Source organism: Papaver somniferum, chromosome 8 (assembly GCF_003573695.1).
Source record: "Papaver somniferum cultivar HN1 chromosome 8, ASM357369v1, whole genome shotgun sequence".
Lineage (NCBI taxonomy): Eukaryota > Viridiplantae > Streptophyta > Magnoliopsida > Ranunculales > Papaveraceae > Papaver > Papaver somniferum.
In genome coordinates this window covers 38,516,824-38,588,912 of record NC_039365.1, presented here as the reverse complement: position 1 = coordinate 38,588,912, position 72,089 = coordinate 38,516,824, and the positions used below count along the sequence as shown (strand labels likewise).

Sequence of the window (72,089 nt, the reverse complement as noted above, 5' to 3'; positions counted from 1 at the left end):
GCAAGGCCTGGCCATACAAGATAAGGGTTCGGATTTCATCACTGTTCTCTTCTTGCCCGCTTTAGGAACACGTAACCTAAGCCTAAAATTTTGACTAGAACGAGACCGATAGGGTAACGAGCTTAACAGGAAAGTCATTCGAAAAATATTGGTTACTCTTTTAAGCATACTTCGAAGTTCTTGACGGTTTCTCTAAGTTGAATGCGTGACTGCGCCGCCTTGTAATATCGGTGAGGCCTTGGGTATTAAAGCTCCACCGAGCTTCCCTCTCCTCTATTCAACTTACGTTAACTCGAATTGATTCCAGAGGGGTTAGCTTAAATTGTAACGAATTCCCGTTCGAAGGATTGGAAGCTGGTCTAGAAACAATCTAAGTGGAGCCATCATGCTTTTTGTTTGCTAGAAATCAATAGGTTTGATTTGTTTGAGTCGGCCTTGATCTGTGTTTTCTTACCCTTCCAATTTAGAAAATTCTATTGTATGCCTGAACGTAAAAGAGACGCACTAGGTAGATTTGTTAAAGAGAAACATAGTAGTTAGAAGCGTCTCGATTACCTTAATCTAGAAAGTCATACTTTTGAAGAGTCTGTTTTTGAACGTCCTTTGACTGAGGAGAGAATCCATGTTGCTCCGGTAGAGCCATAAATGGCAACTTTGAAAGCTTTGTTGAATCCAACTAGGACGACTCGTCCTTCGTGTATTAAGTTAGCTGAAACGGAGGCACCCTATGAACTGAAACCTGGGACCTTACAGATGCTTCCCATCTTTTTAGGGAAAGAAAATGAAAACCCTTATTACCATGTTAGGGATTTTGAGGAAATTTAAGAATTAGATGCTTAGATGATGATGCTTTGAAACTTAGGTTATTTCCATTTTCCCTGAAAGATAAGGCCAAGTCGTGGATATATAGTTTGGACTCCGAGTCAATTGAGACATATGAACAACTTACATCTGCCTTTTTCAATAAGTTTTTCCCTAGGAACAAAACATCGTCTAGTAGGACGCAAATATGCACATTTTCACAACAAGAGGGAGAATCTTTATATAGGTATTTGGAAAGGTTCAATGATTTATTATCTCAGTGTCCTCATCATGGTTTAGAAAAGGTTAGGCTAGTTCAGATCCTTTATGAGGTTTTAGATTATTCCACAACGACCATGGTTGAGTCTCTATGCACTGGTGAATTTGAAAACCAAACTGTTGATGCGGCGATGGAATTTTTTAATGAAATCGCCGAAAAAACCCAGCAATGGGAAAATAGTAGGGTACCCAGAAAACAATTCTTTTAAGTAGAGGAAACGTTAATAGGGTAGAAGGAGTCTATGAATCAGATGCCAAAATTGCTTCTATAGCAAAAAGGTTAGAAGCATTAGAAGTGGGGCAGACTAGTGGTAGAGTGGAGCCTTTTTGGGAAGGCCAGAATATTGAAGAGCATGCCAATGCTCTATATAATAACACTAGATTTGATAACCGTCAAAAGATTGACCCATATTCAGAAACCTATAATCCTGGTTGGAGAAACCATCCGAACCTTTCGTGGTCTAAGGGCCAAAGTCAAGGTCAGTTTAGTAATTCTAATGCTCCCCAGGTTTTGGCTATACTAAGAATCCTTCAGGACTAGCTCAGTTTCAGAATCAGTCAGATAAGAAAATCCTAAGTTTAGAGGAATCTCTCGCCTTGTTAACTCAGCAAACTGCAAAATTTCAGTTATCCGTAGAACAGAGTCTACAAGCTAGTAACAGTATAGGACAAGAAAATAGTCAGACTATTTCCGAGTTAAAAACCCAGGTTGGTCTGATAAGTGATTCTTTGAGAGAAAAAGGTAAGTTTCCTAGTCAAACACAACCCAACCCTAGAGGAGTTCATGAATTAGGTGCAAAACCATCGAATCAATTGAATGTTGTTAGAACCCTTAGAAGTGGTAGAGTTGTAGACAATAAGGTAACCATGCCCGATAGTGAACATACTGTAGTTCACCCCTCAGGATCTCACCTCTCAGGACCAGTAGCTGAAGAGACTGATAAAGTTTCTGATGATGTGAATTCGGTTCCTGAAAGGTCTGATTTTATGCCTAGAGCCCCATTTCCTCAGCTATTAGTACCAACAAAGAAGGAATCGAACTTTAATGACATAGTGGAGGTTTTTAAGCAAGTTACCATAAACCTTCCCTTATTAGATGCAATTAGGCAAATTCCTGCTTATGCCAAGTTCCTTAAGGATATGTGTACGCGAAAGCGAAAACTTAGTGTCCATAAGAAATCCTTTTTAGCTAGTCATGTGAGTTCAATCATTCAGAACACCACAACTCCAAAGTACAAAGACCCAGGTTCTCCTACCATTGCTTGCACAATAGGTAACTTCCGGGTAGAAAAATCTTTACTTGACTTAGGAGCCAGTGTGAACTTACTGCCATTCCATGTATACTTACAGCTAGGACTTGGTGAAATGAAACCTACTCAGATAACACTGCAGTTAGCTGATAGGTCTGTTAAAATCCCTCGAGGTGTTATCGAGGATGTTCTTATTGAGGTCGACAAGTTTATTTATCTAGTGGATTGCGTGTTCCTAGATACCCAACCTGTCCCTGACCCAGAGAACCAAATACCTGTGATTTTAAGTCGCCCATTTTTAGCTACGTCTAATGCGATCATTAACTGTCGAAATGGTGTGATGAGTTTATCTTTTGGTAATATGACTATGGAGATGAACATTTTTAATGTCAGTAAGCAACCTCATGAGCTAGATGACACATGTGTTGAAGAGGTGAACATGATAGAAGCCTTAGTTCAGGAGTTATTACCAAACATTTTGCCTGAAGACCCATTAGAAAGTTGTCTATCCCATTTTGGTTTAGATTTTGACGACGATAGCACTATTGAACAGGTGAATGCTCTATTAGATTCTACCCCTGTGTTAGACACTGATAGATGGAAAGCTAGGTTCGAACCGTTACCAGTTTCTGAGACTACCCTAATTCTTTCTTTAGAAGAGCCCCCAAAGTTGTACCTTAAACCACTACCTCATACTCTAAAGTATGTGTTTTTAGGCCCATCTGAGACTTTACCTGTGATTGTAGCTTCCGATTTGGATAGTGATCAGGAAAGTAGGCTAGTAAATGTACTTCAAGATAATAAGGAAGCTTTAGGGTGGACTATAGCAGACATTAAGGGTATAATTCCTACTGTGTGTATGCATCAGATTCATTTAGAGGAAGACTCCAAACCTTCTAGGGAGATGCAACGTCGACTGAACCCTAACATGAAAGAGGTAGTTCGAAAAGAGGTGCTTAAGTTGTTAGATACGGGTATTATTTACCCAATTTCAGACAGTAAGTGGGTCATCCCTGTTCAGGTTGTCCCCAAGAAATCAGGTATCACTGTAGTCCAGAATGATAATATTGAATTAATCCCAACCCGAGTGACCACGGGATGGCGTGTGTGTATTGACTATAGGAAATTGAACAAGGTCACAAGGAAGGATCACTTTCCCCTTCCTTTTATCGACCAAATGCTAGAGCGATTAGCTGGACATAGTCACTATTGCTTCTTAGATGGCTACTCCGGTTATAATCAGATCGTTATTGCCCCAAAAGACCAATAGAAAACCACTTTTACCTATCCCTTTGGTACCTTTGCGTATAGACGCATGCCTTTCAGGCTTTGTAATGCCCCTGCGACTTTTCAGCGTTGCAAGATGCAAGATGAGCATATTTTCTAACATGGTAGAACGGTTTTTAGAGGTCTTTATGGATGATTTTTCAGTGTTTGGTTCATCTTTCGATGAGTGCTTGCATCATTTGACATTAGTGTTGACTGGGTGTAAGGAAAAAAATTTAGTGCTTAATTGGGAAAAATGCCATTTCATGGTTAAATCAGGAATTGTGTTAGGGCACATCGTCTCTTCAAAGGGTATAGAGGTAGACAAAGCCAAAGTTGACCTTATTAAGACTTTACAGGTCCCAAAAACCGTAAAAGATATTAGGTCATTCCTAGGGCATGCAGGTTTTTATCGTCGATTCATTAAGGATTTTAGCTTGATTTCTAGACCTCTTTGCAATTTTCTTGCAAAATATGTTAAGTTTGTCTTTGATGATGCTTGTTTAGAGGCTTTTGAGAAGCTTAAAACTTTAGTCACTACTGCCCCGATAGTCCAGGCACCTAACTGGAACCTACCCTTTGAAATTATGTGTGATGCTTCAGATTATGCTATAGGCGTTGTGCTAGGTCAACGAGAAAACAAATTACTTCATGTGATTTATTATGCTAGCAAAACTATGAATGATGCCCAAATGAACTGCACAACTACCGAGAAGGAACTTTTAGCCATCGTGTTTGCCTTGGATAAGTTTAGGTCCTACCTATTAGGTTATAAGATCATAATCTATACAGATCATGCTGCTTTGAAATACCTTTTATCTAAGAAGGATACCAAACCTAGATTGATTAGATGGATCCTATTGTTACAGGAATTTTCCCCAGACATTAGAGACAAAAAGGGTACAGAAAATGTAGTAGCAGACCACTTGTCTAGGCTAGTTTTTAGTTCCCATAGTGATTCCCTTTCTATAAGGGATAGCTTTCCTGATGCACAATTGTTCTTTGTTTCCCAATTACCTTGGTATGCAAACATAGTGAATTATCTTGTTACTGGTCGAACTCCTCAACATTGGGGTAAGCAAGATCGTTCTAGGTTTTTAGCCGAGGTTAAGCATTTCTTTTGGGACGATCCTTATCTGTTTAAGTATTGTCCGGACCAGATTATTAGGAGATGCGTATCTGAGAGTGACCAGTCTAGTATTATCTTATTTTTTCATGAACATGCACGTGGGGGTCATTTTAGTGCTAAGAAGACTGCTGCTAAGATTTTGCAGTGTGGATTTTACTGGCCTTCGCTGTTTAAAGATTCCCATAGTCATTGTGTTTCTTGTGAGCGTTGCCAGAAGTTAGGAACCATTTCCCGTAGAAATATGATTCCTTTGAACCCTATTTTAGTGATTGAGGTCTTTGATGTGTGGGGAATTGATTTTATGGGTCCATTTCCCATTTCGTTTGTTTATCTTTATATACTTGTCGCTCTAGACTATGTGTCTAAGTGGGTTGAGGCGGTTCCGTGTAAAACGAATGACCACAGGGTCGTAGTCCAGTTTTTGAAAGAGAATATACTTACACGTTTTGGTACGCCGCGAGCTATAATTAGTGATGGAGGTTCACACTTTTCTAATAGACCGTTTGATCTTTTAATGAAACAATACGGTATTACCCATAAAGTAGCAACCCCATATCACCCTCAGACTAGTGGTCAGGTAGAGGTTTCCAATAGGGAAATTAAACGTATTCTAGAGAAAATAGTTAATCCAACAGGAAAGACTGGTCGTCGAGGCTTACTGATGCCTTATGGGCTTACCGAACTGCGTTTAAGACACCCATTGGAATGTCACCTTATCGTTTAGTGGTTGGCAAGGCATGTAATCTTCCTGTTGAGTTAGAGCATCGAGCCTATTGGGCTATTAAGAACTTAAACTTTTCACTTGACAAGGCAGGAGCTCAAAAAAGCTCCATCTCAATGAGTTGGACGAGATTCGTTGAGATGCATACGATAGTGCTAAGAAGTATAAGAACAAAATGAAACTTTTGCATGATAGGAATATTTTACGAAAGTCATTTTCTCCAGGTCAAAAAGTTCTTCTGTATGATACTCGTTTGCATCTATTCCCCGGGAAGTTGCACTCTCTGTGGACCGGTCCTTTTGTGGTCCGTACTGTTTTTTCTCATGGCGTTGTTGAGATTGAGACACCAGATGGTAGTAGTTCTTTGAAGGTTAACGGTAAGCGATTGAAGCCCTTTTTAGATCCTTTTCCTACAGGTGATGTTGAGGAGGTCCCTGTTTACCTTGATTGACCATCGAGGAGATTTTGTATGTTGTATAATATTTTTGTAGGTTTTTGGTCACACTTCACCCAGGTACTATCTTTCCGACTTCTCTCTTTACTATTTCCTCATGTTACTTATATTTTTGGTAATGTTCTTTAATTAGAAACATTGAGGACAAAGTTAGATTTAAATTTGGGGGTGGGGTAGAACTTTTTGTTACCTTTTCGTTGCAATAAATGAACTCCAGAGCCTAGAAATTTATCCCTATTAAGGATGGCACTAACCAATCTAAGTGGATGGAAGCATTTTGGTTGTAGGAGTTGAGGAACCAATCTGACTAGATGGCAACATCTAAAGAGTCTATTCATAAAAGCACAGAGCTCAGGTGTTAGAAATAACATGATAGTTTCACCATATCTCGTTGAGTCCTTTTCACTTCTGTTTTGTTTTTAAACTATGTTTCTCTAAGTGATTAGGTGGGGCTCACGATTCAAGTTGTTACCAATGATAGGGTGAATTAGAGTGATTGAGATACACAAAAAAAAGATACAAAAAAAAAAAGAAAAAAGAGAAAAAAAAAGAAAAGAGAAATTGAGACCAGACCATCAGACCAACTGGAATAAATTCAATAAAGTCGACCACTGGAACCCTTGTATATGCCAGTTGTGTTGACCTACAGTTAGGATTATCCACCATTGGTACCCTTGTATATGCCAGTGTGTTGATATTAGTCAGACTAGTATCTCAGTCCATTAGGATAGGTTCATTTTGGCGGAGGCCTTCAGACAGATATGAGAAACACCGTTCACCTAGTAAACATCAAAACCATCTATGTTTTTCTATATCCATCTTCTTGATCTATCCATGTGATTAGTTTTGACTCCGGATATTGATGTCCATAGTGCGACTATCTGAGTAGAGCTCTGTCACTTCATATGAATTTTAGTATGCTTGAGTGCGAACTCGTGTACAATAATTGGAATTTCGCATCAGGGTACTTCCTCCTGTAGTCAATAAGTATGCCAACCAAGGAGATTCTTTAGTGCCTTACAAGGTTCCGTGTAGATAGCTAGGGTCTGGAATATAAAGGTTTTGTGGGTATACCTCTGGTAAGCCCTCCAGAGACAACACTCCGCCACTAGGGACACCTAGGGGTTTAAAGGCTTATTGCATACGCTAAATGCAATCGACGATGCCTGCGACAGTGAGTTAGGATTTTATTTCTATTTTATTTTTGCTCGAGGACTAGCAAATAATAGGTTTGGGGGTATTTGATAGACACATTTTTGTGTCTGATATAATCTCAATTGTATATATTGTTAGTGCTCAATTTTGTATTTATTTTGGCTTTTTATGTCTTTAAAGTGTTGTAAACCTTCCCAAATATTTGTATCTATCTAAGGAAGAGTTTAGAATAAAAAGGAAAGCTCAGAAACGCGTAGAAATTCTAAAACAAGAAATTGCCGCAACTTTGCCGTGAAGAGAAGGAAAGAGATTTTGGAAGATTTGGTAGAGATTTAATCGGTATTTTTGATATAAATAGATGGTTTGGGTCATATAGAAGGGGTGTCGAGAGTTTGGGGACCGGAGGAGAGCCAGAGAAGAAGAAATCAGAGTTTTATCAAACTCTAATTCTGCTGCTGCTGCTGCTGAAGAGGAAGAACACGAAGAACATTGACGCACGAGAAACAGTCGCAGAACAGTGTCGTTGTTTAACAGCTGAAGAACATTAAGCTGTGCATGACAGTCGTATTCTAGGGTCTTAAATTTCTGATCCTGTAACAGTTGATTAGTAACGTATATCTTCAGTATTGCAACACCAACTGTAACGGTGACTTCTGTAACATCTATACACCGTTGCAGATCTGCTGTTTTATATATTCTCTTCAATAAAACCACCTTTTGAGCCATGATTTATTATTTTGAACCTGTTTTTGATATGAGGAGCTAAACCCCATTGTTGAGGCGATAGAGGAAGCTATTTTTCCAATAAAAAGCGGTACAATCTATTTAATTTAGTTTATTGCAATTATTATTATGATTATGAATATTTTCCTTGGACTATAATTGAATATGATTTTTATTTGAGTGATTGTGATCTATTTTGATGGAGTATGCTTAGTTTATAGACTCTTGATGCTTCATGCTTGGTATTTACAATTATTTCTTTTGAAAATCTACTTGTTGCAATAGTAAAAATCAAATTGAACAAGAAAATTGCATGAATACAAAGATTGGATTAAATCACCTTAAACTTGGAAAATAGTGGAATCTTAGCCTCAGTGCTCTTTTAATATTGATATCAACTTTGATTGAGTTTGCTATAATTTTTAGTGAGTTTTCTATTTTCATATTAAAATTTAAGTCTAATTAATATCCTTCACAAGTCTGAGAATCGAACCACTTTTACCACTATCTACAAATCACACCAGCTATCCCCATGTTTCATCCCATACTTTCTACTGACAACACAACATTCACAACTCCGTGACTCTGGGGTATTTATGCCACATATAGTCATAACCGAAAAAAGCATTATTCAAAAAAAATAAAATAATTCATTCCAAAAGAATAATCCAAAACCCTCATAGGAGACGATTATCTATCAATTCAAATCGAACCATGAATCAGGCGCTCTATTCGCTTTTCAAAAAAAAAAAGCCTAAATAAAGAAACTCAGAAGACAGGAGTACATTCAAGGAAAACCATCTAGTAATGGCTTGCTCTTCTTGGAGAAAGACTCCTTCGTGCTTTCGAGAGCCGCCCGTTTCAGCTTCAGCTCCGTGGACAACCTTTTGATCTCCGCCTCCTGCTGTGCGACCTCATCCGCGGAAGGGCCTTCAGCCGCCGTGGTCTGCAACTTTTCGATCTCAGAGAAACCTTCAACAAACCAGGGAACGTTGAACCCGTGGTTTACGCACACATCACGATGGAACTTCCATCTTGAGACCACGTCCTCAGAAATGGTATGGCCAGTCACTTTGCACATGTCGTCAATCGAAGATAAAGCTTCCTCCACACGCTTGACCAACGCAAACCGACTAGTAACCTTTTTGATTGTGGAGATGTGTCCATACCTTTCCCATATTTTGGTATATAATGTCTCGTATTTGGCTGGCACGCTGAAGCCGCCGATCAACACATGATCTGGATAAGGAACTAAGTATAGAGGAGCGAAAACGACGACCGCAACCGAACCGACAACTGGCAAGGGATTCCTAACTACAATGGCGCCAGCGGTCGCTGGAGCACTCTCCGCTACTTGAGACGCAACAACATCTTCATCTTGATCGACCTCCATTTCCGGGTCGCCAGGCGCAGCTGCCATGGTTAGAGACAAAGATGTATCTCCACGGTTTTCCACCTCGGGGCCATCTTCAGGAGCGGGTTCTCCCTGCGATATCGTGGTTTAGACATTTTTCAAAAAAGAAAAAAAAGGAAAGGAAGAAAAAGAATGCGTGGAAGACTCACTGGTTCACTTTCAGACTGACTAGAAGAAGACTCAGCGCTGTTGTTGGAAGAGTTATTTTCATCATCACTAGATTCCGAGCTTTCCTCCTTTTCGAGCTCTTCTTCACCGCAAGAAGACTCGTCTTTGTGACCCTCTACCGCGAGAGCCTCCGTTCTCTGAGGCTCAGCATTGCTACCCTCTGCTGCGAGAGCCGCCTTTTTTTGACTACGTGCAAGCTGGGCAAAGGCGTTCACGCCCTAGTTAAGGAATAAGGAAATATTTTTAATAACGAAAAAACTGTGCAATCCGACTGGGTGGGCAAGAAAAAGAATACATACCCGAACATTGGAAGAATTGAAAGTCACAAGGGCCGTTGAATCTGGTCGAAAACCACCCGCGCGATCTTTCGACCTTCGCTCCTTCTTTTGGGGACTGTCCGACTCCGTGTTAGGAGATTTCCGTTTAGGTGAGGAAGGATCCCTTAACAATGGATGTCTTGCTAAAGTTGCAGCAGAAGGCTTACCACAGATATTCTTCGCTACGTCATTCACGAATCCATGAATGGCAAGGAACTCGTCCGGACAGAATATGTTATACTTAGAAGTTTTTATCGGATTTCGTACCGAGAGCAATAAGGGAAGACTTATACCCGGCGCAAGAGCACTAGCATCAAGAGCAGCTGGTAACAAGTTTTCTGGAACAACCTACTGACGAGAGAGAGGGACCCCTTGGTCAAATCCCATATGTCGAGCAGCCCTGTCAATGTTGTAAGATACTACCTGACAAGATCCTCGAAAGAAAGACGGTACATAACCAGGGGTGCAACTTCGCATGAACACAACCTCCCCAATGCTCGTATTTTTTTCAGAAAGCAAAGATGTATTTGGAACAGAGGTAAAAGTGTCTATTTGAACTATGGAGCCATGCACCGGTGCCCATGGAAAAAAGTTGATCGTGTATGAGTTGTCAAGGAAGTCAACCAGGTTCGAGCCAGATCTTGGGCGCCTGTTCACCCAGCGAAGTATCCTAGAACCACCCCAAGACTCGGGAAGTAAAGCCAGCGGTTTGGGAGCGCAATTCTCGAAATGCTCCCACAACCACGCTTGAAGAAAAACAACATGAATGTACAAGTCCACTTTCATGTAGCCGTTTGAAGCACGCATGTCCGCAAACAGATGATCCAAATGTGTGTACAGAGAACCGAGAAACTATGCCAAAATCTTAGCTTGGCCGCGCCTAAACCATGCCAAAGTCACGCCGGTCATGCCTCCATGCCGCTGGATGCCAAGCGAAGGGTTGCAACAATCAACGACTATCTTTCCTCATGAGATGCAGGTCTCAGTCGTACAAACTTGCCACCAAACGACTTGTGGAAATCTCTTGGCTACGCTGCCAACTCTTTAGCCACGACACATACTTAGTTATGCCAATTCTTTGGTCACGGCACCAAACCCTAATTACCCATGCCAAGAGCATGCGCAAGCCATGCCAGCACTGTGGCCACGCCACTGGCTACCAACGGAAGGTAACCACAATCAACGGCTAATCTTCCTCTCAAGATGCAAAATCTCGGTCGTCGAAATTCACAGCCGAACCGATAAGCCTCTCAATATTAACTTGCCAACAATAGCAACATGCTACACGTTTTCCACGAAAACACTCGAGACATCAAAACATGTCACAAGCTGGGGGATGCTCATCAGGGTATTGGTATGGCGGTTTGGCGTTCACTACGCCCGTTACAAGAAAGTGTCATAAGAGTGAAGCGGTTAGTAAATACAAGGAGTAATGGTGAAACGTTCCTTCATTATGGAAACATCAAATCCAGGAGTTACCCGTTACCGTTTTCTTCCATTTTCTCAATTGTTTCCATTTCTTACGAGACCAGGGTACGTTTCGTTGCGACTTGTATAAATAGGTCTCACCTATTTCCACCAAAAACAAGTTTTGGGGCCAGGAGAATACAACACTCATAAATCACTTGTTAGCTTTCCCATCTGTTAGCTTTCCACTTTCTGATACAAGTCGTCAAACAACTACTCTTCCCGAATCAACTATTCTGGTCTAAACACTCTCTTCCCTTCCCTCCCTAGGCCAACCCTTCTCCTTCACTTTGTGACCGAAGCAAGTCTGGAACGACCATTTCTGGGTTTAGGCCGGATTTGTACAGATTGATCTCTCGAATCAAAGTACTCCCTTACAGTACATTGTTTAGGGTTTAGACTCGTTTCTCACCCACACACTCGAAATTACCAAAATCAACAGAAACTGTTTCACCCTCAAACAGTAGGGCTTGGTCAATCTCTACTGTTTTTAGCTCGCATAGGAATGCTTTAATCATATTACAAGAATTCTGGAAGGACATGGGTCGCTACTGTTCTTATTGAGCAATATATGTTTGACTTAGTGGTGAAATCCAATATTCCTTAGCAATAAGATTGGAGCTAGATATCGTATGCACTGGTTAGCTTACTTAAATCCATAAGAATTATCAGTATCACGATCACATAATATATAAAAATATATTGATGATGTTATTGAGATGTATAACCATAGAACTAAAAACATAAAAATGTTCATCTTTCCGATAATATCTCTCTAGCCCATGAAATTGCTTATACTCGTAAAAGGAAAAAAAAAGAATAGGAAAGTGACAATGATTTAGGCTAACTAGATATTTCCAAAGCCTTTAATAGATTTGAATGAACTTTTTCCACGGAAGTTATGAAAAGGATGGGCTTTAATAATCAATTTTGCCAGCTTATTCTTCGTTGTAGTTCTACAACAAATATATCAATTTTTCTGGATAAGTCTTCTTGTCCTCCTTTTCGAACTATTAGAGGTATTAAACAAGAAGATCTATTGAAGTCTATGAATAGGCCTAACTCACCTCAAAAACCAACTTTCAAGGTTATGATTGTCCAAGTCTTATTAATTGCAGGATCTTAACCTGTCGATACAATATGGGACTAGTATCAACATGCCCCTTCATGTATAGCTTTTTTGGAACTAACACGTAGACAATTAAGTGAGTGATGTGTCGCAAGTGCAGTTATATTAGACTCGTAAAAAATTGTATATTCTAATACCATATTGAAGTCCATGGATCTAACTCACCTACAAGGTTAGGATTGTCGAAGACTTTTAATTACAATATCTTAAACTGCCCATAAAATATGGTATTAATCTCAGCAAGATCTCATTTCCTCCAAGGAACGAAGATTTTCATTTTAATTACTTAATAATTATACTTGAAAGAGGATATCAGTACGGTAAAGGTTGGCAATTCAAATTTGAAATAAAACCCCAATTTCTTTTAACGCGGGTTTCAATCAATATTAGTCGGTATCAGTTCAATATTAACCGATAGTACTTGTACTCTGATACTGTCGTGTCATGTCTGTGTTTAACGACACTACTCGTATTTTGACACGACCAACCATAATTGGCATACTGTATTTCTGTGAAACTATGTTGTAAGAGCAAATCTTGCGGGAACGAATTTATCTGTTTTCCCTACCACGTGAATGGCAAATTAGATTTTTTACCATGATAAATGGGAAAACTTATCTAGTGGGACCCATTTTATATATAAACTAATATTTTTTCTAAGCCGAATGAGACCCCTTTATCCCACTTTATATATATAATGTATAGCTAAAAACTATATTAACTAACTAAAGTTATTAACTAAAATTAAAAAGTCAAAAAGCGGGTCTAACAACATCATCCAATATTTCGCTTGGCAATCTGTATGGACAAACTCGAATATAGTTTTAAGAGAATCAATAAGACTCAATCAATTAAAAGTGCATCAACGAGTTTATATCTCTCTCTTGCTTTGATTTCCTCAAATAGAAACTGCGATAACTAATCAAATACAAGGAATAACTTGGATGGTACCAAAGACCAATATCCAAGGATCAATCAATGACAATCAACAACCAAAGGTTGGATTACTCTAATTGATAATCTAAAACACAACCTGTATTATCTCAATTATAAAGATAAAACAATATAATGCGGAAATTAAAATAACACAGACACCAGAAATTTTGTTAACGAGGAAAACGCAAATGCAGAAAAACCCCGGGACCTAGTCCAGATTGAACACACACTGTATTAAGCCGCTACAGACACTAGCCTAATCCAAGCTAACTTCGGACTGGACTGAAGTTGAACCCCAATCAGTCTCCCACTGATCCAAGGTACAGTTGCATTCCCTACGCCTTTGATCCCAGCAGGATACTGCGCACTTGATTCCCTTAGCTGATCTCACCCACAACTAAGAGTTGCTACGACCCAAAATCGCAGGCTTTGACAATAAACAAATCTGTCTCACACAGACAAGTCTATCAAAGGATCAATCTGTCTCCCGCATATAAACCCTAAAGGTTTTGTTCCGTATTTTGATAATAATCAAGGTGAACAGGAACCAATTGATAATCCGGTCTTATATTCCCAAAGAACAGCCTAGATAAATCAATCACCTCACAAAAATCTTAATCGTATGGTAGCGAAACAAGATGTTGCGGAATCACAAACAATGAGACGAAGATGTTTGTGACTACTTTTTATATCTTGCCTATCGGAGATATTAATCTCAAGCCAATCAATCTGATTGTACTCGTACGATAGAAGATGCAAGATCAGATCACACAACTACGATAAAAGTAGTATCGGTCTGGCTTCACAATTCCAATGAAGTCTTTAAGTCGTTAACCTGTTTTTAGAAGAAGAAAACCAAAGGTTAAAGGATAAACGACTCTAGCACGCAAACTAGTATCACACGTAAGGTGTGGGGATTAGGTTTGCACAATACTAGATGTCTCTTTTATATAGTCTTTCAAATCAGGGTTTTGCCTTGGTAACAAAGCAATCAATATCCACCGCTAGATGAAAACCTTATTTAGATTCAAGCTAATATTTCTCAACCGTCAGATCAAAAACTTATCTTGTTATACACACTTGACAATGCACGTTTCTAGGTTTGTTAACCGTACCCAAACGTATGCACTTGTTGGTTCAACAATAGTTAACCAATTGGTTAGCCATATGAGCATTTCATGTCAACCATGTTCTTCTTCACCATAACTAGTTCAAGTGACTTCAAATGAATTAGTTAGAGAGTTGTTCAGTTGAAAGGAATTCTCATGTACTACACAAGACACAATTAAAGCAAAGATGATTCCATTCACTTGAATCGGTTCATGAACTTTTATAGCCACAGTTTGCAAACTGCATTCCTTAGCCTTTTGAAGTTTAAGTTCAGAAATCATCTTTAGATATATAAACTTCTTAAGTTCGCACACTAGGTTCGTGGACTTAAGCAACCGGGCAGAGTTTACAAACTCCAGCAGAAAATCTCGGTAAAAGACTTTCCACCGATTCGCGTACTGATTTCGCGGACTGGTACTCACGCAACTAGTTCGTCAACTCCATCAGAATTTCTCAGGATGAGAAGTTCGGCACTTCGCGGACTTGGCAACAAGCCATTCTTCCGGTTTCTCTTGATCAACAAAGTCCACAAACTTTGGTTCAAGGAATAGGACTTATGCACATATGTGTTTCCACAACAATACTTATGTCCATCATTGGTTATGTAATCTAAAGTCTCATTCCAATCATTGAAACATTCTTAGAGGATGTTATACAGTTGTTACACCATTTCTCGTCAAAGCAATTTTCAAGATGATTGAAACATACTAGGTAAAGATAAACTTGATCGAAGCGAAAAGATTACCAACACATATTTCTAGATATATATAGGAGAGGTATACTCGGGATGAAATACCAAATGTGTATAATCCAAGTCTATATATATAGCATACGACTTCTTGTATCAAAGAGTAAGAGATAGAGTAGATAGACTTTTGAGTGACAGATAAGTTCAAGTCTTCACATACCTTTTTGTCGAGAAGTTCCACTGGTTCCTTGAGTAGTTCTTCTACTTGTATGATGAATCTCCATGAAGTCCTTGAGCTCAACTACACTTTATATCCTAGTCCGAGACTTAGCTATAATAGACTAGAAATCAAGACTTATAGTTTTTATCACTAACATTGACAAACATGCTTGAGATAGCAACACATGTGAGTTCGACCGATCAATGCTCTAACAATCTCCCCCTTTGTTAATTTTAGTGACAAAACTATCAATACATATGGAATACAAAAAACATAAAGAAACTTTTAGTAGCTCCTATTCCACATGTCTAATCTTCAACATTCCTCGAAATCTTCGTCACTTCCAAGTACTCCAATGATCCCAAAGGTTGTAAGTTTAGCATCACCGTTGTTGAAGATCCGTAGCTATAACAATGAGAAAGCATCAGTCTCGATCATTGTTATACAGTGTCATAGTATTATTACACAGCGTCAAAGTTCAATTGTATCACAACTTCAACAATAATACTATGGTGATATGTATCACTCCCCCTTAGTCAATACTCCATCTCACATGGAAACCACACCCCCTTACACAATGATCCGAAAACCATATGTATTTGTAGTATGAATTACATATTAATTCTTCCCCTTTTTATCAATAAAATTGGAAAAGGTACAAGAACGTGATCATAATGAAATTTCTGAAAGAGACATTTCATGACTAAAAGAAAGAATACATACCAACTAATTTAGATGCAATCATAAATCCGAAGCTAAATGCATTCATCAAGGAGTTTTAAGATACAGGATAAATCCTCTAAAATTCCACAACCGTACACCCCTCAAGATATGACCATTAAGCACAAGTTCAAAAGAACTCTCCCCCATTTGATGTCATTCCCGAAAGAACAACAAGGGCGACCTTAATTTCGAAAGAAAAGAAGGATTTTTATTGGACACCAAAAACTATGATAATGATTTCCTATATCCAAAAACTCAATCAAATTAATCACAAGTAAACCCATGATTAATTTAATCGGAATACGCAATCAAATTAAACACAAAAAGTGATCAATTCAATTGATTGTGCTCAACATAAGAGAACTTACGGAGCATACGACTAACATAACCATTAACAAATGAATATGATAGTCGTTCATATACTCAACATAAGAGGAATCTTAATGAGTATGAAAATACTCAACTAGATTAACTACAAGAGAACCCATAATTAATCTAACTGGAATACACAACCAAACTAATTACAAAAGTAATCAATTTAATTTTCATTTGTTTTGCTCGACATAAGAAAACTTACGGAGCAATAACTAAATAACCAAACAAGATGATTAATTTAGTTTAATATGCTCGGCATAACATATCTCACGGAACACCAACTAAGCTAATAAATCAACTTGGTTGTATAGTGCTCAACATAAGATACATTAGGGAGCCTCACAGTAATACATAAAATATGGATCAGGGATGATCAATACTGTGGAATACTCAAGGATTCATTCTATCTTTCCATCACTATTTGCATAACGATATTAATAGACATACTCCTTGAAAACAAAAGATATTCACCTATTTTCCATCAAATAAATTGACAATATAGGCTTAACTTTTGTATTTGTCAAAATTCCATTCATTCTTTTACTAATACGTGAATACCGACCACGAACGACTTTACTTTTGACAAAGTATGGGACAATCAATGTTCACAGACGCAAACACATATATCCCATAACAAATTGCAATATAACAAATCATAAAGATTAATACTGCGAAACATCATCCTCCAAATATTTTTTAGAATTTCATACCAATAAACCTAAAAAAAACAAGAAGATGAAACATAATAGCTATGTGTAGTCACAATCATTGCTATCCAAGGCACTAGTTATTCTTCCAAATAAATCAAAAAGAAGACATGCTAGGCAACATGAAGCTTTCCCAAGGCCTCTTCAGATAATTCCTTCTCGTTGTTGAAGAAACCATTGGTAATGAGATCATTCAATTCCTCCAACTCTTTGGAAATAACTGTCAACTTACTAAGTTCTCTTTTCAGTTTACATACGGTGTTTGTTGTTAGAGACAACATCCGTTCATAGTGAATTAGCTCTTCCAAATATGAAGCGATTTGAGCTTTTAAATCGTTTCTTTTGATGATGAACTCTTTTACGAGGTTCCTGAAGTTATCATCACTTTGGTAAAAAGACAAGAACCAGTTTGAGTAAGGACTTTTACCATTAATTGCAGCCTTCACTTTCTTCACCCTTGTGGAGGAAATTCCTGTACACCGACGTACGTTAGCTGCTACAACTGCATCCCTGCTTGCGCTACCTCTAGTTACAGGAGCCATGAAACGGTATTCCTTTGGGGAATAACACAATGTTTACGAACGACTAAAACCCTAGACAACAATTCTTTTGTAGTTTTAAAGGTTCAATTTTTAACCAAGAAAATACTACTTGGGCCAAAAAGACGCAAAACCCCATTTTCTCAAGTTAAAGATGAGGATGTGAACGTGTATGGAGTTAGATAGAGACGTTGTGAGCCAAAAGCTCCCCTTGTTTATCACATCATGAATTTTCAAGGTTTGTTATGTGAGCAGAAATCCTCCTTCTTTTGATCCTGGAAACACTCGTCTCATAGGACCTATGACGATTATCCATTTGAAACAGCTTGTCCTTAAGAAAGCAAGGATGAGCTAACAAAAGTTGAGTGGACTCAGGACATCTCACAGGAACAAGGGTTTCGTCAAACTCAAGTTCTTCAATCCGTGAATACCTGACAATTGTGCCTAGTTTATTGGACTTATTCTTAAATGACCATTTAGAACCAATAATATTGATATTTGAAAGACATGGTACAAGGTCCCACACGTCTTGTCTTTGAAATTGATTTAAATCTTCATGCATTGCTTTCACCCAAAGGGGATCTTTCAGAGTTTCATCAGAATTTCCTGGTTCTACTTGTGAAAGATAACAACCAAACTTGCACATAATTTGAAGTTGACCTTTTGTTTTGGCTGTAGAATCTCGATAGATGACACACACCATGGAGAATCGCCTATCATGTGTAATAAATAACTACATCTACTGTCAAGAAACCATTGAAAGGGAGATGTAGGATTTAAGGCAAAGGTACCCATCCTATAAGTACTTTTTTGTTTAGAATTTCCTGATAGTTTTGTATGTCTTTTTTGAGTAACAAAAAGTTGTTTAGTTTTCTTACAAGGATTACTTATAACATTACGACTCCATTGAAACGACATAAAAACTTGTTGAAGGTGATTGGAAGAATCAAAACAACAATACGGGCCAAAACTTTGAGATTTGTTTGAGTGGTTCCTTGTCATATCAGTTTTCACAACAACCTATCGTTGATTACCATCTGATTTTTGACTATTATTTAAAGAGGAACAACTGGAGTTTCTCAGATTCACCAAGGCACTACTACCAGATATCAAATCCTTATGAATTGCAATTTCTGCAACAAGATCAGAGATGATCCGGATTTGTTCATCCAACCCATTTTGAAGAGTAACCAGTTTATCAGACTTTTCTGCGGTTGTTTTTTAACATGGTGAAGCGTAAATTGAGAATTTATGGTCCACATAGTCAGATCGCTACAAACACATACTTTTGAGGTCTTTGAACGTGTTTGCCTGCTCTGATACCAATTGAAAAAGCGGGGGTCTAACAACACCACCCGATATTTCGCTTAGCAATCTGTATGTTCAAACTCGAATATACTTTTAAGAGAATCAACAAGACTCAGTCAATTAAAAGTACATCAACGAGTCTATATCTCTCTCTCTTGATTTGATTTCCTCAAACAGAAACTACGATTACTAATCAAATACAAGGAATAACTTGGATGGTACCAAAGACCAATATCCAAGGATCAATCAATGAACATCAAAAACCAAAGGTTGGATTACTCTAATTGATAATCTAACACACAACCTGTATTATCTCAATTATAAAGATAAAACAATATAATGCGGAAATTGAAATAACACAGACACCAGAAATTTTGTTAACGAGGAAACCGCAAATGCATAAAATCCCCGGGACCTAGTCCATATTGAACACACACTGTATTAAGCCGCTACTGACACTAGCCTACTCCAAGCTAACTTCGGACTGGACTGTAGTTGAACCCCAATCAGTCTCCCACGGATCCAAGGTACAGTTGCACTCCCTACGCCTCTGATCCCAGCGGGATACTACGCACTTGATTCCCTTAGCTGATCTCACCCACAACTAAGAGTTGTTACGACCCAAAATCGCAGGCTTTAACAATAAACAAATTTGTCTCACACAGACAAGTCTATCAAAGGATCAATCTGTCTCCCGCAGATAAACCCTAAAGGTTTTGTTCCGTATTTTGATAATAATCAAGGTGAACAGGAACCAATTGATAATCCGGTCTTATATTCCCGAAGAACATCCTAGATAAATCAATCACCTCACAACAATCTTAATCGTATGATAGCGAAACAAGATGTTGCGGAATCACAAACAATGAGACGAACATGTTTGTGATTACTTTTTATATCTTTCCTATCGGAGATATTAATCTCAAGCCAATCAATCTGATTGTACTCGTACGATAGAAGATGCAAGATCAGATCACACAACTACGATAAAAGTAGTATCGGTCTGTCTTCACAATCCCAATGAAGTCTTGAAGTCGTTAACCTGGTTTTAGAAGAAGAAAACCAAAGGTTAAAGGAGAAAGACTCTAGCACGCAAACTAGTATCACATGTAAGATATGGGGATTAGTTTTGCGCAATACTAGATGTCTCCTTTATATAGTCTTTCAAATCAAGGTTTTTCCTTGGTAACAAAGCAATCAATATCCACCGTTAGATGAAAACCTTATTTAGATTCAAGCTAATATTTCTCAACTGTTAGATCGAAAACTTAGCTTGTTATACACACTTAACAATGCACGTTTCTAGGTTTGTTAACCGTACCCAAACGTATGCACTTGTTGGTTCAACAATAGTTAACAATTGGTTAGACATGTGAGTATTTCATATCAACCATGTTCTTCTTCACCATAACTAGTTCAAGTGACTTCAAATGAACTAGTTAGAGAGTTGTTCAATTGCAAGGAAATCTCATGTACTACACAAGACACAATTGAAGCAAAGATGATTTGATTCACATGAATCGGTTCATGAACTTTTATAGCCACGGTTTGGAAACTGCATTCCTTAGTCTTTTTAAGTTTAAGTTCAGAAATCATCTTTAGATATATAACCTTATTAAGTTCACACACTAGGTTCGCGGACTTAAGCAACCGGGCAGAGTTTACAAACTCTAGTAGAAATTCTCGGCAAAAGACCTTAATCTGGTTCGCGGACTGGTACTCACACAACTAGTTTGTCAACTCCAGCAGAATTTCTCGGGATGAGAAGTTCGGCAGTTCGCGGACTTGGCAACAAGCCATTCTTCCGGTTTCTCTTGATCAACAAAGTCCGCAAACTTTGGTTCAAGTAATAGGTTTTATGCACATATGTGTTTCCACAACAATACTTATGTTCATCATTGGTTATGTAATCTAAACTCTCATTCCAATCATTGATACATTCTTAGAGGATGTTATACAGTTGTTACACCATTTCTCGTCAAAGCAATTTTCAAGATGATTGAAACATACTAGGTAAAGATAAACTTGATCGAAGCGAAAATCTTACCAACGCATATTTCGAGATATATATAGACGAGGTATACTCGGCTCGAAATACCAAATGTGTACAATCCAAGTCTATATATATAGAATACGACTTCTTGTCTCAAAGACTAGGAGATAGAGTAGATAGACTTTTGAGTGACAACTAAGTTCAAGTCTTCACATACCTTTTTGTCGAGAAGTTCCACCGTTCCTTGAGTAGTTCTTCTACTTGTATGATGAATCGCCATGAAGTCCTTGAGCTCAACTACACTTTCTATCCTAGTCCTAGACTTAGCTATAATAGACTAGAATCAAGACTTATAGTTTTGATCACTAACATTGACAAACATGCTTGAGATAGCAACGCATGCGAGTTCGACCGAGCAATGCTCTAACAAAAAGTATTAGGCCTATTCCTATGCACTATGTCAAAATATTCTATTTAACATACCATGTGGCATGGAAAATGAGTTGTGCTGCTATAGTAAAGGAGTTAAGCGATGGAAATCCTAGCGATCAATATTGTCAATAACATCAGCGATAAAGACTCAATCGCTGGATATAATGTTAATATCGCTCGATCTAATGACTAGCGCCAATTGCTAGTTCTTTCTCTCCTATAAATAGGTAATTTTCAAACTAAAGTTTTCCACCAAAATTTTTACACAAATTTTTTCTCTATTTCTCTTTTTCTCAATTTAATTTTGTTTCAAGATTTCTCAAATGACGGAGTTTCAAACCCAACTCGATTCGGCAATGCAGCTTGACTTTTATAGGTAGCACTTGAAAGTGATGTTATGAAAATATGTGATAGTTATAATGATATAAGTAAAAACCAACAAAGTCTTCAAGTTTTGGATATTAACTAACTCAAACCTGCAGCTAAGAAAAGGCAAAGAAGAATTCAAGGCAAACAAAATTTGAAGGAAATGAAGAAGATAAATAACGGAAACTCAATTCATGAGCGCATTGATTGATGTGAAATGAAGAAGTTAAACAAGATGACGAACATTGTCCTGGATTTTTTATTTTTAAAGCCTATATTAAGTTAATAGCGTCTAGTAAAATAATTATGTTAATGATTTATTCGAAACTTATATCAAAAAAGCACACTTTTTTTGTGAATTTGGCTCTTAAGTTTATATTATATTCTTAATTCAGTCTTACATTTTAACTTTAATTAACTAATAAAGTAAGAAAAATATTAATACTTAAAGTTGATAATTTAGAAAATAAACTTGACAATTAAGAAATTAAAACATAAACATTGGATTATATTTGGATAACACTCTTAAAATCTCCAAAAAAAAACTTCCATTTTGGAAGTATTTTCTGTTGATACGGAAACACCGAAACCGATATTATCGGCGGTAATTCGCCAAACTGTGAAAGAACTCCAGAGCTTCATGGGTAAGGTAAACCACATTCGGCGCACCACTCCACCCGACACCTTTGTTCAATGTCCATCATGGTTTCACCAACCCTCATGTTTCGATCCACTTGCATTACTAAAGTAACATACTTAATAATATCCTTATTGGTCACATTGAAATGGTGGCTCAACTTGTTCGCATCTCGATTATTCAGGTTCATTGTTTCTTCTTCAAATTTCACAAATATGTTTTCCCAAAATGTCATGGCTTGGAGTGCAGCACCAACATAAGACGATCATGACAAAAAACATAATTTCTACAAATACATTTACCTTTCGTAGTAATAAATTTTGGACTCCGCCTTCTTATTTGATTTTGCACATTGGCTATTTGATTTTTGACTGCATGTTGGTTTTTTATGAACTCAGCCATGTTCATATTTTCATCCATGCTCTTTGAAAAATTGGAATAGTGATAAAAAGTATGGAAGATGTGTGAGTTTGATAAATTCTAGAGAGATTTAGAAATTTTGGTGTGAGTTGAAATGAATTTGAAGTTCAGTATTTATAGGGGTGGGAATTCCTGATCGTTAGATGAAAAATAATTAAGCGATATTCACAGCAACGAACGATGGGAAAATTAGTGCTGGCACTTTTAATACCTATGAGCGTTGTTGCCTCGCTAAAAACTCCATCACGTATATCTAAGTGGTACATTTGTTAGCTAGCCGTCTATTTTTGCCACTTTACTGTACCTATAGTGGGTGCAAAAATAACACATTATATGATTTGGCATGTGCATAGGCATATCTCGGCTTTGTCTTGACCAACCGTCTAAAGCAAATGCTCAAATTTGAGCTTTTTCCTTTCCAGATTTCCAGTTTGCCAACTCAACAGTGGGTGTTTGCCCACCTTGTTGGACCTGCTCTAAAATCAGTTTGGAAACACAATAAAACTGAACACTTTAGGGAGGGGGATTTTGGATCAAGGGAGTGGGAAAATCGGAGTTAAGTCATCAACTGCAACCGAGTCTAAAATATCTACCGGATCGGACAAATTTACCCTCGAGTACCAAACCCAAAAAAAAAAAAAAAAATCCATTTTCTTCCTCAATTAAAACTGTGAAGAGAAAGCCCTAGAAAATATTTTCTCAAATCTTTCGAAGAGTTTATCGGCACGATCGAACATAGTTTTTTCACGAGGACTTTCACCCGTTCTAATTTTTTTATTTTCTTTCTCTAATATCTTTGCTTACTTATCACAATATGACAATCTAACGGTGTTGTACTAAATCATAGAGTAATTGGATGATAAAGAGGTGTAATACTATATGAAGTTTCCATAAGAACAAGAACAAAACCTCATAAAAAATTGGTAAACCAAAGTCTGTAACTTGCCAAGATTTTTGTTGGCTCGTTTACTGAAATATTGATTTCTCTGGACGAGATTATTAAGCTGGCATCCTGGATTTTCAGGAACTCCTGTTTTCTCTATATATGGTGAATGATGGGTTGCTCGGTATCCAGGGTAAAAGAGAATTGAGGCTGTGAATGAAAATGATGGAAAACTGGTTTAGTATGGTGGCAGCTTTGATCGTCATCTCAGTTTATTAGAAGTAGAGACGACTTGTAAAGTTCTCCCTTTGTTAGTCTACGTCTTATGTAAATGAGAAAAATAGAACCTGTAAATTGATCAACAATTTTACAGAATAAGTTGACATCGTAAGTTTTCAACCTTAGTTTACTGGAAACCAAGACGTTCTAGATTAAAAAAACCTAACAAAGTCCATAATTTGAATTTAGTAAGAGTGAAATCGGAAGAAAAAGAGAAATAGACATTGCAACATCAAATTCACCAACAATGATATGGCAGTGAAAAATTATAGTCCACCGTTTCTCTGGCTGCACTGAATGTTGCATTTCACTGCCTTCTGACTTGTAGAGAAATATGGATTTCACTTTTTAAATGGTGAAGGTGAATGTTATCATTTCTCTTCTACTGGTACGAACCAACAGAGGTTTTACAAACTAGTTTTTTTTTTTTTATACGTACGTAAAAACAAGAGAAAATCATGTTATAATCGGGTACCTGAAATTCTTTATTTCCAGCAAACTCAGGTGCATAAATTCACAAAATATTTCGTTTGATTCTCTTAGCTCAGTGATAAACTGTCAAAATAAACCATAGGTGATCTTACGTTTCAGGTTTTCAGTGGGTTAATACAGGTAACCGGTGCGTCGATTTTAAGGGATAATTTGGCGTTGGAAAACTAAGAATTTAATTCATTGGTAAATCAGTGAGTTGGGTGTGAGTTTTCCACTCCTTTGATCCCAAAGCCTCCTACTTGTAACAAAAATGAATCAGAATGATCCCATCCCATGCGACCTAACCATTTTTTATTTATGCCTCGTAGCTAGTGGACCGTCCTAGACCAATAGGCTTATATACCTTTAGGTAGGCGTAACGAAATTGGTGCGGAAACTCTACACAATAGTGTCACTTTGAAGCTAAGAATCAAACTAGGGTTTCACATTTTATTTCTGGAGAATCTTCAAATTACAGAAAACATCTTTCTCACACAATTTTTTTTCTTTCGATTTGTAACCCTAGAATTTCACGACGGAGGAAATTTGGATAATAATAGAGAAGAAGATGGAAGAGATTCTAAGCAGCGATACAGCTTGGAGACAATTATCCCAAATGTTCTTGGCGATCTTTTTCTTTCACAGTTCTGAATATGTGTTAGCTATAATTTTCCATGGAAAATTCAATGTCCCTCTAAGCTGTATGTAATTTTCCACCCACTCTTTATTAAATTTTCTGCATCACTTGAAATTTTCTGATGATGTTTTATTGTTGAAATTTTGTAGCTCTTTTGATCAGCAAGCAGTATGTGATGGCAATGGGATGTTGTATACTGGAGTACTTGTTTGAATTTGCTTTATTTCCACAATTGAAAGAGCATTGGTGGATTAGCAATATTGGCCTTATTATGGTGGTAATTGGGGAGATAATCCGTAAAGTCGCAATTATAACAGCTGGTCGTGCTTTTACACATTTGATCAAGATCTATCATGAGGACCATCATGAATTGGTTACTTATGGAATCTATGGGTAAATTCAGTATCCATCTATGTCTTTGTATATCATTAGCATCACATAGGTAGTGTTCCATATGCTTAATTCATAGGCAGATGAATGAAACATTAGGATTTGGTGAAGGCATTTTGTGCTTTCTTGCTAACCAACGGATTTTTGTTAATTACAATCCGTGGTGACCATGCCATCACTGTAGGTTTTGCAGCTTTAGCTCATTTTAGGTGCAAGTTGAAATTGTTGCTAGTGATCCCTGAATTATAATATTACCTCAATAAATACTGGTTAACCAAGTCATGCGGGACAATTGAGAGCTTTGTTTCTTTGTTGTAGAATGTTGTTTTGGTTCTAGTGTTAATTATGACTGTCATGTGAGTCTTAAAGCAGCTTAGAGAGCTAAGGTAAGAAACTTTCTATGATTCTAGGGTAGACTCAGGCTTATAAATCGGTTTTCTATAAAGGGTCTCTCTGTTACTACAATATTTCTAAATTCTGGGAATCAAAAAAGAATTTTTTGGGGACACCATTACTCTTGAAATGCAAGTATCCGTTATTTCTAGATAGGGTTCTGTGCTCCGTCTCCTGTTTTGTTATTATGTTCAGCGAAGAAATATAATAAAGGTATCTCCATGCACTGCAACTGCATTAGTTGTTTTAGGCCTATTGCCAGTAGGAACAAACTGGTAATTCAAGCTGTATAATCTTAACACTTAATCCTAGTGGTATATTCACACTGCAGTCAAATGGCGTGATAAAGAAACACTGTGTTCAAACCATCCGTGTAGAGTCAAAACAAAGAGACAAAGATGCTTAGCTACATGCTTTTGGCCTTTAATATTTCTTCCTTCATCCTAGAGTAAAAGTTTGCAAAATCTTTCACCTTTAGGTTAAAAGGCATTAATGGTAACTTTTATTTGATGTGAATAACAGGCTCGTTCGTCATCCAGGATACTGTGGGTTTTTCATCTGGGCAACTGCTTCTCAGATTATGCTCTGTAATCCCTTCTGCACATTGGCATTCATGCTTGTTACCTGGCGATTTTTCTCGACGCGAATCCCGTATCCTACAATCCTTTTTAATTTGAACGTACTAAGTACTAAGATAATTATATCATACCTATTAAAATCTTACTACCTGTTAATAAGAGATTTTATGATCATCTTGTGTTAAGGTAACATTAATTATGCTAGTTTCAGGTATAGTATGATTTCCAATTTAATATTATTTCCCCAAGATGTTAACTATTAAGTTGTTTACATGGAGAAGAAGAACCAATTTTACATTGGTAATTGGATAGACACCATTGGATATGGATAGTCGAACACTTGAACGAATTCTTCCCATTCTCATTCAATAGGTTATATCGTTTGAAGTTGGTTATTGAACTTTTATTGCTGTTTTAATTTTCCAGCTGTGTTTCTTTTTAACTCGAAGAATTCAGATATGAGGAGTTTTTCTTGAGGCAATTTTTTGGATCGCAGTATGAGGAATATTCAAGTCGAGTTCCATCTGGTGTGCCATTCATCAAGTGAAGAGACTTCACAATATTTGTGTTTGCATTCGCCACTAGCTGAACGAGCCTCCATACTCATTTATGTGTCAGAGTCCTCATCAGAGCCTTTTTATAGTTTGCCACTAGCTGAACGAGCCTTAATACTCATTTTTGTGGCGGAGTCTATATCAGAGCCCTCTTATAGACTAGGCCAGCTAGGCTGTTGGTTACAGCCTCAATTTTTTGTGGCCCAGATTTTTCAATTATTTTTACAACTTGTTTTTCTTTTTTCTCGTTTTGAAGGTAGTGCTCTTACATAGTGGTTTGCCACTGTTTTTGTATAGTCATACCATCTGGCTGTTATTGAAAGCCGTTTGTTTTGTAAGCACCATGGTCTGTGCACTGCTTTACTTTACTTTACTTTTGTACACTCTTATGTAAGAACATTGGACTCTACTGCTTTAGGTCTGATTCAGATATCTTCCTTCCAATTAATTTATAAAAATGTGATGAATGTAACTATACCACCACTAGCAGCATATCAAATTTTATCTAAAGCATATCGTGAGTAAACCTCAAGGAACAGGCTTTTGATTGTCTCGATCCGACTGGTGATGAAATGAAATAGGAGTTCAAAATTGTTTAATAATCTCGGCGGACAAGTAACTTGTCTAGAACGCCCGATTGGGGATACTAAAATTAATTTGGAGATATAAATTACTTCCCCCAATTAATAATGTTTGTTAAGGGGTGTTTTTTGGGGGCGAAAATACGAAACTATCCTTTTAAACAATAAAAGCTAAATCAAACATAAAAATACCCTATTCCCTTTTAAATTCGAAATATTTCCCACTCCCTTTTAAATTCTCTTCTCCTTCTCTGTCGGTTCCTCGCTTTGAATTTTTTTTTTTTTTTTTTTTTATATTTGGTAGGGATGAAGACCACTCATGGTTATTTAGGATGAAGACCATGCCGATACTGGGTTCCTCAGTACCGGCATGGTTATTCAAGATGAATACCATGCCGATACTTGCTATTTCAGACAAATTTTTCTGTATGTTTTTGTCCTCAAACCGGCATGGTTCATTTGGGAATCGACCATGACGGCACCACTACCGGCATGCTCGATAATACTTTTACCATGCTGGCACTGAGTTTTTCAGGCATAACAATGACGGATTCAATGAAAAAAAATCAATTTTCAATACATTAATACCTATACATGGATAATTGGAGTACTTGTATGTTCAGCTTGTTTACTTTCCTGGGTTGGTTCTTCACCTAAAGCTTCATAATCATAAATATCTTGATTTAATGTTGTTGCATCAACAAATTCAACGTTAATGATTTATACTAATCATCATCAAACGAACCTATTAACTTAATTAATTATAATTAACCATTAAACATGATTAGTGAGTGATAGATTAGGAATTAGTTAAAATTCATGGATAGGGATGAGCGTGCGCTCTACCGTTTAAATCCCGTTTTTATCTTTTTCCTCTATCCCCAATTAGTTTTAGTATACCCGCGTTCCTTATCCAATGCTGTCAAGGGCACACATTACTCAGCACTTCAAAATCTCTCACCATTAATCTTAATACTAAACCCACTCTAGGAACATCATATGGTCGATGATCCTTCTACGTTATTTGATCATATAGACCTTAAAAACTGTAAATATATATATATATAATATACAGAGAGAGAGATCTTGGGGAGGAGATAAAAAGAAGAGTAAGAAAAAGGTTTTTGAGTTTTTTTTCGATCTCAGAGAGTGTTTACTGTAGACATGTTTAGATTTTGGAGTAATTAGCTGCAGAAGAAGAAGTTATAGCAAGAAGAGATGGTATCAGTAATGGAGGTGCTAAACTGCTAATACTAGGAACTTAAAGAATGGAGGATAAGTGTTCAATTTGATCACCATTTTCATTATTGGAAAACGAATTTCAATCTGAAACAAACCTGTCCTTTGAGATACCATTCAATTGTGGGTTTTTGCGTCTTTCAATCCCCACCAGATTCACTCTCGTTCTATTTTCATCTGGGTTCCTAAAACCCTCTTTTCATTCCTCCAAAACCTCTCCTTTTCTCTAAAAATTGCCCTAGAATCCATAACCCCTGATCAAAATGTTGTCAAGATTCTGCAAACACGCGAATTTGATGCATTCGTTGAAGAACTTACAGCATTCTCCCATCCAAACAAGGTATAAATCATCATTTGTCCCCACTTTTTTCAACTAATTTACTTTTTTTTTTATTTTTTTATTTTTTTTTATTTTGAGTTTTTCTTTTTTGATTTGTAGGCAAATCACAGAAGCATATTATATTGGTAGTAGTAGTAGAGCTAATCTTGATTCACAAATTCGGAGTTTCATGTCTTACAAAGGGTTTGATCCAACATCTTCTTTAGGTTATAGGGTTAACAATTTACCAGTTAATTATGTTCTTCGTCGTCAGTATGTGAGTAATATTACCAGAGATAAGAAATCACAAAAAACTCTTATATATTTATCTGTACTGGTTTGTGCAATGGTGGGTGCAACATATGCTGCTGTTCCTTTATACAGAAGATTTTGTCAAGCAACTGGGTACGGTGGAACTGTTCAAAGACGTGAGGTGAGTTTCGGTAAATGTTGAAAGTTGATTTCTTTGGTTAAAATGTTAAATTAATAAAGTACAAAAAGATAAACAATTGTTAGCTGGTTTTGTCAATTTAAGAGTTGTAGCATTGTACTGACAAGGTCCACCTAATTGCAGACTGTTGAGGAAAAAATTGCTCGGCATACTCAAGATGGAACTACATCTACAAGGTATTTTCTGAGAACAGTCACCTTTAGCTTTCGTAACATGAAATCAAATCATTTAGTTATGAATATCTTCCACATATTGCGGGAGCCAAGGAATAGCCATATGTTGTAGAGCTGCAAGTTCAACCCAAGGCTTTCTTTCGTCATCTTGTATCTATTCTTACATTACTAACTGCAAGATCAACTCACAGATTAGGAGGTTAGCTTTCTTATGATAGTTTAAACATACTAGGTACCTAGGTTCCTATAGTTTAGATATGAGGTGTCTTCTCAATTCATAATGGAGAGCATGAATAGAATTCTGAATGTTCGTCTCTTCAGTATGAGGATCGAGAGTCTGTTGTCAGGATCCAAATTATGTTATGCAGGCTTGGATTTTTCTTAACTGAGCATTTGTTATTAGTAAATTTTGTACTTACACCCTCTAGAATCTTGGTAGGTTACTTTCCCTTTTTTGGTCTTGGCGTGCACAATACAGTCTGCAGCTAGTTCAACACAAAGTGTTATTAATATCTTGTTTTAGATTTAGTTGTGATGGTACTTATAGACTCACTTTAGAAGTTTCTTTAATCCCATTTTTATGGGAGTTTATTTGAATTTTATAATCCCGATAGAAGTTGATCAAGTCCTAAAAGGGTCATGTAGCTATATAAAGCGATACGACTTACAACATAAATCAGGTCTGTTGTAATTACATTTTATTGTGTTCTCTGAAATTATCTTTGTATTTTTTGAGTTTAGACGGTTTTCCAGACTAGTCTATCCACAAAGAAAATATATATCTTTATGTCCTTAGCTTTTGACGGCTTTTGCTTTTTAAAGTCTTCATGCATATATGCACTTTTTAATATTTCCCTTTTTAAAAGCCCTTTTACACCCTTCTAGCTTGTAATAATTTATGTGAAATCTTTATAACATACTCTAATCTGCAAGGATATCCCAGTGACAATTTATAGCATATAAAAAAGAGGGACTTTCGACCAACCCAACATTGTGGTGTACAACTGAAATGACAATAATTACCTTAAACTTAATGATCTGTTTCAGGTAGGTACCCCATCAAAAGACCTAATACATAGGTCTGTTTATGTTAAAATTGCCCTCTAAGTCAGTCTCAGATTGCAGAATCTATTCCTACAGGAAAACTGGAGTTGGTTTATCATTCCATTCTTAGTGGGAAAACTAGTGTCTTGCCTTGCTTGGAATTAACCAATATAGAATGTTCTAAACTTAGCTGCTTTCCCTTGAATTTCCCTAAAGAGGAAGAATATTCTTGTCTGTAAGGGTGTGCTAGTTAGTACATATTGAGGAAGAGAGATTTCTATAAGAAGAAGAATCCAGAGACAGGATTGGGAATGAGGAGGTGCAATACCTAGTATATAGGAACCCTGAAAGGTGAAGTTGTACACGATGTCTTGTTGACGAAATAGAGAGATTTAACAGCTAGGGAAAAATAATCTTGAAGGTAAAGTTGTAAATGTCAGAGAGGAAGGTGACTGGTATTTGTTATATTTGTGAGTCAGCTATACTCTATGACTGTCTATCATGTGGTACTCTTGTAGTATTTTGTCTTACGCTTCTTGTTTCCAGTTATAAGAAATAACAGAATCAAGTCATTCATATATGACTTAGAGATAGCTTGTGAGGTTGTGACTTTGTCTTGTTCACAGAAAAAATAACTCTGGTTTGCTAATAGAAGCATAGAGTAGCAAATTTGTTTATAGCTTGTTTTCGAGTCAGCATTTTGATTATGTTTGTTTCTTTGTTTGACATGACCTCATTACTGTTAGCTGGTTTTGTTGATGCTATCAGGGAGATTGTGGTGCAATTCAATGCTGATGTAGCTGATGGAATGCAATGGAAGTTTACTCCTACCCAGAGAGAGGTGCTCTTCTTCATAATTTTGTGAACCTTGCATATGGCTTCTGTATTATGAGTAATTCATTGTTACCTCTCTATAATAAACTGCAGGTGAGAGTCAAGCCTGGAGAAAGTGCTCTTGCATTTTACACTGCTGAAAACTGTAGTTCAACTCCAATAACCGGTGTCTCTACCTATAATGTTACTCCCATGAAGGTACTTTTTTCATTCATTATGTTGAATATCCAACCGGCTATAGAAGTGCTGATTTCAATAACTTTTGACTGTCTTGGTTAATGTCTTAGCAATTAGGCGACAAAGTTAAATTAACGGGGCTTGTTAACTTGTATACTGGTATCCAAGTTATGGTTTAATATAAAAATTTAATTTTTGTGTCAGAAACTAGTTTTTCTTGTTTTATTGCATTGGAAACTTATATTGCTTTCCAATGCGATAAACAAGAGGAACTAGCTTTCAATACAATAAGTTATATGTTAAGAGGACCCTAAATTTATTGCTGTCTACTTTTATTAGACCAGGATGTCAAACATATCTTCGAGCCACCATAAACTTGGCTGGAAAAGTATGTTCTTTTTTAGTCTATGGTAGCAGCAACTGGCCAAGAAGGTGATGCAAGTTCAAAAGTGATGCCTATTTTTTCTCGCTGATCAGTAGGTTTGGCCCTTTGGGGGTATGACTTTGACCTTCTGAAAGGGTATATATCTATGTTGATCCATTTATTGTAGGTGGAATTTTTCTTGTTTAGGATTTTTCAACGAATAAACTTCTAATGTCTTGTGGAAAGTGGACATAGCGAAAAGGTTACGATGTATAGTTTTATGGGATTGCAGTGAATTTAAGTTGATTCGTGTTTCACTGCAAGTCATTGATTAACCTTGCGGTCCTTGTCTGATGCCCTATATGTTGATTTTCGGGTCAGTCTGGTTATAATGTGGTAATGTGGATGAAAGAAGTTAGGAAATTAATAATCTGATAACTTAACACCTCAGTACTGTTCACTTTTTTGTTTCTTGTAAAATTCTAAGTGTAGTCAAGAATTGGTAGTGCAAGTGCAACGTTACTTTATGTGTTTGGCTTCCTTTGAGGAAAAAGTGTTCCTTCAAAGAAAACGACCTCTTTACATACGTCAGTGGAGCTGATTCAGTTGTCTCTACTCTTTAGTGAGTAGTAACACATATCCTGAAAATAAGGGCTTTATTATTGGACTCGTGTAAAACATGGGGCACTTTCCAACATTAAGACTACACCTTGTTTAGTCACTGATTTTGACCCATCAGAACCAAGATTAGTATGCCTCCCTACCCATTTTAAGCAAAAATGCCCTGCTTTGAATTTCCAATAATCATTTTTTGTTAATGTATCTATCCCCATGGAAAATAACATTTTAAACTGTGAACTTAATGTTCTGAAACCAAACCCGAGATCAACCGAGTATATGATAGAGGTAATTCTCAAATTGTTTGTGGTATTCAGGTAGTACAGGTAAACTGATAATGTATGATAAATTAGTTATTCAAATAAAGGGCAACTTATGCTGCTTTTGAAGTATGGTGAGTAGTAATACTCAAATTACATCATAACTGATAGTTCTATGATACTAATTCAAAAATTGAGCACTTATTCGGATGAAGGAGATAAGTCACACTCCCTAATTCATCCTTGCTCACAAGTGTTCTTTGAGAGTGATATGAGCTTGCTAAGGCGCGTATTGCGTTAGTTACTGGGCTCGTAATAAGCTCTGGTAATGTCCCCACGAGAGATTCTAGGGAGGAGAAGTCAGCTGTAATGAATGTAGGAAAGGGTTACTTGAAGCTGCAGAGCGTACAGTTTCTTTAGGATTTGCATCAATCCTTGTTTTGTTTTTAGGAATTGATTGGTTTTCTTTTTTGTTCCTTCTTCTATTTCTTTTTTGTGTCATGATTCGACCTAGTTGCCCTCGAAGAAAAAAGCAACCTAATGCTGCTTACTGTTTTGAGGCCTTTAGATATGCTACGTTCAAAAGCTGACTTTCTGGTTGCAGCTGATTCATGTTCTATATTAAGCCTTCTTATTCATTGTGATTAAAATTTTCTTCTTTATGTAGGCTGGAGTTTACTTCAACAAAATACAGTGTTTCTGTTTTGAAGAGCAACTACTTCAACCTGGAGAACAAATAGACATGCCTGTAAGTCTGTAGAACTGCATTTTCACTTTTGTTTGTCTTTGCTCTGATTCTGACTAACTCAAACCTAATGTGTGCGTAGGTATTCTTCTATATCGATCCAGAATTTGCCACAGACCCCAGATGTGATGGTATCAACAACATCATCTTATCTTACACCTTTTTTAAAGTCAAGGAGTAAAAGTGACACCACCAAAAGATTATAGATATTTTATAATTCTTTACAACTCCATTCTTTCTTTCGAGATTATATTGATAATATTTTCATCGCCATTTTTTCAGTATATCTTGTTAATCCGAGGATGCTTGTCCATTTCTTGTGTAATGGTTACTTACTCAGAAACATGTTTTTATGTGTTGTTTCTGCATATAAATAAATGATTTTACGAGGTCTTGGCGTGGGTGACTGGGTTAAAGATTGGCACCCCAACTGGTGATTCTTCTTGCAGATTTCTTTAGCATGTCTAAATGCTAAACAAGTTTGCAATAACAAGTTTTTGTTTCCATTCCTTGGACAAGTGGAGTGCACGTGCGTTGCACGTCGGCAGACCATAGTTTTTCGCACATCTTCCATTTTTGCAGAACTATGACACTCTACAACCCTCTGTTAGTGTCTTCCATTGCAGATCTACCTACAATATAAATCACAATGTTTTCATCTACAATGCTAGTGATGATAAGTTCTCTTCATCCCTCCTTGTTTTAGTAAGAGATGTGAGAGGTCAAAGAAACACCTATTATACAGTGGTCGAATCACAAATGACGAAGAAAATAAAAGATAGTCACTATTGGGAATGACTGGTATCAGTATCCTATTATTATTCCAGGATTGGGTATTTTGTTCGACTAGCGAACAAAATAAAAGATAGTCACCTATTGAACCAGACTTATATTCTCGAAGAACAACCTAGTATTATCAATCACCTCATAATAATCTTAATCGACTAGCGAAACAAGATAATCACAAACAATAAGACGAAGATGTTTGTGATTACTTTTATCTTGCCTATCGGAGAAATTAATCTCAAGTCAATTATTTCGATTGAACTCAATACGATAGAATCGGGCAAGATCAGAACACGCAACTGCAAAGAAAATAGTTGGGTCTGACTTCACAATCCCAATGAAGTCTTTGAAGTCTTTAACCTAGAGGGTCTCGATAGAAACCTAAGGTTAAAGGAGAATCGACTCTAGTTTATGCAACTAGTAACACACAAGAGGTGTGGGGATTAGTTTTCCCAGTTGCTAGAGTTATCCTTTATAGTTTTCAAATCATGGTTTGAAATCCAAGTTACCTTGGTAACAAAGCATTCAATATTCACCGTTAGATGAAAAACCTGATTCAACCAAGCTAATATCTTTCAACCGTTATATCGAACTTAGCTGGTTACACACAAATGAAATGTACCCTCATTTAGGTTTATGTAACCGTACCTAAACGTGTACACCATGTTAGTTCACAAATAGCTAACCGAGGTTAGCCATATGTTTACTCTCATATCAACCTTATTCATCTTAACCATATCTATTTCAAATGACTCAAATGAAACTAGTTAAAGAGTTGTTCAATTGCTATATTCTCATGGAATTATACAAAAACACAATTGAAGGAAAATCGGTTTGATTCACTCGAATCAATCTTGAACATTATAGCCACGATTTTCAAAGATTGCATTCCTTATTATATAAATGTTTATGTTCATGTTCATAACCGATTTTAGATCTTTAACCTTCAAATATGTAAACTGGTACGCATACTTGAAATACCCGGACTAAGATTGGGTTTCTCCAGTATGCAAACGGGTACGCGAATTTTCAATCCCAACAGAAATTCTCGGACATGAACCTGTACGTCAGTACGTAAACGGGTACGCATACTTAGGTTCACGGATTTCACAAACCAACCGGTACTCAAACGGGTGCGCATACTGTGGTTCCCGGACATGGATTACATATGTGCAAGAGTGCACAACATGACATATCCAATAATAGTTAAGTGTTCTAAACTCTTATTTCAATCATTGAAACTTTCTTAGAGGATGACAATAGCTTTTTTCACACACTATTAGCATCAAAGCAATTTTCAAGTTACTGAAATAATCATAACGAAACATTCCAATACAACACACATATGGATTGTGTAGTAACTTCCCAAGTAGAATGGAATAGCCAGTGTCGTAACACTTGGAACATAACTATGAGCGTTGCACTTACGTTGCACCAAAACTTCTCTGATTATGTTTAAGAATATAACAAGCACAAAGAATCCAATTGATAGCTTCAAGCAGTTCTTTGGTAGAGTCGATATTCTTTCAACAACAATAAGTGCGACTCCACGATATAAAGCTCCATAAGGAGCTGGATTTGGATTGTCAGGTTGCCCGAGATCGGGATATATTGTGTAGAAGAAGATCCAGAAGACTAATGGAGATAAAATAACACCAACGCAAGTTCCAATGACTTGGCTAACAAACATAGATCTTGGTGAAGCAAGGGTTAAGTAACCTGTCTTGAAATCCTGCATCAAATCTGACTCTGTCGATATTATACTCAACATAATACCACATGCAGCTAGACCAGCGATAACTCCTCCGTTGTTTAAACCAACCCAAGCAACAAATACGAAAATTACAAGTTTACCGTGGTTAGTATCTAGAGACCAATCTGTTAAACCGCACCCATAAGAGTTGCAGAAGGCCTAGATGGGTGCAACAATGTAAATAATCATAATGTGGTAAAACTTCAATGAAGGGAATATGAAAAGAACAACTATGATGGAAAGGGTTGCGAGGCCAGTATAGCCGAGTAAGCGTAACCAAATTGGGATCTGATATTTCAGGAATTATTCAGTCCGCCGTTGGTCATCATAGTTCATTGAAGGTATAACATATTTATCTGAATTTTTCTTCCGCATAATTTTGATTATGTTGTATAGGGTTTTGGATATCACAACAAACAAGTGGAATAAACCGTCTCCGAGAATCATAGCTACAAAAATGAAGACTTTATATCCTTGGAAACCGCTTAAGCTACTATCCTCGAGGTCTGCATTGTACCACTTGCCTTTCTGTTGTTCAATACATGGCCATATTATTCCCCAAGAGAGTATGGATCCAAGCAGCATTGATAAATTTACCGAGTAAGGGCAGATCATTCCTACCCCAACATAAGTACTTGAGAAATCAAAATATAACTTCTGCATAGGGGCTTTAAGACCAAAAGCAGGGAAAGATGCAAATCCACATCCATCCAAAGAAGCGTAGAACCACTGAAACAAAGCCCATATAAAACTACCACTGAACCAATTGAAAAGCGTTTTGACTTGTTCATTTGCTAGTTTGGCTTCTTTAGGCATATGCAAGATTTTGGTAAGCTTTGTTGTGGCAGTTCCATTAGGGTAGGTTAATTTGTAATCAAGTATCATCATTTTTTTCAAACGAAGAATCGAAAAGAGACCAGCAAAGCTAACAACACCAAGAAAAGCATACATCCATGGCATATGGAGAGCAAGGACATTGTTTGTTGTGTTTTCCAAGGATGGTCCTTGATCCGCAACATTATTTGTCATGCCAAGTATATAACTTGCATATCCACTGCTAAAAGCGATTCCAAAAGTAGCAACAACACTAATATGAATAAGTAGTATTTTCTTGTCTCGTGAAAGGCTGGCTTGACATACCAATTATCGACGTCACATAAATCCATGACTTGATGGAGAAAAACCCCAACAAACCGGCAGAAACATTAAGAGAAGGTATTATTCCAGTAGTAAGATTGAGCTTCATCACAATGAATATGAATAGAAGCCCCAATTCGAAACTTTCAATTACTGATATTAGTGTTACTTGTGATCCCCATGTTGGTACCTCCTTATCTTCAAATATCTCTTCTGTTGTCAATTCTTGTTCCCCTACTTTTTTTCCATCTTCCATCCTTAAAATTTTTTCTTCCATCTCCAAACCATTTCTAGATCGATTAGTTATCTAAGATATAACTCTTGAAGCTATGCACGTATTTATAAGAAAAAAACAAAGTAGAGTTAGAGAAGTAAGGGGAAATTATTGAGCAAAAAGTGTAGGAGTCTGACAATTAGGATTCCTGAATGGAGTTGAATCGGCGTGCCCATTCTTAGAGTAAAAACTGCAAATACAATTAGGAAGATTTCGATTCTTTTGTCGATGTTGATCCTGCGATTCTCATAGGTTTCTAATGCAACTACAACTTCTTAAAATATCTAAAATCAACCACTATAATTTCTTAATATTATTACAATTCTTCATCAAAGTATCTCTGGTTTTGAAATTCTTGATCTCATCATCTTGTTTTACTTCTAGAAATCGTTTGTTTCATCCTTTCTTCACAATTCTTGGAAATTCTTGATTTCGAATCGAGAAAGTTCCAATCATTTCTTAACAATTTCTTGAAAATCTTGTTCACATTTTGAAATGAGTACTTTTTATTCTTTACCTTTTCAGAATATCATAAATTTTGTTTTAGTCAAGCTTAAAGAAGATGACTCAAATTATTTGATTAGGAAAAATCATCAATTTACTACATATCTTTACGAATTTCTTGATGTAACTATAAGAGTTCCAATGGAATTTGTATATCTTGATGGTGTAAATGTACCAAATCCTTTGTTTTCACATTGGTGTAAGATGAATAGATTTGTTATGTCCTGCCTAAATGCAACTTTTGACTATACAATTTGTAGAAGGGTAACTGGTTTTACTACTACAACAAAGATTTGGTATTAATGTTGAGATACAATTTTTTCACAAATTCAGCCAAGAAGTTACTTCTTAGGATTCAACTCCATTCTATTAAAAGAGGAAATAAATTTATTTCTGCTTATTCTGATGCATTGAAGACCACAATTAATTTTCTTCAAGCTATTGGTGAGACAGATGACGAGGGTATCAAGTACACCACAATCTTTTCGATATCAACCTATGCAATACCTTATATAATTTAATACGGATATGAACTGTCATGGAGACTACAACAACAAGATATACACCTAGTATATAGCGTAATTTCGAAACCGAACCAAACGATGGGATCAAACCAAGTGTTTGATCAACGCACACTACTACTACTACTGCTACTTAATTATAACTAAACGATAATTATAATATGGAAGTAAATTAAACGCATGACATACAAGATTTTGTTGACGAGGAAACCGCAAATGAAGAAAAACTCTGAAACCTAGTCCAGTCTTGAATATTCTTAGAATTAATCCATTATACAAAGACTTACAACTTTGTATACTTGAGACCAATTAAACTAACTTCATGTTACTCGGTTCCTTCGGAATTCCTGCGTATACAACTAATCTGGTCTACGGACGTGAATCATAGAGTCCCTAAGTCGCTTCACCTGATGTGAAGACTTCAACCAATCAACTCCTTTGGATCGTATTACAAAAAAGTAAAGGACTAATCTGTTTCAGTAACCGGTCTATCAATCTTCCTGATCAATAAGTTAAAGTAGAGATATAGTTGAGTACAAAGGTTCTTCCATTTAATCAATTTAAACTCCTTTGTATCGGTCAGATTAACTAAGTTCAAGATTATCGAAATAATCAATCTTAGTTCGCAAATTATCAGAGTAGATTCCAAAGAGAAACACCAAGATAGATTGTCGACCTATATAACAAGCCTAAAAAGTCTATTTGAGATAAGGAAAACTTGTCGGATCCCAGTAAATCAAATGTGCTCGAAGTTATCACAAATATTAAAATACCTAATAGATATCTTATAGTCTTCAAAGTACCTGCACAAATAACTTGATTCCACCAATGATCGATCACACACAAAGCAGAGTCTGTTAACAATGGATGATCAAAAGTTCTATTCATAGACCTTGAATCAAAAGATCGTATCTGAAATTGCTGATCCTAAAACTAGTTCAGTGAACTTTATCAGAGTAGAAAGATCACTAAATAAACAAACTATATCTATTAAGGTTCAAATATACCGTTAGTCGATCAAATCAATAATCGAAAACTAAATAAACAAACTAGATATACTAGTGCTCCACATAAGTCTTTAAACGAAGTACACATAAGAGATTTCACCTAATTAGGATACTCTCCTCTTGAACGAGCTTTACAAGAGTACTCCAGTGGGCTTCAAAATTGGGAGATGATTGCGGCATTGTGTTAACTCATATCATCTGGATCGACAATGTGAAGCAAGATATGACCATTATCATACTTGATGAGGTAGTTTCAACCCATTCCTTGATGCTCATACTTCCTATCAAGTTACTCGATATAGGAACGCACCAATTACAGAAAGGAAGGTAACCAAGATTTCAATTTAGGAGAGATTGCATAATCCGCCTACATTACATGCATCCTTGTCAAGAGAAAGTCGAAGAAAAATATGGATGTGTAAGAGGCTTAGGATGGCATATGTGCTAGCCAAGGCATGAATAAATACATGAAAAAAACTCGAAAGTATGTGACGTATGCAAAATGCAGTGTCGTCGGCGTTTATATATGGCCTTATACCCTTGACAGAATAAGGGTAAGTTGGAACAATAAAGAGTTACGGATAAAAACTATGTTACGAGCATCATGCTTGCAAAACATGTTTGAAAAGGCAAATCTACGTATATTTTCCTGGTGAGAAGTGAAGTTTTACGCCCTGGTAAATGCATTAGACTGGCGCATCATATAGTTTAGGCCTACCGAGCATATCCCTAGAGGAGAAATTTTATAGTTTGTCACAAATTATCTACTTCAATCATTGAGTTTCTTCATAAATTTTGTCCAACGAAGGATCTTGGATTGTTGCATTATTTATTAAGGATCGAAACAAGTTTTCTAAAGGATTATAAACGCCTAGCTAATTCTATCTCAAAAAAGAAATACACTTTAGATATGTTTCAGAAGTTTGATATACAACTACAAGCCCACAAAAACTCCAGTGACTCAAGGACCAGGGCTGTCAGTTTCCAATATAATAGTGTTTTTCTAAAAACAATTACTAGTTATAAAAGTATGTTTGGAGGTTTCCAATATTTGACCATGACAAGACATGATATATGTTTTGCAATCAATTATGTTTTACAGTTTATGCATGCACCTATTCATGAATATTTATTACTTGACAAGAGGATTTTAAGATACTTGAAAGAAACTATTGGTTCTGGATTATTTTTACTGCATGTAGTATTTTTCTTTTATTATTACCTATTCTGACTTAGATTGGGCTAGATATACAAATATTAGAAGAGATGCATTGGTATTTTTTTATTTTGGGATATCCATTTGTTCCTTGGCCTCTAAGAAACAAACAACATACAATCTCTAAGTCCTCAACTTAAGTTGATTGCAAGTCAATGGTTATTGGTGGGATGCATAGGTTGTGTGGATCTCATTTATGCTAAATGATCTTTTTGTGCCTATTAATGAGCCTTGTGTTATGTATTATGGGAAATACTTGTACAAATACATTAGCTTGTAATACCGTCTTTCATGCAAGAACTAGACATGTGAAGAATTTGAAGATTGACTACCATTTTATTAGAGAATTGATGAGTTCTTCATTTCGAAGGATCATTTATATTTCTTCTGCAGATCAAGTAGCTGAAATTTTACAAAAGGTCTTTGTCATCATATTTTTATTTTTTTAGCAGCCGAACTTCAATGTTTCCAACATTATCAGCTTGGGAGGGAATGTGAGATTGAGTATTTGTGTCAATTTAAGTGTGTGAAAGAGTTGTGTCACTTTCCGGTGTTATTCAAGTGTAAGAATAAAATATATTTTAATTTTTTATTTGTAATGTTCTTTCCCTTTATGTGATTGATCTTATCAAAAACTTAAAAAAATTGACATTTCATGATAAAATCTTTCAATTAGAGCAGGTGACTCTTTTGTCAAAAGTGTCCAGAGAAACATGTTTCGGCGACAAAGGACTTTCGGACATGAAATGTTCGAACAAGGATAAACGATAAGAGAGGATTCGGCGGGAGTAGACTGAACCAGTTCGTTGCTGATTTTGTTATTTAGAGAGCATTTTTAAAAAAATGGCTTATGTGTGCCAGGAAAGGAAATGTTTGTCATCTCTTGGAGACTGACAAACCAATGTTAATTAATGGGATGAGTTCATGGTTTTTACATGAGCTCCTATTTGGCTGTTTTGTGAGCAATGTGTATGACAGGTGTTTTGACGACTTTCGGCAACCCATTTGCACGAGATTGAAGCGCGCACTTTCAAAACTTGAATACTATTTAAGAGATACTTCTTATGACATTTGAGGTCAACTTTTATACTTTTAACTTAACTTTGAAGGAAGCTTTGGAAGAGAACAATGAAGAATGAAAGCAAGGGATTGGAGATATATCTGCGAAATATTAGTTTGATTTGTACTTTACTTTTGTAAATCATGTTTGCTTCTATATCATAAGTATCTAACCACTATTAGATTGAGGAAAAATTCAGAGTTATAAACATGAATTGAGTAATTTTATGATTATTTTTTTGAATTTATCATATGATTATCGATTGATTGATAGACTATTTAGGTGGCAAACTAAATTGATTTATTAATTGATATAATTGTAGTAAGAAGTTGTGAGATAAATGTAATAGTCAAATGACTCATAAATAGGTAGAGAACTCAATACCTTGCAGAGGGATTCTCTGGAGCAATTATATGTATAAATAAAACTAGTAAGTGGACCTTGAACAAGGAGTTTAACTGCTAGGTTAGTCTATAAATTCACAAAATATAAAATGTTTGACGAAATTACATCTAAAATGAGATACTACTAGGTGGTTTAGACAAATGGAATCTGGTTATCGATAAACATCGGAAATTTAAGGGATAACATTGAGATAGCTAGTTGTTACTCTACAGTTAGTGATTGTCTGTGATTAATGACAAACAAAAAGCATAATAACTTGATGATGGTTTAGTAACGAATAAGAATTCATCAATCATATTTCTCTCTATTGTTTTCAATCCAACCATTTTGTGTTGCTTTATTTAATTAGTTTATATTATACAAAACAAACCCTTCTTTGTGACATTTTTGACAACTAAAACTCCTTGCTGTTCGTGGGAACGAACTTTACTTCCACTATAATACTTATAAATTGAACGGAATAAGATAACTAATTTGTTGCATTTTCGACACGCATCAATAATGTGCAGTTCAATTAGAGTTTTTTCTAGACAATTTCAAGTTCCTGTTTCAAGTGAATAAAAATCCTCTCCGTTGAAGATTGTTCATCTGGTTGGTGTATCAAAATCGAAGAAGTTGTTGCACCATTATTCAACGAAAGACACGTATTCAACGGGGGTCCTAAAAGTGATAGAAGAGTCACTATTGTCAGGTTAACGCTTGGTACTTAAGTATTCAAAAATATTTCTATTTCGTTTACTACATGTGGTAGTTTTTTTTATTCGTGCTTTGTGGTTCATCCTATTCCAGTCAATTTTCATGGATGGAAAAATGAGTGTTCTTTTATTTTATTTTATTTGAAGCAACTGATTTCATCCATGGTAGTTCTTGAATTGTATTAAGGATCATCTTTCTATGATTTCATCATATTCTTGCATGTGACCTTACATCTTTAAGTCGCCTTCCATCTTGAAGATTATATCGATCATATCAAGCCTCTAAACAAGTTCTACTACTTTTGTTAGTTGGGCGGCTTGGGATAACACTGATTAGTCTTGTTTCTTGTGAAAGTGCCCACCCATTTGAGTATGGAGCATGTATTGATAATTCTGTTTGTAGTGTTGAAATTTCTTGGCCATAGTTGCTGTGTGGATTTTACTTCTATTCAGATGGATATATCAACTCCGCAGATATTAAGAAAGAATCTCAGGCCTTTATTGATGTTTGGTCTATGGACGGATTTTATTTAGATGACCGTGTTTAATATCTGTTGTGATAAATGGTGCGTCTTATGTGCATCCCGATGTGGCATTGTGACCTACACCTTATCGATTACAGTATAAACCCTATAAAATAATAGCATCGAGACCGACAAAATTTATTAATTTATTTTATATATTAATTTATCAAAACATTGCGCAGAGATTATAAGAGCTTTCAAGATGAATTATCGTCGTTGATTCTATCATAGTTTTTTGGAGGGTTATGAAGTAGGTGAACCAAATCCCCATAAGGTTAACTTTTTTAGACGAGATGAATTTTATCGTTTCCGCTTGGAAAGTAGATTTCATCCGATAGATGACACCGCATCAGAGAATTCAATTGAAATGTTAGATAAAGGGCGCACTAGTGTACTGCAAAACGTAATTAAATGATTGATATAGCGCAATGGAGTGGATGTTGAATACCTTTTGAATTACCCTCAAGAGAATATTATTTCAAATTTCTGAGTGACGAGAAATAATTGAGAGTATCATGGGAAACGAACAAAGTGATGACGTGGAAACCGAAAATGAAATTGTATCTATAGAGCCACCTTCAAGCAAAGAAGTTATCGAAGTTGTGAAGATATTGAATAGTTGTTTATTGCATCATTTAACGACAACACCAAAAACTCTTGAGAATTTTGATAAAGTACCCCCGTTTTTTAAAACCCATAAAATTAATTCCCCCATTTTTTTCAAACTTTCTAAAATGCCCTCACCGTTTACTTTCGCCACTTGGGCCCGCATAATGGAACCAATGGGCGTTTACCTAGTCAAAAACTGGGTCAAATTACTAAAAACCCATCACTTATCTAAAAGGGTGAGAAATATCTTCACCCGACCCTCTCTTTCTTCCTCTCTTATGTCTCTCTTTTTTCGTCTCAGAGAAAAAAAAAAGGTTTGGCGATTCAATTGAATCGATCAGTTAAATCGATAGATGTTTTTGGTTTGATTCATCAGTCTATTGAAGATTAAATTGAATGGTTTCATCTATGGCGACGACTGGAAAGGAAAAGGTGATGTCCAGGTAAGATATTTTGAAACCCTAAGTTTTGATTTTGTTAGATCTGTACTTGAATGATTAAATCAAATGATTTGGAAGGTTTTTAGATAAATATAAAGTGAAACCCATAATTTTTTTTTGAAACCCTCACTTTTTCGTCATTTTTTATCTGTTTCTTTTGTTTTGTCTGTGAAAAAAATAGAATCTTCCTTTTGTTTTTGTTTGTCACTTCAAATTGAAAACAAATGATGATGTGAAGAATATGCAGTTGAATCTGATGAAAGTCTTTTTTTTTAATTGTTTAATTTTGTTAGAACTTCTGTCTGTATTTGTATGTGTATTGGGTTTGTATTTATATGTGTATTGAGTCTGTATTTGGTTTTTATTTGTATGAATGCCTTATAATGTTGTTTTGTATTTCTGTATATTTCAGTGGCAACATTGATGAGGGAAAAAGCAAATTTAAAGACATAAGTTGTTATTGTACTGACAGTAAGATTCAGTTTGCTTTCAAAAAGTTACAAAGAGATAAGATGAATCTGAGGATGTTTCAGCAAATGGTTCACATGAAGTTATGTTTGGAAGATATACATGAAGTTATTTTAATGTGGATATCAGACAAAGGACATCCATGGACTCTAAAGAATGATCAATGTTTTTTTTTTTGGTTTTGGGACAATGTTGTGGTAAATGGCAATGGTTTCATTCAGTTGGTAGTCAAGATTAAAATCCAGAATGGTATGTCACACCTAAGAAATCAGTATCAAAGTCACCTCAAGTGAGAAGAAGCCCAAGACTTGGAGGTGATAAGAACAAAAGTGATGGTGGTGGCACTGCTAGGAAGTTGTTTGGGCAGGGCAGTTCACAACCTACTCAAGCAAGTGTTGTTGGTGATAATTTGAGAGAAGGATCAAGTAGTACACCAATTCAAGTAGATGAGGAACTACTTTTAGATGATGATGACTTTTTTGATGATGAATATTGGTTAAAGAAAATGAAAGAAAAACAACTAGATGAGGCTGTAATTCATCTTGAGAACAAAGAACTGGATGAGTGCCATCCTGTAGAAGATCCTGAAGCTGCTTATAATAGTAATGAAGACAATGAAGATTCAAGTGATGCTGAAAGTGAAAATGCATTTGAAAGTGCTCATAACCTAAACACTTGAGTTACTGTTTTGTACTTTTGTGCATTTAGTATTTACTGATGCATTAGTTATTGTTGTACTAACTGATTCAAGTTATTCTTATGCAGATAATGATGATGCAACTGATGATGGTGCAGAAGTAAATGACCAAGGTTGAAGACTAACATGGCACTTTAATGTTCTTGCTTTTATGGTTGTAGCATATTATATTTGGGCTCCCATTATTGTTTTTGTTTTGTTATGGCTTGTTTATATGAGTGATGAAGGTGTAGAACTAACTAGAGCTTTTTGTTTTGTACTTGTTTAGGTAAAGAGGGTGAAGAAGACCCACACTATTACAAGGATTTCCAAGATGATAACCCTGAGTTTGAGGATGAACCTGGTGAGCTTTTTGATGAGTTAGATTTTGTTAAACCACTAGATACTTCACAAATGATAGTAGGTACTACCTTTCCTGATAAAGATGCATTCAAAAGACATTTTAAGTTATTCTGTGTTAAAAATGAATGTGAATTTAGGGCTCGAAAGAGTGACAAGAAAAGACTTAGGGTTTGGTGTGAAAATAGGTTTGACCATAGAGGAAATGTTGAGTGTGAGTGGTTTGTGTTTGCTTCAATACTACCAAAGCAGTCTATATTTAAGGTTAGGTCTGTGAACTTAACCCATACTTGTAAGAAAGGATTGTAGAAGACAAGATTCCCAATAGATCTGCAGACCCTCCATTAGTAGCTGAAGTTATACAAGAGCAGTTGAAGAATGGCTCTGGAAAAGTAATTCCAAGACCAGGACAAATTCAAGAGGATTTAAAGGCTTCTCATCTCATTGATATTACTTATCATACAACATGGAAGGCTAGGAGTTTAGTGATGGAATCTAAGTATGGGAGTTATGAAAAGAGTTACATACTAGTTCCTCAGTTTTATAAGATGGTGTGTGACTCCAATAAGGATTCAGTTGGAACTTTTTCATATTGTAATACTGACATGGATTTTGAGTCAATGACAATAAGCTTTGCTGTAGCTATCAAAGGATGGAAGGAAGGGTGTAGATCAGCTGTTGGGTTAGATGCTTGTCATCTAAATGGTAAGTGTGGTGGTGTGTTGATGGTTGCAACTGGGTTAGATGGTCAAAATGGTTTAGTCACATTAGGAATTGGTGTTTTTCCTGCTGAAACAATTGAGAATTGGACTATGTTCTTCACTGACTTGAATCCATACTCTTAAGCCATGAAAAGCCATTGACATTCATTTCAGATAGCCAAAAAGGGCTTCTTGAAGTTGTTCCTGCTGTCTACAATGACAACTCAGAAAGTTTGTTTGTCAACATGCTGTTTGTTGTTTGAAGCCATTCAGACCTGATTGGACAAAGTAAGTATATACTCTATCAGAATTTGTTTTTTGCATCTCAGCTTTACTAAGTTTGTATGCTGTCAACTATAACTGCCTTGTTGTTGTTTTTTTAAATCATGTATTACATACGAAATGAAGCAGGTTTATATGTTAATACCTTTTCCTAATTTTGTAACTAAATCAATCATTTGTTGTGTTGAATCTCTAACTCTCTCCTTTGCAGCAAGGAAGATAGCATCTGTAGCCCATCTAAATGAATCACATTTTTGGCAGGTAAGGTAAGCTATTCCCTTGTTGTGTTGATTGTTGCATATCTTCAGGTACATTCTGGAATTGCAGGCTGAAGAGAAGCAAAGTTGATGGTGCAGTGGACAACTTTCAAAGCAATGATCATCTACTCCACAAGCTTGACATCTTTTATCTGAAGGTAACAACACCAACTTGGATTTACAATGGTTAGAAGCATCTTCAAACCATTCAAAATAATTGCAGGTAGGTATTGTGCACTTTAAGAACATTTTCCCATAGTTTTCATTTGTTGTAGATTGAAGCAATGCTCTTACACCATTACAGGGAAATGCTTGCACCTAGAATATAGCCAAGGACACACTTTTGTGTCATGATTACCTTGTTCACACATAGCACAATGAGTGATGATTTTTTTTCATTCTCACCTTATGGTTGTTGTTGCTGCTGCTGCTACTACTACTACCTAGAGAGTCTTTTGCACCTCCACCATTCATTGTTTCTAAGTTTTCTTAGCTTATAGTGAATTTTTTTGAGTTGCAAAAACATATGGAAGATCATCTATATATATACAGGTTGAAGAAGATGGAATTGGGAATAAGATCATTGGGAGATTAGATCTTATTGTGGGTCGTTGATTTTTCTTTTACATGGATGGTTAGATGGATGCCACGTGTTTCTTATTAACTCGAGTTGAGTCGGCGTTTCAACTCGGCGATTCAAGTAGATTCAACTCTATTTAGTTCAAAGGGCTTTTTAGACTTTTATTGCGCTGTCACCTAAGCAATAACGGCTGTTAACTGCCGTTTACCGTTTATTGTATAAAACGGTCAAACCAAGGGCATTTTAGAAAGTTTAAAAAAAAGGGGGCATTTTTTTAGTGTAAAGTCAAAAGTAGGGGTACTTTATCAAAAAGCCAAAACTCTTCCAATGTTAAGAAAAATTTAAAATGAGATTTGACGTCACATCAATTTAAAAAAAACTGGTCACAACCGAATCATTCTTTACCAAATTAACATAAATATCAAACTAATATTATTTAAATTAAAAAGTTATTAATTTATACATGCGAAAAGACCTAAAAGTCTACATCTTTTACAACTTGTAAACTTAACGAATGATCGTGACCGGCAAAATTTAATAACTTATGGCGATTATTAATTTATTGTGGATTATTATATGGGGTTCTAACGTATTTATTTATTTGGACATAAGTTGTCCCAATTGGACCCAGCCACTAGACACCCCTTAACATCCTTTGTCCACACGGACCTATGACTTGAGCGCCATACCTGCCGAGTTTCTTTTTAACCGTAGATCATACCCAACAAGTAGTCAAAAATGACAACCCAATAAGTTATCTTATCTCCAAGTACTAGACAACAAAACCAAACCAAACCCAATCTTTCTTTTCCTTATTTTTTAATCAATCTCTGCTAATGACGGCATCGCCGCGTCAATATGAGTTCACATTTCACCTCTCTCTATAAATATAGAAAACGTGTCGTTGTTTTCATTGCTGTGGTTGTTTAGATTTCTGTTTCTCCATCTAAATTCCAATTTCCCCTTCCTTACCTAACCTTTCGAAAACAAAAACCCCCTCTTCTCCCCTCTTCTCTGTTTCATTCTTTCTTTCCAATTTGCTTTGCTTTTCTGTGTAATTCTCTTGGTGATCAAGAAGAAAATGGATACGTTTTTCATATCACATGGATCACCAACACTTTCAATAGATGATAGTTTACCAGCTAGACATTTCCTGAAATCATTTCAAGAGAAAATCTTCCCAGAAAGACCCAAATCAATTCTCATCATTTCAGGTCATTGGGAGACTGCTGAGCCTACTGTAAACATCGTCAAGGTGAACGATACCATCTACGATTTCTATGGATTCCCCAAACCTATGTATCAGGTAATTTATCATATCTTTAGTGTTTGATTTCATTCATATTGAATTGGAAATGAAAAGAATGATTAATTGTTCGAAATTTGGAGACATAAATATGCCAAATTCAACCTCATGTCAATCCCTGAATCGCAGTTTCAGTTTCCGGTATCTCAACTGATTTTACTGTAGATGCATCTTGTAAAAGGAGCTAATTAGTTGCTAGTGATGTTCAGAGGCATGTTGAACTCGTTTGTAAGTTGTTAAGAATAACATACATGACTAATTTTTGCTTTGTATATCAAATGACAGCTGAAATACCCCGCCCCTGGTGCACCGGAACTGGCGAATCGAGTTAAGGAGTTGTTGAAGAATAGTGGGTTCGAACGAGTAAATTCTGACAAATCGCGTGGATTGGATCATGGAGCATGGGTTCCTCTCATGCTAATGTATCCGGAGGCTGATATCCCGGTTTGTCAGCTTTCTGTTCAGATGGAGGGCAATGGAGCACATCACTATAACATGGGAAAGGCATTGGCACCATTGAGAGATGAAGGTGTGCTCATAATTGGGTCAGGAAGTGCTACCCACAACTTAAGGTCAATCAATCCTAATGGACCTCGCCATGTCCCTTGGGCGCGTGAGTTTGATTCTTGGCTTAAAGATAGTCTCTTGAATGGAAGGTAAATTTATCATTTCATTTCAACTGTCAAAATGTTGCTTTGTTGCAAAATTGGGTAGACTTGTGGAGAAAATGCAACCAGAAACTAGTCTTGGGACCACGGTGAATGGGAAGACATGATTTTGACCAACAGTAAATATGCCTCCAATTCACAAGAGATGGAAAAAACCAATCCAACCCATGTTTCCTTTTCATGTGAATGTTAGTTGTGAGTAATGATTTTAGCCATGGGCAATATCTTTATTGCTTAGTTCACTTATGTAAACTTATCATTCTTATTGCAAAGTTTTCTGATGCGTTCTTAATGAATATAGGCATGACGATATCAAGGAGTATGAGAAGGTAGCACCATATGCGAAAATGGCACACCCATCGCCCGACCACTTTTATCCATTGCATGTAGCGTTAGGAGCAGCTGGTGAAACTGCAAAAGCAGAACTTATACATCGCAGTTGGAGTTTTGGTACCATGTCCTATGCCTCTTATCGCTTTTCTACATCGACTTCTACTTCTGCTTGATTAGTTACGCCATTTCTGCGGCAACCCAAGCTGATCTACGGTAGATTCAACTTCAGTACTAGTATAACCCGGAGAACCGGACATGAGAGTTTCTTCTTCTCATCCAGCTCCTCGCAAATGATAGTGTTGTTCAAGATATGATGATCTTACAGGTCCTAGCGCCTTATGCTGGTGTGTTTACATGTTGTGTATATTTATTGTATCATTTGCTATGCTGCATAAATGTAAGAGGATTTGTTCATGTGTTTCTTCTACTCGATGATTAAATTTCCTTCTTTGGGTTTGGGGTCAAAAATAGGCTCGAGGATTCTGTACTAACAACTTTTGAGGTTGTTTGCTGTTTTCAATTCCATGGTTACTTGTTGAGTATAAGAGGATTTTGAAGAACTAGAATCCTTCAGCCACAAGAATGCATTAAACTGAAAATACTCCAAGGCTCAGCTTAAGCACCAAAAATTCTTTTGGAGGAGGTAAGGAAGAGGAAATTACCTGATAAAAATTTCTTAGAGCTAGTCTCAACAATCAGAACCTCTATAATAGGATATCCAATTTCTCCTCCCATGAATACAATGTGGAAAAACCAGAAAGAAACTAGCACACAAAATGCTTATGCCGTGTCGTTCCAAAACCAGTAAAAAATATAATGATTTTTATTTTTTGATCGGTAAAAAATTTGATGCTGACCACTGTACTGTAGTGACACCTACAAAATACAATGATTTTACACTGTGTAAAAACGGATCCTCTCACATGAAAATGAATATGCCCCACGTAATGACACACTTTGCTTGGTAAAAATTGCTGTGCGTAAGTGCCAGCCAGCCAGCCTCATCAAGCATTTTTAAAATCCGAAACCATGCCTGTAACTTGAGGGAGTAAGATAAGTTACGGCAAAATTTGTTGGGTATCTCCACTACTTGAGTTGTCCCTATGTTTCACACCTTTTCCTGCCACGTGGGATATTTTTTCAAAATGAAGCGGAGGAGGATTCATTGCCAATTTGACATGGTTATTTTCCCACTCTTTCACAATTTCCTTATCAAGTTTTAATTTCAAATGATATTTAATTTCAATTTCCTTATCATCATCATCAGAACAAATTATGTTTTATTTTAGTTTTATTTTAGCTTTGCTTAAATTCTTGGCTAATCCCCAATTCTAAGGATTTCTATCTTTTTTTCTATCGTTTTGGTCTCGAATCCTAACATATGGTATAGAGCCAGCGATCTAAAACCACTCTTCCACCCTAATTTTTTTTCCCCTAAACCATCTTCCGCTACTCCGTTCAAAAAAGAAAAAGAAAGAAAAAATTACCGTGAAATTGTGAACAAAGTACGGTACCACCAAGAGGGCTTCACCAATTACTGGTCGGGTAAGTTTTGATTGTTGGACTATCTAAGATTTGCTGATGTTCCTTTCATTAATTATCAAGCACAAACAATACAGTACCTCAGTTTCCGCGATAGTGGTTATTCAAGTTTTTGCCTCCTGTTAATTAGTTGCTCGTTATCCACTAATACCGGGTGAGTTTGGGTCCTTGTTCCTTCTGTCAAGCAAGTTTTTTCTCTTGGACTCCGACAATGACGGTGAAAAACTTAGAAGAACAAATCGCTGTATTAAATAAGAATTTGGAATCAGTGCTCGCCGAGATGAAAGAAGATCGTCAAAAAGCTATTGAAGATCGGCAAAGGGCGACTGTAGCTTTGGAATCTATTGCAACCTTTTTCCAAACTCAACAATATAATATTGCTGAGAACATCGCGGAGAAGAATGGCGAGAAGGTTGACACACAAAATAAGAATGGTGAGAAGGATGACACACAAAATTCAAATGGTAATAATGGTCGAGTTGGTACTGCTCCTATCATTCGTGCAAGCCAGATTAATTTGAAATTTCCTGTATTCAATGGAACTGATCCGGAAGGATGGATTTTCAAGGCCGAACAATATTTTTCCTTGGTTGGTGTACAAGAGGCTAAAAAGGTAAGTATGGCTGCTGTCCATCTCGAGGGGGATTCTATATCTTGGTATCGTTGGATATCTAGCTCCTTAGGACAATTAATATGGGAACAATTTTCTCATACAATTCGAGCACGTTTTAGTTCACGGAAATATACTGATCCATGTGCCAGCCTCTCTAAGTTAGGGCAAACAGGTTCAGCTCGTGAGTTTATTACTGAATTTGAAAAATTGCTTAACTTTGTGCCCGATATGCCAGAGTCACATCAAATTAGCATTTTTCTTTCGGGACTTCGTGAAGATATAAGTGCAGGTGTTCGTATGCTTCGTCCTTCGAGCTTATCTGAAGCTTTTGATTTGGCAATTCGTCAAGAGGAAGCTATCGATGCAACATCAAGGTTCAAAGCTACAAAATCTATACAAGCTGCATCAAAACCTGTTACGACAACTACATCTACTAAAGTTCCAGTACGTCGAATTTCTAAGTTCGAGCAGGAAGAAAGGAGAAAGCAAGGCTTATGCTTTCATTGTGATGAAGCTTATACACCTGGTCATTTATGCAAACGGCAGCCCAAGTGTTATTGTTGGAAGCTGATGATGATGTTTTCATAGTAAACTATTCTAACGATCCAACTTGAGGACAAGTCTCGTTTCGAGGGGTTGGGGATGTTGGGAAACCAACTATATTTTTAGGCTAGATATATTTTAGCAAATTATTTATCTATGTTTTATTTTAGTTTTCATCCAACTTGAGGACAAGTTGTGTCTCAAGGGGTTGGAGATGTTTATTTTAGTTTTCAAAGATAGAAATCCTTTGAAAGGAACAACAACAAATCTTAGATAGTCCAACAATCAAAACTTACCCGACCAGTAATTGGTGAAGCCCTCTTGGTGGTACCGTACTTTGATCACAATTTCACGGTAATTTTTTTTTTTTTTTTGAACGGAGTAGCGGAAGATGGTTTAGGGGAAAAAAAATTGGGGTGGAAGAGTGGTTTTAGATCGCTGGCTCTGATACCAGATGTTAGGATTCGAGACCAAAACGATAGAAAAAAAGATAGAAATCCTTTGAATTGGGGATTAGCCAAGGATTTAAGCAAAACTCATTAATTATATTGATTTGATTGATACCATAAACCCTAGAACAAACTATGAATTTATATAGAAAACCTAGCTTGAATCCTAATCAAATAACAAATAAGGAAACACATACTCATTCCTAAAATAACTAATATTCCTAATCGGTGTTGGTATCCCAACATCCCCAACCCCTTGAGACACAACTTGTCCTCAATTTGGATGAAAACTAAAATAAAACATAGATAAATAATTTACTAAAATATATCTAGCCTAAAAATATAGTTGGTTTCCCAACATCCCCAACCCCTCGAAACGAAACTTGTCCTCAAGTTGGATCGTTAGAATAGTTTACTATGAAAACATCATCATCAGATCCCAACAGTAACACTTGGGCTGCCCGTTTGCATAAATGACCAGGTGTATAAGCTTCATCACAATGAAAGCATAAGCCCTGCTTTCTCCTTTCTTCCTGCTCGAACTTAGAAATTCGACGTACTGGAACTGTAGTAGATGTAGTTGTCGTAACAGGTTTTGATGCAGCTTGTATAGATTTTGTAGCTTTGAACCTTCAGCTTTGCTAAAACTGTTCTTTATTAGTTTTCAAAGTTTTTTTTTACCGTGATATTTAGAAATGTATTACGAATGATTCCCAGTTGAATAGAATGCTATTCGTTCAGGGTTCAAAAAAACAAAAGAACTACTCTTTGGAATGATACATCACACAGACAGACCGGAAGGCTCTGCGGATCGGGCGACTTCAGAGTTGACTCAATCTTCTCCGATTCAATCAATTTAGGGATCCAAATCTTCTGCATGTTCGAGATTCAGAAATAATCTTACCATGTCCGGCTAATTTCTTGGGTTTATCGGCCATGTAGCCCATTTGTTGGGATACCAACACCGATTAGGAATATTAGTTATTTTAGGAATGAGTATGTGTTTCCTTATTTGTTATTTGCTTAGGATTCAAGCTAGGTTTTCTATATAAATTCATAGTTTGTTCTAGGGTTTATGGTATCAATCAAATCAATATAATTAATGAGCTTTGCTTAAATCCTTGGCTAATCCCCAATTCAAAGGATTTCTATCTTTTTTTCTATCGTTTTGGTCTCGAATCCTAACACCATTAGGGGCCATTTAATCCACCGTAGTATTTCTATGGCGAATTGTTCTTCCTTTTTTTTGCTGGTCGTGTGTAGCTGATGCTGTGTAAAAGTCGGGATCTCCCTCTGTTACCTTAATTTTTATGATCCAGAGATCTATTAGGGGTTTAATCATCTTCTTCAAATCGATATAATCCGTGGTTTTTAAGGTTTCCTTTCTTTAATTCCAGCATCAGGGGTATTCTTGCTCTTAATCCAATTTCTTCTTTGCTGCAACCAATTATTGGCCAAATATTATCCATGTTCTTCAATTGTTTGCTTTATTGTCTTAGGGACCTTGTCACCCATAGTTTGAATTCCTTTCCTGCACCTATTCCTCGTTTTGGTTAAAATCTTTCTTAGTTCACATATTGTTTGCTTTAATGTCTGGGAAACCTTGTTAATTTATGTTTTTTTTTGCATTCTCAACTAGTACTCCTCGTCCTGCATTTTTCATGTTATGTCTTTTTCTCCTTTTATGAACCTAAAGTGTTTTTTTTTATTGTCTCTCAAAAATTTATTGGGTGATGCTTTCTTTAAAACTACAATAACTATTTTGGAGTTTTGTCGGATCGCATAAGGTCTGATTTCTTCGTTTTTGTTTCAGGTAAAATAGTTTTACCCAGTGGTACAGTCGTTTTAGAGCAACTGCAATTGTGCGATCATAATCAAAGACTAAATACCAAAAAAAAAATCTAAAAAATTTGGGTTTAGTCCGTAATACTACAGTGGAGGAATAAAATTTGATCGAGCGCATGTTAAAACTATGCCTGAAACCAAACGCATGTACAATCTCCGTCCGACACTCGGACGGACATATAAACTACGTTTGAGTTGGGCGTACATATTATTAACGCCTGGTATGAGACGGAAATTTAATGCGTGTCGGGCAATAGTATTTGTTTGAAGTTAATTCATTTTGGGGCTTGGAATTATGTACACGTGTTAGTTATGTATATAAAAATTCAAAGTTTCAAAATACTAGTAGTTCAGGCGAACTTTAAATGTTCGCCTAGCATGGGGCACACTTTATATGCACGCCCCGTGGGGCGTAGTTTATACCTTCGCTGTATTCAAAGGGATTTTAAAACCTCGCCTCATTAGCGAGCGTATATTATATATTCGCCCTACTCCAAACAGTTATTATACATGCGCCTGATATGAAACGCACTTTTAAACTTTGCCAGACCAAATATAGTTTTGGTCCAGATTAGAGATCAAATATAATCTGATATTTAGTTTTGGTCCACCATTTTACTCTTTAGTCCATTCCACTGTGATTGGTTTCTGGACGAAATTTATAGTTTTGGTCATCCATTGTGGACGCTCTTAGTGTCGACTCACATTAGTTTTCTCAGTTGTTTTCGTAACTATTCTGGTGTTTTGTCAGACCAACTTCGTCTGGTTTCAATGTTTTTCTCGTGTAGAATAGTTTTCATTCAGTGGTTAACTTTGTATTCTTGGACAACATCACTCAACAATCAACATATGTTGTTTTTATGTGGAATTATCATAAATTTGTCTGTTTTTTTTTTTTATTTTTTGCTGTCATTTCTGGCCAATCTAGTTCTGTATGGTTTCATTATTTCTTTCCTGCAGAATAGTTTTAATATAGTGATTTCCCTTGTAATTTAGCCAGTTTTACCCTTTAACCATCATTTATTTTTTTTCTAATTTTCATCTAGTGCATCAGTTTCATTAGGTGACAAGGTTTCTACTTGTTCAGTGTTTTCTTAAGCTGAATCAATCTTCCCTTTGGTTCAGTTCAGTCGGCAACTTAACTTTCTACAATTTTAGAACACTTTTTCCTTCTCCTACCATTCTTTGTTGCAGTTTTAGACTTTATCCTTTTAATTAGATGTCGGATTCCCCTTATCAAGAATTTTAACTCTCCTTCACTATGAAACTGCTATCCTGGAACGTCCAGGGTATTGGCACGCCTATCACAAAGGACCATTTTCAGCTCAATTTAACGTGTGTCATTTTGAAGCAAGTATAGGAGACGAAAAATCTTTCATCACTTGCGTTTACGGTGCAATTGATACTGAAGAAAAATTTCAACAATGAAATTACATCTCACAACTGACCCAGCAAGTGGATAAGCCTTGGGCCTTGATTGGTGACTTAAACATCATCTTTGATCCGGAAGAAAAGCAAGGGGGAAATAAAGGCATCTCCAGCAGCAAGAGTATAATCATCCAGATAATAGACGAAATTGGTTTACTAGATGCAGGATATGAAGGCGCTCTATTCACATGGTCAAATAACAGAAAAGGAGAAACAAACATTTGCGAAAGAATTGACAGAGCGTTGATATCGTTTCTATGGACTCAGGTATTTCCAGACACTAAAGTAATTCATTTACCTAGAGTTGGATCAGATCACACTCCTATTTTATTAGATACGAAGCCCGAAAAGATAAAACTTCAAAAACCCTTTAGATGTATCAGATCTTGGTTATCTCACTCCGACTTACACAAGGTAGTAAAAGCATCTTGGGATTTACACTCCAACTCCTAAACAAATGAAAACTTTCCCCTAAAACTCAAACTCCTGTCCTCAGATCTTTCACAGTGGAATTCAGATGTTTTTGGTAATATCTATAAAAATATCAGGATCTTAAAAAATAAAATTGAGAACATCCATAAAGCTGGAAATATTGCTAGTGATATTGACAGGTTAAAAAACATTCAAGCAGAGCTAGGAAAATAGTACGAGATTAAAAACGATTACTATCATCAATTGTCCAGAGATAAATTCTACAAGGAATAAGACAGAAACACGGAATATTTCCACGCCACTGCCTCCAATAGGAAAAGAATAAATTCTATAAATTCCCTCAGAGAACCTTCTGGCCTCTGGCTCTCGGACATAGATCAAATCTACTCCCTTCTGATAAATCACCTTTCTCACATCGGTACATCACAAAAAAAAACAATTGTGGATTTAATCTGTCCAACATCATAAAACCGTGCATTTCTGAGGAACAAAATATATCCTTGTTAAAAATCTCATCCAAAAATGAAATCTGGCTCACTCTTTCCAACATGAATCAATGGGGCTCTCCGGGACCATATGGTTTTCAACCCGGATTCTTCAAGGCCAATTGGGAAGTTTTCGGTCCGGACATTGTAAAAACAGCGCAAGAATTCTTTAAAACGGGTATCCTTGACGAGGATTTAAATTATTCCTTCATTACCCTTATTCCAAAAATTTCAACTCCTCAAACTCCGACGGACTTTAGACCAATAAGCCTAAGCAACACCATATACAAACTAATATCAAAAATTCTTGCAAATAGATTAAAGTCCATTCTCAACAAAATTATATCTCCAAACCAATCAGCTTTCTTTCCTTGAGTATAAATCACCGACAAAATTATCATCGCACATGAACTCATCCATTGCATGAAAACCTCAAAGAAAACAAAATGATCGCTAGCACTGAAATTGGATCTTTCCAAAGCCTTTGACAGAGTGGAGCGGAATTTTATCGATTTGGTTTTGACGAAAGGTGGACTAATCTCATTTTGCAATGCATTTCCACCACATCTTTCTCAATAATTCTCAATGGTTCGCCCGGATCAAAATTTAAAGTTTCAAGAGGTTTAAGACAAGGGGACCCACTCTCGCCTTATCTATTTCTGATCTGCATGAAAATTCTTTCCAGGCTTCTAGAAAATGCGATTACAGAGAAAAAAATCTGGCTTCCAAATCAATAAAAATGCTCCAAATATTTCCCACATTTTCTTTGCTGATGAATGTTTCCTCTTTACAAAAGCTGATCTGGGGGAAGCAAAAAATCTCCTGGAAATCCTATCACTTTTCTGAGATATTACGGGTCAAATGATAAATCTACAAAAATCCAGTGTTTATTTCATCCCAAAAATTCATCCTAAACATGGAAAAATCATAGCCAGAATCCTCAAAGTTCCCTTGACGACGAAAAATGATAGATATCAAGGAACTCCACTATTCTTTGATAAAAATAGGAAAGCGAACTTCGAGCCACTTCTCCAAAAATACTATTCTACTCTACAAGGCTGGAAATCAAAACTCCTATCTCAAGAAGGGAGGACAGTTCTAATAAAATCTATACTTCAAGCCTTCCCGACATACCAGATGCAGGTGCTTGCCTTTCCGAAAGAAACCTTGAATCAATTGGATCGTATACAAAGAAATTTCTGGTGGAAAAAAGAAGGTCAAAAAAGACAAGGAGGATTCATTAGAGCTTGGAAGTATACATGCAAGCCCATAGCGCAAGGCAGTTTAGGTATCAAAAACCTCATCAATTTAATATAGCGCTCCTCACCAAGCTAGCCAGCAGATTAATAATAGAAAAGGATCAACTATGGGAAAAAATTATCAAGGAAAAATATTTCCCAACATCTCATCTCTTGAGGCTTCTAAAAGTTCCAACTTATTATGGATTTGGACAAGCATCCGAAAAGGCCTTGAATTAATTAAAGGAAATTATATATGGCAAGTGAAAAATGGGAAGTCGATTAAAATATGGGAAGATAGATGGATTCCAAATTCGGAAACCTTACCACAACCTCAAGATTCTCAGGGGACAACTCTGACAAAAGTTCAAGAGCTTATCACTGAAGACAATAAGTGGGATCAAGAAAAACTGGAAAGTTATTTTAATCCGGAAGTGAGAAATAAAATTCAAGCCATATCTCCAACTAAAGAAGAAGAAGATAAAATAAAATGGTTACACCATCATACATGACTCTTCTCGGTCAAAAACATTTATAATTTTTTAGCGAACCAAGTTCAAGAAGAGGATAATCTGTTATCAGGTTTTCCTTGGAAAAGCATTTGGAGACTACAAGCAATTCCAAGAATCAAGCTTTTTGTGTGGAAGCTAACTGGAAAAGTTTTACCCACTTCTTCGAGATTAGGCACACATAACCCGGAAATTGGCCCAAATTGTCAGTTGTGCAACACCCATGTTCAGGAAACTGAAATGCACCTATTTGGATCATGCCCGTTTACCAGAGCCATTTGGTTCAAATTTTTTCTAGGTCATTTGATTCATCCAGATAACTTGGACTCAATCACAACATGGGTTAAAAGGTGGCTTACAAATCCAGATCTACATAATTTGACTGGGAAAATGACAACCATATCATGGTTCATTTGGAAATATAGATGCTCGGTGGTGTTCGAAAAGGTAATCCCATACCCAAAGAATCTAATTGATCAGATCAATAATTTTTTGCAGTCCATCCCTCAAAAGATTAAAACAATAGGTTTGGAAAAAAACCAACTAAAGATCATCAATTACAAGTGGTCGAATATATAATCCGATTGGATAATATTTATAGATGCTTCATTCAAGGAAGAAGATCTTTCGACGAGATTTGCTCACATAGTATACTCAGTAGATTTCCAATCCTTTATGCACATCTCAGCGGGTTCGGAAACAGCCACTTCAGCTTTTCATGCGGAAACAAAAGCTTTACAAAAAGCGGTCACATGGCTAAAAGAAAATGTTCTTTCCAGCGTTACAGTAGTAAGAGATTGTAAAGCTTTGGCAGACTGCATCAATCAACAGGGATAGCACAAGTCCTTTTTGGATAGTAGAAAACACCGTTCAAGCAGTAAAGACATTATTAAACGAACTTCCCCAGCCTCAGATAATGTACACAAACCGAAAATACAATTCAGCAGCAGACATAATTGCCAAGGAAGCAAGAATAAAGAGCCTTCAACACTTATCTACGGAGATACAACAAAGTATTAAGATTTCTAATATTACATCTAATGTCTTTGATAGAAATGATATTGTAAACCTCCTGTACTGTATTTGCTAGTTAATATATTTTCGTCTTTACATCAAAAAAAAAAGGAATGATACGCCAATTGGATGCTGGTATTTTTGTGGAAATAGAATAAAATACAAATAACGTGTTTCGATCCTAGTTAGCAATTCGGGATTCGTCAAACGTACGGAACGGTAAACGTACGAGTATTATACGGTTTTGTAAAATCCAGATTCGGTCCAAAATTCGGTCAACGGGACGTGATTCGTCAGTAATTCGGAACGGCATACGTACGTGTATAATTCGATTTATAAATGTGAGTTCGGATCTGAAAATTCGGTATCTATATATAACAAATAAATTGTATTTATAAGGTCATAGACCAATTTTTATGCATATGTGTGAGTTACTTAAAGAAAAAATAAACTTAATATGATGATATTAATAATATATATAACATTAGTTATCTAAGAGGACGTCGTATGGTGGTTTAGATGTTTGGTTAGTGAGTTTGAGATCTTTCTCACCTTCACCTTCAAATCTCTTCAGTCGTTTTTGTTTCATAAAAATTACAACACGTCTAATATTCGGTCGTGTATGCTCGGGAGGCAGTAAAGCCCAAAAAGTGGAGTCTTTGAAAAGTAAAAGCTAAAGAATTTATGGCGAATTAAGCGGACGTATCATTCGGGATACGTAAAATTCGTGAACGATTCGCGAATAATCCGGGAATGCCACATAATACGCGACTTGGGTTCGGAATTGCAAACGTACGCGAATAAGACGGTAAAATTCGTGATACGTAAAAATTCGCGAATCATTCGCGAACTTACTAACTAGGGTTTCGATTGACTATATCAAAAACGATGATTCCAAATAGTCTTCTCTTAACTTTTCTATTCTTCAGTTTTGCTTTACTCTTTCTAGATTCAGTTCTTAAAAAACTTTTTAAAGAAAACAGAGAGTTGTAGTTGAATAGTTGAATTGATGAAGCTAATGGATACATATATTTGTATCTCATGGACCTCCATCAATAGCAATTGAAGAATCTTTACCTGGGAGGAATTTCTTGAAATCATGGGAAGATAATAACTTAGTTCCACAAAAAACCAAAATCAATTCTATTAATCTCTGCTCATTGGGATACTTCTGAACCTAGCGTAAACATCATCGACGGTCCCAATGAAACCATCTATGATTTTTATGGCTTCCCTTCTTCCCTCTACCAGGTATACTCTCTTTGTCAGTCTCTCTAGTTGTTGGTCTTGTTGGTTACAATTTTGATGATCTTATATTTATGTGGCCAGTTCAGGCACCAGGAGCACCGGAACTAGCAAAGCGGGTGAAGGAGTTGTTGATGAATAACGGCGGGTTCAAACACGTAAGGGAAGATAAAAAGCGAGGATTAGACCATGGAGCATGGATGCCCCTGATGTTCATGTATCCAAAGGCAGATATTCCTGTGTGTCAACTTTCAATTCAAAGCAAAAATGATGGAAGTTATCATTACAACATGGGAAAGGCATTGAGTCCTCTGAGGGAGGAAGGTGTTCTCATAGTTGGCTCAGGAAGTGCAACTCACAATTCTAGAGTCCCGATGATTACTGATGGTTCAGTTGCTCCATGGGCTATGGAGTTCACTACTTGGCTCACGGAGTCCCTCTACAACGGAAGGTAATTTAGATCCCTTTGTATTGAATTTTCTTGGTAAATCATTGATTGCAATTTGGGATTATATTGCCGATTTTATGGTTTACACGTCGAAAAGGAATATTATCTGATGACAAAACTCTGACCTGTTGGGGGCTAATTCAGAGACCAATGAGCTTCAATAAGAAAACCCCTATAGAGTTTCTTTCTTCCTTATGGATTGATTTTGATTTTAAGGTAGTAACCAACATAGATCGAGATTTACAATGTGATTAGCTAAGTTTTGGTTATGACTTTGCAAATATTGTGTGTTTTAATTTTGATAGACATGAAGATGTGAATAACTATGAGAGTAAGTCCCCATGGGAAGAAGGCACATCCATGGCCAGATGATTTTTATCCATTGCATGTAGCGCTGGGAGCCGCTGGTCCAACTTCAAAAGCGGAATTGTTCCACCAGAGTTGGAAATATGGTTCGCTTTCTTATGCATCTTACCGTTTCTCTACAATATAGCTTTTATCATGTTTTGGATCTTAACTACTATTACTTTCAAAAATGATTGTCAAACATAATTTTATATTGCTATGTTATAAAAACCTTTTGTTTTTTATGTGTGAATTAAGAATAAAAATGTTTTGATTAGACGGCCATACCAAATGTTAATTTGTATATCAGGATAGAGAATAGAAGTTAAGGTACATTAAAATATTATTATCTTGTATTGAATTTCATATTTCTTTTTGGTATTGCGAATATCTTGGTTATTGTATCTAGGAGAGATTAGGTTATGTAACTACCAATTTTACCCTTACAAGAACAAAGTAAACAAGATTAATTTTTTATTTTTAAAATTAATTGTAGTTACCTAAAATCGGTGAGAGGCTAAAGTAGGATTCTAGGGTATCTGAAAGTGAGTTACGAGAGGTTGAGCACGAACAGTCTTCGCCAAAACCACGCATAGTGGACGTTCAAAGGATGCTTCAGTCACAGGGAAAAGGGTCGTCTTAGAGAGGGAAACAGATGAAGAGAGAGATCAGAGAACAAGTTATCGTTCTAAGAGGTTATGAGAAAATTGATTGTAGCTTGGAGAAATAGGGGACCTATTTATATCTGAATTCTCTAATCTCAAGTCGGTGAAGATAAGGATTGCTTATCGTGCCGTGCGGAGCGATTCTCTCGTCTCTTCAGGAATAGATAAAGATAAACTAGGTTGAGTTTATCTCATTATTTCGCCGCCTTTACTCTCTTCTGCGGTAAGAAATAAGCCGGGTATTTCTCACACGTGCCATAGAACATCAAACCAAAACCCTAATTGTTATCCCCCCATTTGTGTGAAGCTGAGTCAGCCTTTGTGATGATATGTAGAGAGAGAAATATCCTCTTTAGCCGAGTTGGCCAAGATAGGGAGATATTCTCCGACCTGTAAGAATGACTAGGATGAGTCACATGAAAATGCATGAGATGTTAGAATTCGTGTGGAGAGTCTGGAAAGGAGACTCGATTCCTACATGAGGCTCGTGCCTATCATTGGGAATATTCAGCCTTTTCTGAGAGTTTTGAATCTCTCTGAGAGTTTCTGGAGAGATGTGAATCTATCTGGGATTTCGAGAATAGATGTGAATCTCTCCGAGTTTTTGAAGAGAGATTTGAATCTCTCCGAGATTTTGCAGAGAGATGTGAATCTCTTCGAGATTTTAAGGACGAATCAAAATCTATACGAGGATTTTCTTAACGGATCCGAATCTCTCTGTGGTCAGCTGAGACTCGTCCTGAAGAGAGAGAAAAGTCTTTGTACGCCGGATTAATGTCTCTGCGAGACTTTGGCTCGTTTTTGACTAGCGTTTCTTGCAGAGATGTGCTAGGAATCAACTATGTGTACGTATGACGGGGCCAACAAGACTAGTGTATCTCGAAAGGATGTTCTAGGAGTTTGTCAAAAGGGCCCGGAGGCAGAATAACCAGCATATCTCGCGGGGATGTCCTAGGAATTATTCGGAAACCTCAGTAGTCGAGTCGGAGCCTAGAGCATACATGACCAGTGTATCTCGCGATGATGTATCGGGAATCAGTCCTTGATCTCAAATAGGGCGAGTCGTGCTTGCAGGAGACATGCATATCTCCGCTCTGGGTCATAAGTCCACTGGGGACGTTTTTACGCATCTAAAAAGCCTACATGACCAACAGTATCTCGTCGAGGATGTATACTAGGAATCACGGCATCACAATCAGCAACGTGTCGTGATGACATGCTGGAATTATGGTTGTTCTAGTTCATAATTCTAGTGGGGACATTTTACGCTCTACAGAGCCTACGTGACCAGCAGTATCTCGTCGAGGATGTAGGCTAGGAGCCACGGCATCACGACCAGTAGTGTCTCACGGGGACGTATGCTAGAAATAGTGGCTAAGGGTGCCTTGAGGGACAAGGGCTTAATCTCTCCCATGAGTTGAATTTTGTCTATGGTCTTGACCCTTATCCAAATTTTACCATCTACATTAAGTCCCCTACTCATAGTAGAACCTTGATTGTCCTATGATGAGTATATAGATGGTTACGAATCATTAAGGGATGACATTACAATCCACTTGCGGAGTCCTCAAATTTCTGCTTAATCTTTGCTTGCTTTGATTCGGGACTTCAAATCAACTCTGGACCTGGGAGATTTCTGGGACTTTGTGTTAGGTTACGTTACAAGCATGAAAATCGAGCCTTGATGAAGTAAAATTTCGGTTTTGAGAGACTAGACTTGCGAATTAGTTTTTTTTTTTGATCAAAGCCCTAACTACTTCCTTCCGTGCAACTCTGATCTTGGAACTGATCCTATACTTGGAATCCCTTTAAGCTCTCATATTGGGAAGCGTCATCGGAAATGGGAAAAATGTCTTGTCGAGATAAAATTTCCATCTCGGTCGAATGGGATTTGCAGATTAGGGTTTACTTGGACAAAACCCTAATTTCGTCTCTTTGTGCATCCTTGAGCTTCCGAGTTTGTGCAAGTGAGTATTTGGGGAAGAGAGGGATTTTAGCGGCTTCCTGGCTGTCTGTGAGGTTGGAAAAATCCTATGAGAATAAATTTGCACTTACTTTTGAAGTTACGGAGTCCCTATCCCATGTAAATTCTGAATTCAGGCTTGTACTGCGTCTAAACCCTAATTTCTCTTTTTGTATGCATCTGACTCCTTTAGACACTATGGATATGCTTGAAGAGGCTTGGTAGGCGTGCATATGTCTTGAAGGGTTATCACCTTGTATGACGAGAGATGGTTCAATCCCTTATACCAATCACACACCCCTTTTATGAGAGAAAATGTCAATCTTTGAAACCAAGGGTATTTTCGTCAAAACTCAATATTTTTTCTGACATGAAAGACTTTGTGAGATTCCTTAGGCATGGTCACTACTTTATATATATAGAGAGAGAGCCGCATGTATGGTCTTGGTTTTAAAAATTATGAACTCAAACTTCCTTGTTTGAGCTAAATTCCCTTTATTTTCTCTGAAACTATGCTTTTCTGGATTCCGTTTCAATCCTGTTATTCATATAACACTTATAGAACCCAATATTCACGTGTATGAGGCCTTTGGAATGAGTATATGAGACTTGGTCGGTCTCTGGCTGTATTAAGGCCGTGTTCTTTGAAAATACTCAGAATTGTGAAATAAGGGTATTTTGTTCAAAATCCCTTATGAACTCGTTTTTGTTGAAGAGTAATGAGATGAAAGGGATTGATAGAGATGTAGAGAACCGTCCAAAAGAATGGGGAGAGGCTAGGTCCTTTCTCTTTTAGAATAAATCCCTTTTCCGTAAAATTCTTGAAATTAGGGCTATTTTTCGTTAAACCCCTAATTCCCTTCGACTTTGATCCCTCTGAAAAAATCTCGAGAGAATAAGTGACGTACCACTGTCTTAGGAGAGAATTATCATGCATGGGAAGAGCTTGGACACGGCTTGGAGGGATTTTAGAAGGGAGAAAACCCTCAGTTTCCTTATTTGATCGAAATTCCTCTAATTTCCTCTTTAAGATCCAATTCCCTTTTCCTTTTTCTTGATGGCTTCCTTTTTGATCTAGGCTTGAAAATAAAACTCTTTTCCACCTATTTTTGGTGTGATCTAGTTATGGAGGTCGTTCCGTCCTTCTTTCACACGTTCTGTTTGTATTAAGACTCTTCGTTTAGGTGTTCGTCACAAAACGTCAGTTTTGAGAGGCTTGCATAGAATGAATGTAAACTCTTCATTAGGACTCCGATTTGACTCCCCACGCCAAAATTTAAAGTTAAGAGCATAATATTTCTAATACAAAAAGAATCACTTGATTCCGAGTTTGTTTGGTCAATCATATCCGTGTATACTTTTGACTTCAGAAATCCCGTATAAAATTTCAGGAGTTTTCAGATTGCACTTACTTCGGTGTTGGGACCACATCTCCTAGGTCGTATGTTCGTTTGAGGCTCCCTTTTGGTATGTTTCTGGTAAGACATGGAGAACATATTTTCTTCAGGAAGTACCCCGAAATTCCTTACGGTTTGGCATCAATTTTCAAGTCTCCGCGGTGAAATGTACATCAATCTGAATTACCGAAGGAATCCTTGTTTTAGTTGAACTATTAAAGCGTTCTATTTCTTCAAGAACAACCCTTTGGAGTATTATGACTGCACTACCCTTCCTTAGCTTGGTTTAGGTCGTGAATTTTGTATCCTTAGGTCAAAGACATACCCATCATTTGATTTTATGTTTATGCCCTTTGTCGTGAAGAAAATGTATTTCCCTTGATCCTTGTGTTAAAGTATAGACCCAAACAAATCCACGAGTATCTATTGAGATGTGAGATGAATTTCTTGATAAGCATATGACTCTAGGCATGAGGGTAGGCTTGAAAGGATTAGGAGAATACAAGGCTTGAAGAGATTAGGAGAGGACAAGGCTTGAGGAGAAAATATCGGTTTTTATGTAAATCAAACCATAGTCCTGTGTTGTTGCTCCCATGATTTTAACTTATGTAGTTTGAACTTTGCAGCCTTATCTGATCCTCTCTTTGTTTGTAGAGTACTCTTCATGGTGAGCACGAGTTCGAGCTTGGTAGAATGCGGATGAGGCGGGCGACGGATTATATCGTGAGAATGATAACTCTGAACGGTCTTGCTTCTGATGATCTTGTAAACCTGGGAAACTCGGTGACAACCCGTGAGAATACTTTCTTTCAATATGAGATGGTTGAGAGAGTGACTCGATTCTCTCAGGGTACGTTTGGGTGAATTGAGTTTAGAGAGGTTCTTAATCTGAGTTGTGTATGGTAGATGAAGAGATGGAACATGATAAGCAGGCGGCTCGAGATGCAGAGGCCAAAGTGAAGCAGCTGAACATGATGAAAGAGATTTTCTCTAGGGACCTTTGCTGGATGATTTTCTTCATGGTTGATATTTTCTCTCTCGGAACCTTTCCCGTATGCATCTGTTAAAGGAAGGGGACCTTCATGAGTTCGAACTTGATGCAAACCCTAGATTGCTTCGGGTATGCGAGTAGGTGAAAACCCTAAGATAAATTCGTAATGGGGCGCGACCTTCACTTCAGAAGCTATAGAAACTTCGTCTGACATCCAATTTCAGTGGATCCCAACTCGAACATAAAAGACATAACTTTCATTTATTAGAGTAAAATTAGGACTTGGAGATTTTTTCTCTGGTGATAAACCCACGTGAAGTGAAATCCTGGAATTCAAATATTCAGCAACAATTCCTTCAAGTGTTTTGATGGCATCTGAACCTTTCCCGTATGCATCTGTTAAAGGAAGGGGACCTTTATGAGTTCGAACTTGATGCAAACCCTAGATTGCTTCATCAGGTATGTGAGTAGGTGAAAACCCTAAGCTAAATTTGTAATAGGTGTTCCTCCTTTGCGCAGCCTTCACTCCAAAAGCTTCATTTGACATCTGATTTCAGTGGTTGACCCCAACTATCGAACATAAAAGACCTGACTTTCATTTATTAGAGTAAAATTAGGACTGATTATTTTTTCTGGTGATAAACCCACGTGAAGTGAAACCCTGGAATTCAAATATTCAGCAACAATTCCTTCAAGTGTTTTGATGGCATCTCTTGGACCGTATTTTGAAACATCATTCCCTTTTAACGCGTGGTAGGAGAGACATGGACGGATATTTTTATCAATGGCATGTTGTCGAATTATCTACCCATTTATCCTAGTTCTTCGAGTTATGTGACTAAAGTATGAGCGGCGTCCGAGTAGACTGAAAACTGTATACTCATATTCAAACTGATTGTGAACCCTAATTTGTGTCCTGCATGCGTTCATTGTTGAAGAATAATTTGAATGTTTCTTTTACTTGATATAGTCATGTTGTACGCATATAAAACCCTAAAACATATTATAGGGACGAAACTATCCATATTTGAACTGTCACATCTTCAGTCAGGATCCGAGACATAGCTGCAATTGCTGAATAGAGAGAAGATGCTGACGAAGGAGAATTTGACGATACTGAAGAGAGATGAGAGATTTATCGAGTCACAGATGATTCCCTTTCATGATTTTGAAGGCCGAACTATAATATCATAGTCCCCAATTAATAACATGTTATGATGTGGGTTTGAGGAGTTGAATGGTCTCAATGTGTCTCGATATTTAGAGACTCTTGCGTTTATTGTCTCTAAATCTTATCTTGAAACTGGATGTCAGGGTCACCTCTTGTTAGTCATGCAAAGGTGTGTAGCACGGTTTTACTTTAGTCCCCAGTTTGATAAATGACTAGGGATTCTTATCGACTCGAGGCGCTTGGAAAAAGGAATTAAAACCCTTGTATCCTAGGAGATTGAGTCTTAAAGGAGAGAAAGCGATACTTCGAGGGTTGGAGACGTATGTGAAAAGTCGTGTAGAGTCTCTGGCCGCATGTGTCTTCCTGGACAAGATGAAGTTGTTGTTCCTTCTTTACCAGGTATCTTGACAGGGATTCTTGTGAACTTGTTTAGGAAAATCATCTATCGAGATCTATCTTTATTCTGGGAGATGGTAAACCAAAATTAAGAGAAGTAGATACGTCATAGAACCAGTACAACATGAACGCATTAAGAGCTAGTAATGCAAGAGATGTGCTTTAAGGATAATAAAAATCTGGTTTGCGTTAAGGTTGCTGATGATGGAGTTCTTCGAAAGTCCCCACGGTACATCCCAACTTGAGGAAGTGGTTTTCTTATTTGGGGAGCCAGAAGAGGTCGTCCCATCTTGTTCTTCGGTCGTCACGTCCGACTCTGACACATGGGAAATCTTATTGAGCTGGTCTTTCAAACATAAGAGGCTTTGACTGTGGGAACTGCTAGCAAATGTCTGGATAAGTATCCTGAATAGTTAACCTCACGATTATCACTACACATCTCTTTTTCCTTGATAGATTCGACTGTAAAGATATCCAACTTCTCCATCTTGGGTGAACTGAGGTCCCATCGAAAAATGATACTGGATAATCGTTGGTGTAGCTGAGATGGAGGTTCATAGAGATTTGATCGTACAATTGCTAGGAATCCCCTTCTTTATGAGGGGATGGGTGTTGAGATATCATATCGACCGGCAGCTTTACATCTTCTGATAAGTATGAGCTTTGGCCGAGCGTCGTCCTGGAATCTAGTCTCGTCTTATACTTTGTCGCGTTTTGGTCATGATCCTCTGAAGTAGGAAGAACGACAAGATTTATCTTGGCTGACGATATATGACCATATATGGCTCTGCAACGCTTTTTACTAGGTCACGAACTTTTTGGATTCTTTCCAAGTTTTTGCTAAGTTCATCCTGTAGACGACGAAAAGGAAAATCCGACGGAAAAATAACTAGGTCATTCGGATATAGAATGAAAGAGTTATAAGCCCGACGGAAAATGAACTAAGTCAATCGGATACAAAATGAAAGAGTTGTAAGTAAAGTTTTGTTAACGAGGAAACCGCAAATGCAGAAAAACCCCGGGACCTAGTCCATATTGAACACACACTGTATTAAGACGCTACAGACTCTAGCCTACTACAAACTAACTTCGGTCTGGATTGTAGTTGAACCCCAATCAATCTCACACTGATCCAAGGTACAGTTGTGCTCCTACGTCTCTGATCCTAGCAGGATACTACGCACTTGATTCCCTTAGCTGATCTTACCCACAACTAAGAGTTTCTACGACCCAAATTCGAAGACTTTAATAAACAAATCTGTATCATACAGAAAAATCTAAGGTAATAGATAAATCTGTATCCCACAGAAATACCTACGAGTTTTTGTTCCGTCTATTGATAAATCAAGGTGATCAGGAACCAATTGATAAACCAGACTTATATTCCCGAAGAACAGCTCAGTATTATCAAGCACCTCACAATAATATAAATCGTAGGATGGCGAAACTAGATATTGTGGAATCACAAACGATGAAACGAAGATGTTTGTGACTACTTTTATATCTTTCCTAACGGAAAAATCAATCTCAAGATAATCCTTACGATTGTACTTAGTATGATAGAAACAACAAGATCAGATCACACAACTACAAGAAAAGTAGTATCGGTATGGCTTCACAATCCCAATGAAGTCTTCAAGTCGTTAACCTACAGGGTCTCGATAGAAACCTAAGGATAAAGGAGAATTCACTCTAGCTTACACAACTAGTATCACACAGGAGGTGTGGGGATTAAGTTTCCCAGTTGCTAGAGTTCTCCCTTATATAGTCTTTCAAATCAGGGTTTGCAATCAATGTTAGCTTAGTAACAAAGCATTCAGTATTCACCTTTAGATGAAAACATGATTAGATTCAAGATAATATCTTTCAACCATTAGATCAAAACTTAGCTTGTTACACACAAATGAAATACACGTTTACTTAGGTTTATAACCGTACCCAAACATGTACATCTAGTTGGTTCAATAGTAGTTAGCCAAATGGTTAGCCATATGAGCACTTTCATATCAACCATATTCTTCTTTACCACAACTAGTTCAAATGACTCAAATGAACTAGTTAGAGAGTTGTTCAATTGCTTAAATATTATAGAAGTATACAAGACACAATCGAAGCAAAAACGATTTAATTCACTCGAATCGATTTATGAACTTTATAGCCACGGTTTGCAAACTTGCATTCCTTAGTTTGTATAAGTTTAAGTTCACGAATAATCGTTTTTAGAAAATATCCAACTTAAGTACGCGGAATGGTACGCAGACCTAAGTACTCGGAATAAGTTTGTAAACAGTTCACAACTCCAGCAGATTTTTTCGGGAAGAGAACCTCCGACAGTACGTGGACTGGGTTCGCGGACTCTGTTCCGGTTTTTGATGCAGTTTTACAAGTGGTAAGAAAGGATTCGATTCTCGGACTCTTTTGAAGATTTGGTTTAAGATTAACTAAAGAAAATACTAAGACAAACTAATTAAAATTTGATTTTTGATTACCAAGGAGAGAAGATTCTAGGGTATTGGATTCCACTACTGCTAATAATAGTAAACTCAATAACAATTTCGTTGACAAAATACTCCTAGTTTACTCAAAAAAATTTCGAACCCAATCTCATGTTTCGGAAGATAAAACGTTACAAGATCTTTTTTTTATGACTCTTGTCACTATTCTAAGGCCTAATCCTCCTTCGCTTATAAAAGATCGGTAGAAACTACCCAAAAAAATTATTATGAAGCATGTAAAGAAGAGAGAATTTTTAATCAATTAAAAACACAAAATTGGAGTATTTATTGTCAAAGAAAATAATTACTAAAATTCACTCATCAAAACTATTTTCCTCCAAAACCCTAGAAAATAAATTTAGCTACTCATAGATCGAGAATTGGATAAAAATTGGTTATTCATTGTATTCGAAAAGATATAAATAAGCTTACAATGATTCTAAAGTAGCTAAAGGTCTTTAGCTACTGAGTTGAGCAGCTTCTTTAGTTGCTAAAAGTCTTTCGCTACCAAACAGAGTATTATAGATGGCTTCTGCTGTTGATTAACGATATTGTTCTGCGACTGTATATGCTAGGCTTATGTTCTTCGTGCTCTT

General features: G+C 36.7%; 3 protein-coding genes and 3 pseudogenes across 4 annotated transcripts; 4 read left to right on the top strand and 2 right to left on the bottom strand.

Moving 5' to 3' along the window:
* Positions 1-999: 999 nt before the first annotated feature.
* On the bottom strand, positions 1,000-1,099 carry LOC113307272 (annotated as a pseudogene).
* A 23,640-nt stretch (positions 1,100-24,739) lies between these two features.
* Positions 24,740-27,384, top strand: LOC113302709 (protein-S-isoprenylcysteine O-methyltransferase A-like). The gene is made up of 4 exons (XM_026551656.1): positions 24,740-25,061; positions 25,147-25,390; positions 26,303-26,431; positions 26,815-27,384. The coding sequence occupies exons 1-4, from the start codon at positions 24,929-24,931 to the stop codon at positions 26,903-26,905; spliced, it is 597 nt and encodes a 198-aa protein (XP_026407441.1). The 5' UTR covers positions 24,740-24,928; the 3' UTR covers positions 26,906-27,384.
* Positions 27,385-28,558: 1,174 nt separating this feature from the next.
* On the top strand, positions 28,559-34,111 carry LOC113301856 (cytochrome c oxidase assembly protein COX11, mitochondrial-like). Of its 2 annotated transcripts, XM_026550698.1 has the most exons (8): positions 28,559-29,072; positions 29,172-29,255; positions 29,436-29,484; positions 29,626-29,678; positions 31,488-31,560; positions 31,647-31,751; positions 33,640-33,720; positions 33,800-34,111. In XM_026550698.1, exons 1-8 carry the CDS (start codon positions 28,996-28,998, stop codon positions 33,896-33,898), a joined length of 621 nt encoding a protein of 206 aa, XP_026406483.1. In that variant the 5' UTR covers positions 28,559-28,995; the 3' UTR covers positions 33,899-34,111. The 2 variants fall into 2 exon arrangements, with proteins under 2 accessions (XP_026406483.1, XP_026406481.1); XM_026550696.1 differs by having other exon boundaries at positions 28,561-29,072; positions 29,172-29,484.
* A 190-nt stretch (positions 34,112-34,301) lies between these two features.
* Positions 34,302-37,649, bottom strand: LOC113305434 (annotated as a pseudogene).
* An 11,229-nt stretch (positions 37,650-48,878) lies between these two features.
* On the top strand, positions 48,879-50,747 carry LOC113306622 (extradiol ring-cleavage dioxygenase-like). Its single transcript, XM_026555542.1, has 3 exons — positions 48,879-49,278; positions 49,564-49,934; positions 50,248-50,747. The coding sequence occupies exons 1-3, from the start codon at positions 49,054-49,056 to the stop codon at positions 50,450-50,452; spliced, it is 801 nt and encodes a 266-aa protein (XP_026411327.1). The 5' UTR covers positions 48,879-49,053; the 3' UTR covers positions 50,453-50,747.
* Positions 50,748-61,343: 10,596 nt separating this feature from the next.
* LOC113301347 lies at positions 61,344-62,680 on the top strand (annotated as a pseudogene).
* Positions 62,681-72,089: the final 9,409 nt, after the last annotated feature.

Bases quoted from the DNA above. Each gene is read 5' to 3' on its own strand.
- LOC113301856 (XM_026550696.1), top strand. From the start codon at position 28,996: ATGTTGTCAAGATTCTGCAAACACGCGAATTTGATGCATTCGTTGAAG. The intron at 29,679-31,487 runs GTATTTTCTGAG...TGATGCTATCAG, and splicing joins GATGGAACTACATCTACAAG to GGAGATTGTGGTGCAATTCA. The intron at 31,561-31,646 runs GTGCTCTTCTTC...AATAAACTGCAG, and splicing joins TTACTCCTACCCAGAGAGAG to GTGAGAGTCAAGCCTGGAGA.
- LOC113306622 (XM_026555542.1), top strand. From the start codon at position 49,054: ATGGATACGTTTTTCATATCACATGGATCACCAACACTTTCAATAGAT. The intron at 49,279-49,563 runs GTAATTTATCAT...ATCAAATGACAG, and splicing joins TCCCCAAACCTATGTATCAG to CTGAAATACCCCGCCCCTGG. The intron at 49,935-50,247 runs GTAAATTTATCA...TAATGAATATAG, and splicing joins GATAGTCTCTTGAATGGAAG to GCATGACGATATCAAGGAGT.
- LOC113302709 (XM_026551656.1), top strand. From the start codon at position 24,929: ATGGAAGAGATTCTAAGCAGCGATACAGCTTGGAGACAATTATCCCAA. The intron at 25,062-25,146 runs GTATGTAATTTT...GAAATTTTGTAG, and splicing joins ATTCAATGTCCCTCTAAGCT to CTCTTTTGATCAGCAAGCAG. The intron at 26,432-26,814 runs GTATCCTACAAT...CGAAGAATTCAG, and splicing joins TTTTTCTCGACGCGAATCCC to ATATGAGGAGTTTTTCTTGA.